Raw genomic sequence first — 60,948 nt, 5'->3', positions numbered from 1 at the left:
AGGAGAACTGGCCCAGATTCTCAGCAGTACTTGTCTTGACCCTGTGTAACGAGGGTCTCTCCTCTTAGGCTCTGCTGAGGACACACATATCACTCACAGAGGTTTTCCGCTTTTCCCCCAAGAGCAGGAAGTAGACCACGGCGGGCTCAGAAATCGGAGAGACAGAGCAGCCCACTCTCACTGACCAGGCTTCTGCGGCATGTCCAGCACCTGGTTGACACCAAACTCACTCATGATTTTGCCTGCAAGTTCCCCCAGAAAGGGCCTTGTCACCTCCCGGAGAAGCGGAAGTCAGACCACGACCCAAGCCTGCTCTGCTCACCTCCTCTGGGAGCGTCTGCCCAGTGTGGGCACTGCTGCTCTCTCCCTGCATGGCTGCTGTGTGCTTGTCCTGTGATTTCAAGACTAAGTGGTAGTTTTGTTTGAGTATTATTGTGTGAATGTGATACACAGAACTATAAAGAAAAGTAAGGGATCAATTAGTATGGACGTGAGGGTGGTCATCAGCTCAGGAGTGAAGGATGAAATACATTTTTCTGGTTGTTGTTCAGATAAAAATGTTCTGGCTAGTTTGTAGTCTCCTAACCTCAAAAGTTGTACTGGTCATTTTTTGGTCAGGACAGAAACCAGAGCAGGCATTTCCAGCAGAACTTACACCCTTATTTATTTGTAAGAAGGGCAGAAGGAAGGTCTGAGAATGCCATCAGGGCCCCAGGGTTCCTGCCAGCTCTCAGAAGTGGGATCCTGGAGGAGCCCCAGGAGCCTCTGTTGGTGGCCAGCACAGCATGGAGCACTGAGTGATGGGTGAGCTTTAGGGAGCACCGCCACACTGGGTATATTGGTGCTAAGGGCCACAACAGGAGCCCCCATCTACTTCTGTCAGAGCAGAAATAAGTGATACGAATTTCTCAATGAATAATACAATTTCTAAACTTTCAAATCTCCCAGGAGTGCTTCTCACTGGTGGAATTCAGCTTGAAATGTAGTTCCCAGGTTTCCAACCCCCGTTACTCAGGGGAGAGCCTAGAAGGGGAAGGAAAAGTCACTGGCTAGCCCACAGGTAATCCAGAACTAAGGTCTGCTGGTACTCTAGAGCCCCACATGTCAGTCAGTTGCTGTGAAGACACCATTCACACTGTCTGGGATAGCGCTTTCATAGGGAGCCAAATTCCAACTCCAGAACTGGCCCTCTGGCTTTCTATCTTCCTGCCTGATTCTATTAATAAAATTGGTGACTTTATAGGATCATTGGGGAAAAAAGTACAAATCTGAGTTTCACCTCTGTGTGCTGTGTGTAGGCTCTGGGCAGCCATCTCAAGCAGCATCTCGTGGCCCAACCTCCTCCAACATCTGTTGAGTGGCTTCTCATTCCAGAGTTCCAAACCTCCTGCATTTTGTTCCACTCTTTTAACACAGTCCTCATTTTCCTTCTAGAAGAACACAGATCATGGGTATGGGGACAATGCCAGTGGCTACCAAGAAAAAGGGCTGCCCCCATGAGCTACTGCTCAGTTTGTTTTGAGGAGCCCTCAAAAAATATGTACACAAAAAGAACAAGATTAACAAAAATCACACACACACACACACAATTTTACTGTTATTTATTGTCTTAAAAATTGCATAGTACTTTGATTGTGCATGCTTTTAAATAGAGGACAAGGTAGCCCACTTGAAACTATTCTCTTGCATGGTATTTTTCAGGCTGTTTTTACTATGGGCAGGAGCAGGGACCAAAATGCTGCCTGGGCTTAAAAAGAACCATGATGAGATGAAAGAGAAGTTGGAGAGTCGGAGAGATTAAGATGAGAAGACACTGTTGAAAGGAACTGAGATCTGATAGAACCTACGGAGGCATAGGAAGATGGTGGGAGGGGGCTTCCCCGAGGTCAGAGGACAGGACTCAGTAGCAGTCAAGAGAGGATGGGAAAGGAGAAAGGAGTCCAGAGGGGCAATGCCTGGCACTCAAATCTGAGATGTACATTCCCTGCCAGGGGACTGGGCGCACTGGGTAGCCTGAGGGCACCGTTGGCTACAGAAAGCCACATACTAGAAAAATAACTTAAAAGCTATACAACTGTCATTATAAATACTTTGTCTTTAACTAGTGTTGGTTAAAAAAGGTTCACAGTTACTCTGAAGAGAGCTGTATTTCTATTGCACGGTATTGAAAGAGTCTGCTCAGATCCCCATGTGTAAACAATGGTTCCCTTCTCCTCTGGTGACTTCAGGACACAGAGAAAACACTACCTGCTGTAAGCAAAGCACTTGGGTACAAGGCACATCAAAGCTGTCAAGCTCTATCGGGATCTACTGAGAACACGCCGAATGCCAGCTTTTCTTCCCACTTGGTTTCACTGGGACAGGTCTTGAAGGTGGTAGTGGTCTCCTCTTGGTTCTCATTCCACGGTTACAGACTTGGCCAGATTTCTGGGGAAGTCAACCTAAAACGACAGAAGGTAGCTGCTCAGACCCACGGGTCTCAGCCACACACTGTGCTGTAAAGCCAGCTCTCAGAGTACTTTACAATAGGAAGATGAATATTCCTGGGCACCTCCAACCATGAGCTAGCTCCTTGAGACCTGCATCTTGGAAGGGATTTCTTATTCTAGAAACAATTATGTTTAGTCAGTAAATGTTAATGGTGCCCCTGATATGTGTCATGCAGTGTTAACACTATTAAAAGGATATGATTCATGCTATTAAAAACAGCTAGCTCAACTTGTACTGTTAAAAATTCACTTTTCTTGGAAGTAGACACACTAAAATATTGGTTAAAGGTGGGGCTTGGGAAGGAAATGTGACTGAGGATGGTTGATAAAGTGGGTTTCAACTTTATCTACAGGGTCTTATTTTGTTTACAATAACATTAAAGAAGAGAAACAAATATAACAAAATGTCAGCGATTGTCAATGATGGATGATGGATGTACCATCAGATGTTTGTTATATTGTTTTTGGTGTTGATATGTATTTTTTAAAGCTCCTCAAAATAAAATTGCAATAAAACTTCTATCTGCACACACACTTTCCGGTGAGATCATAAATTTGTTCTTTTCTGGAACAGAAATTGAAATAGGAATCCCAAAATGTTGAATGATTTGCTAGACTGAGGATAAACCTTCTAATATGGGAGGAAGATACATATATATGCACAAAGATAATTCACTGCAATTGTTATTTATGCAGATATTCCAAAAGATTAGAAACCGTTTAAACAACAGAAGACTGGTTAAGTCATGGTTAAAATCTGGAAGACTGTGGTGGAATATTGTGCAACGATCAAATGCTGCTTACAAGTTCAAGATCTGAGAACTTGTAATGTATTGTATACACTTGTAATGTATTAAAAAGAAAGTTGTGAAATTTCATCCTTGATATTATCTCAAAAAATCTTAAAAAATTTATAGGCACAAGGAAAAGACCAAACTAAAATGTTAAATTTGCTCATCAAATTGCCTCTTATGGTTTAATATGGTCTTTACACATCTTGCAGTTCCTGTCGTTTTCAGGGGGTATAAGTTACTTTAAAAAATTATTTTAAATGAAAATATTTCCTTTATGAATATTTATAATTTATACCCAATAAGTATTTAAGAACCAAATGGAACTCTGGGATTATGTCTCTTCCCTTTGCTGGATGAGGTGCAATTTTTAGACCTACGTCATATCCTCGGAGTACAGCCAGGTGGAAGGAGAGGAGCTGCAGCGGAATCACACTCAGGATGCCCTGCAGGCAGTCTACGGTGTGGGGCAGCTCGATCGTCTTATATGCAAACTTGGAGCTTTCAGTGTCGTCCTTGGAGCACAGTATAATCGGGCGACCCTAAGACAGAGAAATGTGATCACAAGATGCCGGTCATCTTTGAAAGGAGCAATCCATCACACACAGTAGAGTTTCTAAGATCAACATATTGCAATAATAATATTGTGATCTTTTGTCTTTGCTGCAGTTATAGGTCAGGTGATGTATCTGATTTGTGTACAGGTCAAAGAGTTTGGAGGCTTTTGTTAAAAAGGTTCCTATGCTTCTGTCGTTGCGGTGGTGGGGCACCCTCCTGCTGCATTAATTCAGCACCCGTTTATTGAGTGGCTTCAGTGTGCCTTGCAAAGAGCAGGAGTTCTTACCCCTTACTCTAGGGGCTCATAGTCAAGTGGTAGGAAAACAAAAATGTCAATAAGCAAACCAATAATTAGCAGTGAATTTCAGATAAATGTCACCAAGGCAGTAAAACCCCGTTACATGATTGGGAGACAGTGGGAAGTTTCGAGAAGTTCTCTGAAAAGGAGGCGTTTGTGTTGAGACCTGAATGATGAGAGGCCAGCTGCTTGAAGAAAGGTGGGAAGACTGTTCGGGGCAGAGGAAGCAGCCTGTGTTTTCCAAGTTCTAGCGGATTACTGAAACTGGGGGTGGGGGGCGGTTTCAGTAATGGAAACTCCTGAATTTGGATCCAGTTGGTCAGAAATGCGGGTGGGCTGGGAAGCCAAAAGACTGCAGTTGGTGGCTGACGTGAGGGTGGTCTTGTGGAGGACACAGCACTTCACCTGTGAAATCTAACTCTGGGTGGCCAATACCAGAACTTCCCCCAGGGATCTCCAACAGACCTCCTTTGATCTCATGTCTCAGGTCCAGGACCCCTCCGGGTCATCTGGATCACTGGGCCTCGCCTAGGAGCTTCTGTGGGCATGGCTGTAGGCTGGCCAGTCCCTTTCTGAATGTGCACCACGCACGAGGGACCCCAGAAGTATGTGCTCACACCTGCTCACCAGCAGGAACGAACACTCATTGCTGGTGCTGGCCAACAGTGGGTGAGGTGGGCATGAGCGGAAGAGAACAGGAGAGAAGTGACCCAGCCTGCCGGAGGGCCCTCACCTGGCGGGCTGTGACCTGCTGCAGGGCGTTCTGGCATTTAGCAAAGCAAGGATCCTTCATGATGACCATGATGACAGGCATCTGCTTGTCAATCAGCGCCAGGGGGCCGTGCTTCAACTCTCCAGCCAGGATGCCTTCTGAGTGCATGTAGGTTATCTCTTTAATTTTCTGGGGAAACATGAGGCGGAATCAGTGTCATGCTGCTAATGGGAGCAGATCATCCAGTGGGGAGAAAGGGAAGCCAGGGAAAGGGTGATCGAGGAAGCAGGGAGCTGAGGGCCGCAAGGCAGATGGACACACTGGAGTGGCCAGTGGCACTTAGGGTAGCCAGTGAGGCCAAGCCCAGGGAAGAGGGTTACCTGCTGTCTAGCTCACGCACAAAGCCCAGCACACAGCTTGTGCCCTCAGTCGAGCTCTGGGGCACAGCCACCCTGCCCCCACCGTGATGGGCAAGTCAGTATCAATCTAGCTTGTCCCCATCCCTTCTGAGCCAGCCTCATGGTTTCCCTAACAGTCATAGTTTGTAATGATGGCATTGTATTCTACACCTTCATTTAATTATCTGATTAACTGATCCCTCAATTCTGGATGATTAGTAACTTCTAAGTGTTGCCCCAACTTAACTATCAAGCAAAATGACGCACACTGGGGTGTTAATGGAGTTTTCCCCCTATGTTTAGAGAGATCCATTTCTTCTTTTCAGTTACCATTAAACCCATGTCATTGAACTAGTGAGAGTTTTGAAGAAAATATTTCTAAACTCCCCTAGAACTGCTTGGGTCAGGGAAACATTGTCAGAAGTGCGGCTCCACTCTGGATGCTGTAGACGGCGGAAGTACTGTACGCAAGCGACCACAGGGGGCCACGGCTTGTGCCAGCAGCAGTGTAAAAGCTTCTCTCTTTCCTCCAGGACTAACTTGGAGACCTAGTTGAATACGCATCTTTCAGCAGCACACTCAGGAGCCGCAGCTGAGCACCCCACGCTAGACAGCAGAGGCATGGCTGTGGGGTACCGAAAGGGTGCCCCACCCCAGCATTGAGCCTACTGCTCCAGAGAAGCTGTGTGCGTGGCCCCTCATGGGTGCCGGAGTCTGCACTGGAAGGATGTGGGAGCTGAAGCTTCCTGCAGTCTGGCAACTCATGGCTTGCACCTCACCCCAACGCCCTGCCTCCTGTAATACTCTGTTTCCCACCGGTGGCATCATTCTTCCAAATGGGGGTGGTGGGGGGTATAGGCAGTTGCTCGCACAGGCAGAGGAGGGGAGTCTAGCTGAGTTATAGATGCTGCCGCACTGCTGACACTGTCTCCCATTTACCTTGCTTGATCATCTGATCCGTAAACAGCAAGTGGATAGTGAGTAAGGCAAGCTCTAGGCTCGGGTCTCTGTACATCTCTTTCTGCCCTCTTAGTAGCCCTGTGGTCCTGGTGTCTTGTCCCTACTCCATCAGCTTTCTCTCAAGCCACATCTTTATTGCTGCAGTGGGCAAAACAGCTAGACATTGATATAAAAAATGCAGGGCTTTCTATGCTTATCTTCTGCAGGATCTCACCTCACCTCAGAAGATTGAGGAGTAACAGGGGAAACTGTGTAGAGACTTTACCCTGCAGTTCTGGTGTGCCCAAATCCTCCCACACAGACTTCTTGTGGTAATAGAAAAAAGCAAAAAAAAAATTTTTTAACTGAGTTTGAATTTTAGGTTGATTACTTCTACTATGTAATCTTGAGCAAGGTGCATTTTTTGGAGGCTCAATTTCCTCCTGGGTCAAACGTGAACAATAACTGCCAGTCTCTCAGAAGATGCTCCTGAATGGGCTATCCCAGATAGCGCCTGGTGCAGGCGAACACCCCGGGGCTCTCTCTGCAGGAGACTAGGCGCCTGCATCTCCACGTCAGCAGGGCTAGAACACTGGGTCGGAGAGCGACGCCCTCCCCTCCCCAGCCCAATGCCCTGCCCTCCTTCCTGTGGGTTTCCTGGGGTGTCTCCCCCTCACTCAGGGGCCGGTGGAGGAGGGGGTTGGGCAGAGGGTGCTCACCAGGGCTCCTTCCAGGCAAGTGGCATAGTTGTAGCCTCGCCCCATGACCAGAAGCGACCTCTGTGTGTAGAGCTCCAGGGCCAGGTCATGGATCTTCTCATCCAGGGACAGCACCTCCTTGATCAGCTCTAAGTCAGGCACACAGCAGAGGGGGAGAGCCAGTCACACCAAGTATAAAGCAAGATTCACAAAGAAAAGTCACAGTGTATAAGACAAGCCTTCCGAACTCACATCGCTTACACACTTGTCTCCCTTGCATTAGTTTAAGAGAATTTTAAATGCAGATTATGGGAAACAGCTTGTGTAATCAGCTAGGATTTTATTGAGACGGTGGTTTGTACTTGTGCTCCTATTTTCCTGAGCACAGGAGGTAAGCTGCTGCTGCTGCTGCTGCTAAGTCGCGTCAGTTGTGTCCAACTCTGTGTGACCCCATAGATGGCAGCCCACCGGGCTCTCCCGTCCCTGGGATTCTCCAGGCAAGAATACTGGAGTGGGTTGCCATTTCCTTCTCCAATGCAAGAAAGTGAAAAGTGAAAGTGAAATTGCTCAGTCGTGTCCGACTTTTAGCGACCCCATGGACTGCAGCCTACCAGGCTCCTCCGTCCATGGGATTTTCCAGGCAAGAGTACTGGAGTGGGGTGCCATTGCCTTCTCCAACAGGAGGTAAGCAGGAAGTGTTATTTCTAGCTCCATTTTACAGGCAAGGCAGCAGAGGATCAGTGAGGCTAAACCTCGAGCTGGCCAGCCAGACCTGACACTCCAGATTAATACCCCTCATCTGGTCGTGTGCTATGTCTGGAAAAAAAGCCTGTGTGAGATGGACCAGCACTTCTCAAACTCTTTGGTCTCAGGATTCCTTTATAATCTTAAAATTTATTGGGAATTTCTAAGAGCCTTTATTTTTGTGGGTTTTACCTATCAATATTTACCAGATTAGAAACTGAGGAAATTAGTTATTCACTCATTTAAAAATAATGATTTAAGCATGAAATTAAAAAAAAAAACCAGTGAGGAGTGGCGCTGCTTCACATTTCTGCAAATCCTTAATGCCTGACTTTTTCATAGAAGACAGATTCTCTTATCTGTTTCCTCATTCAATCCATTGCAATATGTTTTTTGGTTGAAGAAAATCTGGCCTCACAGATTTGTAGCTGGAGAAAAAAAGAGTATTTAAATAACTTTTTCAAATAATTGTGAATGTCTTTGATATTACACCAAACTTAAGAAGTGACAATTTCTTAAAAGGGAGATCATATCAATCAAAATTTCCTACTTTGTCAACTTAAAATGTATTAGTCTATTGTGTACTTACGTAAATGGATTTTTTTACATGTGCATAATTTTGTAACACTGCATTGGCCATTTGCAAAATAGTGGTTCATTGGGTTATTCAAATCTTCCAAAAATGGACACATTCATTATAAAATATTTTTTTAAAAAAAATTAGACTTGTTAAAATCACTGTGAGCTTATCAGAGATGTTTTTGAGTATTGGGAGGTCGTCACACCAGAGCTGACAGCCACAAGTTTTCCAGATCCTGTTTTGGTTGAAAGCTCAAAGGTTATCATTGGCAATGGATACTATCATCAGCTTTTCTCGAAGTTTGGGGCTAACTCGGTTCACTTTTGAGAAAATGTCTGCCAAGTACCAAGTCAGCTTGCTACTCAATCAACCACAGGGTGCTTTTCTCTGGAACAACCATCAGACTTCAGGGTGCAGCAGACGCGCTTGCTGCACACCTCCCATTTGTCACACAGACTATTAAAAAGTGTTACAATTTAGTAAGCTTAATGCATTTCGCCACATAATCAAAGACACCCCTAAGTGGAGTTCTTGTATTTTGGTCATGAGAACATTGTGCTGCCTCGGCCCTGAAGAGTGCTGAGTGCCAGTGGCAGCCACCAGCGCCCCTGCAGATGTCCACACAGTGAGGAAGGCAAAGCATCCTCTTTGTCATAAAAACCGCATTACTACAAAAATAGTTTTCACTGACAGGGTCTTCTATGCCCCCCAAGATCTTGGGGTCACATCTTGATAAATGCCCACTTACCAGAAGAGAGTCCTGTTCTTGCAGGATTGTTACCTGGCTTAAAGTTAAAATGCTTTTCTTGTTAATAAAAGAAAATTTTAATAAAAATTTAATAAAAGAAAATTTTTTATTTCTTGTTAATAAAAGAAAATTTTTAGCATGTTGTCTTGGTCCGATTCAGACCCTGAGACCTAGCATGGTTACACAGTGGTTTTCCCTCACTGCCTTCTCTTTGCCCTTTGTTCCAGAAGAAAGTCTGGTAAGACCGGGAATGGCTCCACCCAGAAGAGCCTTGGGGCCATTCACTCCTTGTGTGTTTCCTGAGCAACTACTGATTGTCTGCCCTGGCTGGACACCTGGAAACCAGCAGTGACTCTGACAGACAGGGTTGGTGCTTGCTAAGTTGACATGGCTGGGGAAGACAGGTCAATACACAGGAGAACAGGTAATTTCAAATCATGGCATGTGATATAAAGAAAAGAAATGGGCTCCTGTATTAAAGAGAGCTAAGCAGGGGATTGGGCTTCCCTGGTGGCTCAGTGGTAAAGAATCTGCCTGCAATGCAGGAGACCTGGTTCGATCGCTGGGTTAAGAAAATCCCCTGGAGAAGGGCATGGCAACCCACTCCAGTACTCTTGCTTGAAGAATTCCATGCACCGAGGAGCCTGATAAGATACAATCCATGGGGTTGCACAGAGTTGGACACGACTGACTGACAAAGCAGCAGCAGCAGCAAGCAAGGATTAAGGCCCCTATTAGGGTTGCCAAGGAGGGTCTCAGGAGGTGATTTCTGAACTAAGACTTGGGTGACGGGAGCTGTTTGTCATATGAAGAGCTGGAGGAAGAGGGTTTTGGTAGAAGAAAGAGCCAGGACAAATGTCTTCCCGTGAAAAGCGCTCGGCATTGCTGAAGGTCAGAAAGTTGGTGAGGGAGGCCCGGGAGGGGAAGGGACCTGGGAAGGGTCAGAGGCACAGGGGCCCAGAGTGCAGGGCTCCATGGCCTGAGGACAAGTGTGGACTGGAATCTTGGCCCAGTGGGGGGCTGCTACAGGAGTTTAGCAGTAAGGAGAAGTTTTGAGGAGAAGGGGATGGTTAACAGTATCATTTATGGAGAGAGTCAGGCAAAGGAGCAGCCAGGAACAGTCTACAGGATTTGACAATGAGCAGGTGAGCTCTGGAACATACCGGGTAGAGATTTCAGGCCATGGATGATCTCTCGCCTTCTGTTTTGCAGTGAAATGCGGTCTTCAGACATCATCAAACCAAACATCACCAAGGAGATGAACTGACTGGTGTAAGCCTGAGGACAGAACAGCAGTGCTAGTGGAACTGGGGCCACGTGCATGTGGTGACCACTCAAGACGAGACAGAGCCCGGGGCTCCCCTCCAGGGCCGGACGAGACAGAGCCCGGGGCTCCCCTCCAGGGCCGGACGAGACAGAGCCCGGGGCTCCCCTCCAGGGCCGGACGAGACAGAGCCCGGGGCTCCCCTCCAGGGCCGGACGAGACAGAGCCCGGGGCTCCCCTCCAGGGCCGGACGAGACAGAGCCCGGGGCTCCCCTCCAGGGCCGGACGAGACAGAGCCCGGGGCTCCCCTCCAGGGCCGGACGAGAAGAGCCCGGGGCTCCCCTCCAGGGCCGGACGAGACAGAGTCCGGGGCTCCCCTCCAGGGAGGGGACCACCCACCCAGCCGAGGCCCTCCTGCGGGTGCCCACGTGGCTCCTACCTTGGTGCTGGCCACGCCGATCTCCGGCCCTGCGTTGATGTGGACGCCGCAGTCCGTCTCGCGGGAGATGGAGCTGCCCACGGTGTTGGTGACGCCCACGGTCAGAGCTCGGCGGTCCTTGCAGTAGCGCAGTGCCAGGAGGGTGTCTGCAGTCTCCCCTGCCACACAGGTCCTTCTTTTCAGTTCACAGCTGTGCGGCCCTGCCAGCCTTAACCTCCACCCCTGACTCGTTTACTTCTGGCTCTTAGGCAGAAATTGGTGCCTAGACACAGTTTGTGTGTGTTTAGAAAGGAAAATGTGTGCTCAACAGGTTTTTTTTGAGTTGCTTCTTTCTCTCTCTTTTTTTTAAAATGTAAGATGTTCTTTATTTAAGGTTTGCTAATGCCAGAGACACAATTAGCACTTAGATCTCGAAAAAAGGAGAATTCTTTAGTCTTAAAAGTAAATAGGAAAATAAAACATTCATGGGGATTTGGATTCAAAGTTTGAAATGAATTTATCACTTCTTTTACTGTTTAGTGTGAAGTGCATGTTCTAGGGATGTTAAAACCTTTCTCATGAAAATTGGTAAATTATTCAACTGGATGGGGCCTTCATATGGGGACCGCAACCGCAGAGGCATATAGGAAAAACTTGAACACCTGGGTGCTTAGTAATGCAGTTAATGTGCTTCACTGTGATCATTTCTGTAATTTGAAGATGAAAGCTGATTCGTAAGTGGAACTTATTAAAAGTTTATTAAAAGGAATTTATTAAAAGTTTATGTGTGATTCAATGGTAAACAGAACATTTAAATTCCATAATTGAGGTTTTCGTGAAAATATGTGAAACAAGTTTTTCTAAAGATGGCTTAAGACTCTCTCGTCCCTGGTCTTCTCTAATTTTTCTTGAATCGTAAGACAGAGTGGTTTATACTTACTCTTCTGTTATCTCACTTCCCATTTCCTATTTAACCCACTCTGTCTGGCCTTGTGCCCTGGTGGATTCTCAGATTCAAGATTTCGCTACTATTTATGTGACAAGTAGTTTCTCATCCACTGTCTCACTGAATTCTCATGACAACTCCTCCCCAATGGGGAGGCATCACCTCCATTTCCCCTTTAGGATGAGGTGTCCAGAGACGGAGGAAATCAATGCCTGACTTGCTCAAGGCCAATTAGCTGTGGGTGATGGAGTAGGCCTGGCTCGGGTCTGGCTCCCAGTATTCTTTTTTGGATTCTAAACGACCTCATTCAGAATGGGCTGAAATTTAATATTTAAAAAGCAAGAATGCTCCTAAATGGTGCTTCTCAAACAGATCTTGTTTTAAAGGAAAACATTTCTTGTAGCCTCCAAGTGTGGACTCAAATTATTTTTATTGAAAAAACAAATTTAAATAGGTTCATGAATAAACCAGCAAGAAGTCCCTGTTGGTAAGTCCTAAAGAACTCAAGTGAAATCAGACATGATGCATAAGATAAAATCAAACATTCAGTGTCCACACAGCCACCACTCTTGGCTCTGCTGCCCTAACTTTGTTCCAGTGCTGCCTGGTGCAACTGCGGCCCACTTCTCCTCTCCTGTTTCCACTCAGACTTCCATCTAGCACAATGGGCCACATGGCCCTTTCTCAGCACCAGTTGGGGCCAGGGCTGGGAGCTGGGGACAGATCTATATTCATCAGTACCCCCATTTTTGATAGTTTAAAAAATTTTAATGTAAAGAGCTAAAGAAAATGAAACTTTAAACTCCTTCTATGAAGTCACTCATAAGGTACCACTGCATTATTTCCACATTAAATGCACCTCCATTCTTTGGTTCGTGGCTCCCACCAATTCACGAAACATTTTTAGGTTCTGACAGAATTATAAACCCAAAGGTAAGTGGCAACTGAAGTTAGAGGGCAGCACCTGGGAACGAGGCAGTCAGCTAGATAGTGGGTATGTCAGTGTTAGTTTTTCTTAGCTTGTCACTGAAATGGAAATGTTATTAAAAATTCATGCTGAAAACAGCATATTAAGATATTAGGGCATTCTGTTAACGCTGCAGTTGTGATAATGACACTGGTGTTATATTTTTTCTTGTATCATTTATAGATACATTTTGAAATATTTATGGATAAAATAACATGTTTGATATTGACTTTTAAATAACCCAATGAAAGGGAGGGGTTAAAGTGGCTATGATATACAAAATGGGTGAGCTATTTCATAACATAACTGCTTAGCCCAGGCACTTCCTCATGTGAGTCTCTCTTCTATAAAGGTTTAGAATTCTGCATAGTTAAGTGTTATAAGAATTCTCCCAGAGCTCATGCATATGAGTTCCAAGCACATGGCTGTGGATCACCTCCCTGACCCTCTGTCCTGCCTTGAGCTGGAGCAAATGCTCCAGAACGTTAGGAAGGCACCCAGGCAGGGTTTCCTGAGCTGGGAGAGGGTAGTCTGGACTCTCTACATGTGAACAGTGTCTCTCTATGCCTCCTACTGCTGGACTGCTGGTGGAGTTCTTGAAGGTACGATCAATCAGGAGCATGAACCTTCCCTCCAATTTAAACCCAGCACACATTTATGAGTACCTCAGTGAGGGGGCTCTTGAGTCCTGGACTTGGAATGTCAGGAGAAGGAAAAACTTCGCTGCATAGCCCTCCTCATAAAATGGGACAGCAGTTGATGGCTCTGAGGGTTAAATGACTCTGTGCCTCAGAGCACGTGGCACACAGTCTGTGTGCAGAGAACTTCACTGGACGGAGGAGGCAGGGAGCTGTGCAGTGCCTCACCGAGAGGACAGAGCCCTGAGGTGAGCTAAGGAAAACCTACAACCCTTACCTGACTGGCTTATGAAAAAGCAAACGTCATCCCTGAACACAGGTGTGTTCCTGTCCAGAAAATCACTAGCAAGTTCAACCATCACGGGGAGCTCGGTCAGTTCCTCCAAAACTTGCCGCGTCTGAAGCCAACAAAAAAGGGAACTAAAGTCAGTTACAGACACTGCGGGGACAAAGACAGCTGAGCTTCTAAGATACCGCTGCATACAGGTGGGCAGGGAAACTCAGGCATTCACAGGCCCAACTGCAGGAGAAAGGGCTCCATGCCAGTTCTCATACTGGCTCATGGCAGCAAATTTGGAAGGCCAAACACAGGACAGAACCTAAGACTCATCTTGCCCTAGCCGACACTGCCTCCCAGGCACTATGGAGGGTCCAGCCTGTCGCACTTACAGCCACAGCGGCGTGGTAGCTGGTCCCACAGCCAATCACAATGAGCCGTCGGCATCGTCTGATCTCCTTCAAGTGGTCTTTCAAGCCACCCAGGAGCACTGCAGGACACACGCAGGGCATTAATGCTGACATGACACAGGGACCACGCGTAGGCCTAGGGCTCGGATGAGGGATTACCTGTGTTGGTCTCAAAATTCACTCGACCTCTCATGGTATTGAAAACTGATTCTGGCTGTTCAAATATCTCCTTTTGCATAAATGCACTGAAGTTACCTGGTCAAACAAACATCAACAAGATGAGTCAATTTTAATTTTGTTACACTACCACTGCTTAGCTTTTAATCAAGAAGAAAAGTTGTTACACAGTCACAGGGACATGTATAAAGGCCACTACAGATTACGAAGGGTCTCTCCAGGTATTGTCCCATCTGAGACTCATGGTGACGAGTCAGGTCGGGTATGATTACTGACTTCAGTGTGCATATCATACGCTGCAGCTTGAGGGAGGGAGGGATGTAAGCAACAAACGCGTGGCTGGCCTTCCTGGGCCATGCTCCTCTTAGCAAGGCCACAAGAAAGGACAATGCTTTACTTCCTACTACCCCTCTACTTAGGAAAGTGCCCATGAAGCAAGTCCAAGGAAACAGGCCGCTTTTCAAAACCAAATACACTCCTAACTTCTGTACTGAGACAAAAAACAAAAAAACCTTTTGAGCCACATATTCCCAGGGCTCTGATCTGAATGAAACCAGATACTACCCCAGACCTCCTGACAGGTGTTATGTCTGATGCCTGTCAACAGGTATGCAGACAGGCTGGGAGGCCCTCTGTGACCCACAGATGCATGATGTCCAGCACTGCAGTGTCCTTGAATGCTGCCCTCGGCAGAGGACTTCTAGAAAGAGTGACATGAAGCAAACAGAGCAAGTGAGGAGAGGTGGGGGCCGCTGCAGATACAGATCAGGGAAGGGCTCTCTGAGGGAGTGACATTTCAGGGGAAATGATCCACAGAAGCCGGTCCTGTGAGAAGCTGAGTGCCCCCCCACCCCAAGTAAGCAAGCATTCGACTTGTCTGAGTAATGGTGAGGAGGGCGGGATGGGTGGACAGAGGCATAGTGAGAAAGGGGTGCATGAGGTGGTGCCCGGCTGGGTGTGGGTGGCTGTGGGCTGTTGCTGGGAGTGTGAGCAGTGGGAAGCCATTGGAGGGCTTTATGCAGCAGGGTAAGAGGGTGTGAATGGCGCTCTTAAAAGTTTACCCCGGTGGCCCTGTGGAGAAGAGTGTGCAGGGAGACCAGTGTGGGTGCGGGAAGATGGGCTCCCCTGGCAAGGAGAGAGCAGTCTATAGCCTCCTGTTACTGCAGGCCTGTAGGAATGTGTCCTAGAGAGTTCTAAAGGGAGGTAGCTGATGGACTGGGGTCAGATCAAGCAGGAAGACCTTGTGCCTGGACACAATTGGAAGTTCCCTTTGGTCAGACACCCCACAGTCCCTGAGCTGCATGAACCACAGACCACTTGCAGCCCCACCCCAGTGCTTAGGGCAGGCAGGAAGGCTGTGGTGCCCACCCTGGACAGAGTCTCCCCCACATAATACATGCCCCTGAGGTTGCTGCACAGGGATTCTCAAAAGACACTTGCCTTTCATGATTTGCTGCAATTCCATCTGCAAGGTCTGGATGGCTCGAGATGGGTCATCACTAGCCAAACGCTTGACCCGGTGAATAGAGAGTTTCCCATCAGCCACTGCGGCAATGTCATCATCCTCAAGGAAGATGACCCGGTTGGTGTGCTCTATGATAGCACTGGAGCAAGGAAAAAGCGGGTGTCAGAGACAGGGCCCACCCTTGACAGTTACTCACTGTGTCTCAACTGTGGGTCCGTATGGGTAGCACTGAATAGCACTTTACGATATGCCGTATTTACACTAATTCATACCTCCCACCCCTCCATCCCCCAGAATTACTTTGAAGCCAGCCCCAGACATCAAATCATCTGTAAACCTTTTGGCTTATAGCTCTAAAAGATAAGAATTATTTTGTAACCTTACTCAAATACCATTATCACGTCTAAGAGTAATAGTTATTCCTCCATGTCATCAAATATCCAGTATGTTCAAATTTCCCCAATAATCTCATAGATGTCCTTTTATAATTGTTTTCTTCAAATCAGGATCCAAACAACGTCAACTTTGGAGAATGTTCAAGAACTAACACATTATTCTGAATCATAAAGGGAAAGGATGAACATTTATCTTGCCTTTCCAAATGATCTGTCTTTCAGAATAATCACATTTTAAGAAGGCAAGCTTCTTTTTATAGGAGGGAAATACAGCTAATAAAGAAGTAATGACAGAATTATAATAATCAACCTATGAACTTATAATTGTCAATAGCCTAATCAAGGTCTATCAGTGGCTACTGACACAAAGAGATGAAAATCTGAGAGCTGCTTTATAATGGATGAAAGAGGCCGGTGATACGGATTTTAACAGTCCTACAAAAAGACAGTGAAACTTAGTGCCTCCTGATGGAAGTACACACTACCTATTCAATAGTCCTGCCAAGAAAAATCAAACCTGATGATCAAGCTTCTAGATACCTGTAAACTCCTGTTTGCAGGAAATACAGAAGAACATGGAGGAGGCACGCCAGAAAATCCATTTAGTGGGAAACTCATTCGGACAAATGACTTCTCTTATACACACATAGACATGCATGCAAGCAAAGAGGGGGGGGCGGAACTTAAAGGTAACTATAAGATCTATCCATTAATGAAATGTGCAGTCATTGTGTTTATTTTTTAATTAACTTTCTCTGTGTGGAAAGTAATAACGATTTTCCCCTTGAGATGGTAAATGAAAAAGAAAGGTAATCAATAGTACAGGTGGTACACAGATATGGCAAAAGCCATGAAGGTGGGCTTTCCTGGTGGTTCAGACAGTAAAGAATTCACCTGCAAATGCGGGAGATCCCTGGGTCAGGAAGATCCCCTGGAGAAGGGAATGGCTACCCACTCCAGTATTCCTGCCTGGAGAATTCCATGGACAGTCTAGCCTGGCAGGCGATCGTCCATGGGGTTGCAAAGAGTTAGACGTGACTGGACGACTAACACTTAACACTATGAACGTGGTACTTGAAGGACCATGAGAGAAAAAAACGCTCATTCCACCAAGGGCTACACCAATATGTACCCTGTGCAGAAGAATGAGCACTTAAAACTGCTGATGCAAAGTTAAAAAGAGGAAACAATCAAGTTTATGGCTCTAAGAGAGGCAGCTCCAGATCCTAGCAAAGAAAGATAAAGTAGGATGGAAAGCCCTTGCACTAGAAAAAGCATTTTAAACAATGTATGTTCTTTGAATAAAAAGCAGAAAACACAGTCAACAAGAGGAAGAAGTAAAAACGGCCTGATTCAGTCTCCAATAAAGAAATACTGCTTACACTGTACTTTCCTTCAGACAGGGCTTAGTACGTGTGTTTGATTTACGTGTGCATGTAACCTGCATGTTTAAATATAATCATTGTTTTAGTTTACAGAATGGATGGGGAGTCATCAAGATTATAGGCCCAGGGGTTAGACCTGAGGTGGAGTCCTCATCCCTGTCTCTCACCAGCCTGTGGCCTTGGACAGCACAGACATGACCCCTCTAAGCCCGTCGTGGGCTCCTCAACTTCAAAATGGAAGGTGACCACTGTGCCCTCTCCAGTGGTCTGCTGTGATGCCTGCACGGGAGAGTCTTGGTGAAGCCCTCCAGACAGTGTCCAGCTGTCAGTGCACAGTGCATGCTGGTCACTGTTGTCACGAGAGCACCCAGCATGCCTTCATATACGAGAGGGTCACCTCCGCCAGTCCTGTTTTCCAATATGTACTTTTTCATCTATGCACAGTACACTGTAGAGTCACTTTTTTAAGTTCCAAAAAACTTACACAAACGAAAGAATGTCAAAGATTTAATGACAACATTGAATTTATAGATTAATTTAAGAAGAGTCAATTTCTTTAAAAATAATTTTAAATTATTAAATTAACTGTAAACTGATTAATGTCTTCATAATAATATTAAGCCTTCCTACCAAGGAATGTGGTAATCTCTCCCTTTATTCAAGTCTCTTCTTCTTTCTCATGGTAAGCTTTTGCAGTCTTTTCCAAACAGGTTCTGAATTATTTTTATTTAAATTTATTTTAGGGCTGCCCTGGTAGCTCAGCTGGTAAAGAATCTGCTTGCAATGCAGGAGACCCCAGTTCAATTCCTGGGTCAGGAATATTCTTGGGCTTTCCTGGTGGTTCAGACGCTAAAGAATCTGCCTGCAATGTGGGAGAGCTGGGTTCAATCCCCGGGTTTGGAAGATCTCCTGGAGAAGGGAACAGCTACCCACTCCAGTATTCTGGCCTGGAGAGTTCCATGGACTCTATAGTCCATGGAGTTGCAAAGAGTCGGACATGACTTTCCTACCAAGGAGTGTGGAATCTCTCCCTGTATTCAGATCTCTTCTTGTTTCTCATAGTAAACTTCTGCAGTTTTCTCCAAACAGGTTCTGAATTATTTTTATTTAAATTTATTTTAAGGGATTACAACTTTTTTTTTCAGCCATGGTAAATAGATTACTTTTTTTCATTCAACAAAGGTTTGCTGAGAGCCAGCCGTACCAGTCACTTATGGAGACATGAGTAGGGGACAGGCTGGATGTGGTCCTCTCCTACCCATCTCATTGAGCTGACAGCAAAGCGGCTGCTGCTGGAATGTCAAATTTCCACATCTTTATACTCTGAAGAGCCATGAGTATTACTTCTGACAGCCTTTCAGGCGGATTTTATATAATCATATAAAAGTATATAATCATATTGCCTATAAATAATTGCTTAATCTTTCACATACTTACGGCTTTTTTTTTTTTAGAAACATCTACCATACTTCACTGAATATAAGGTAATACTGATCTTAAGATTGTGATTATTTCATGTACTTCTAAAAAATTAAAACTATAGCAAATTATAATTGTAAGATGCTACTCATAGATACTGGGCTTTCCTTGTGGCTCAGCTGGTAAAGAATCTGCCTGCAATGCGGGAGACCTGGGTTCGATTCCTGGGTAGGGAAGATCCCCTGAAGAAGGGAAAGGCTACCCACCCCAGTATTCTGGCCTGGAGAATTCCATGGGGATAGTCCATGGGGTCACAAAGAGTTGGACACGACTGAGCAACTTTCACTTTCACTCGTAGATACTAAAATCTATAAAATAACTATATATCTTAGAACCATTGAAATATTAGCTTCTTATTGAAATGGTGCACTAAGAAACACAGTCTGGGAGCCGCTGCCCTTCCCTAATCAGCATTAAGTACAATGCTGGCTGTGGGCTGAAATAGGCCTGGCAGCCTGGGCTGCAAGCTCCGGCTACTTCATGCTTCCCAGGAGGCCTCACCTGGTGTCTTCCTTGCTCCACATCGAGGCCCTACCAGAGGGTGGTGGGAAAAAAAGGCATAATAAACACTTGGATCAAGGAGGTAGCGGTGGTGGTGTTTATGATGGTTTTCTAGGGCTTCCCTGGTAGCTCAGCTGGTAAAGAATCTGCCTGCAATGCAGGAGACCCAGTTCGATTTCTGGGTTGGGAAGATCCCCTGGAGGAGGGCATGGGACCCACTCCAGTGTTCTTGCCTGGAGCATCCTCATGGACAGGGAAGCCTGGTGGGCTACAGTCCATGGACTTGCAAAGAGTCAGACACAACTGAGCGACTAAGCGCACATGATGGTTTTCTATTTCAACCAGCAGGAAAGTGCTGCTGTCTTTTCTGAGTGTATTTGTGTGTATCCATTTTTTGGATACGCTAAAATGGGCATGAAGCGTACTTTCTCAAGTTTCAGAATTACTGTTTGGTGTACTGATGAGAACGTGGACTTTGGGATCCTTTGGGCCAGAACCCTCAATCTTGGCTCTTTTATCAATTGTCAGACTCTGGTAAAGGCAGGCAAGGTTCAGGAAGGACCGAAGGTCTGGAGACACTTGCCCCATCTAAAGAAGCAGCCTTTGAATGGCCCCTGAAGGACTGGAGGGAACTGTCTGGTGTGCTCAAATCTGCTGGTTTTCCAGAAAGTTAGACGTTTAGATTTTTATGGAAAATTTCCCAGTTTTACAATGTCGGCAACTAATTCAATTATTCCGTGCAGCCCCACACACTGTTAGATCAGTGGGCTTCGCCTTTGGCCACCAGGGCTGCTGATGCCAGCCAGGCCAAAAGTGGTCACTGGGCAAGGATTCCCTCGGGAGGGCCGTCACCTCCTCCCCTTGCTGAGCCTTGAGAAAACAGCTCAAGTTGCGGGTAAGTAAGAAAGAGGGGGTTCAGCCAGTCTTTCTTGATTATATCATCCTTGGAAAGAAAGGAAACAAGGTCTAGCTACCTTGCATCAGAAGCAAAAAAGAATTCCACTGCTTTATCGCCCACAGCGTGAAGGCAGGTCGAGCTGTCCAGCCTCTTCATCCTTGTTTTACAGATATTCTTCACATTCTCAATATTGCCTAGAAAATGAAGGGAAGGATCACAAATCCTGTTCCAACTATTTCCTCTGAACAACAGGAGGAAGCCAGTTTCCCCTTTGAATACGTGTGCAGAAATGTGCAAGTTTTAGCTTCGTCTGTATCAGCCAAATTGTGTAAAAGATCTCCAAATAGGAAGAGCTCTGAATTGATTGCTAACAAAACAAACCAAATCAACACTCAAATCACGACACGGGTGCCTTTATGTAACAGAACCTCATGCGGCTCCTGTGGCTTGTGTGCATATTTGAAAATATACACGATAAAAAGCTTTTGAAAACATGGAGCCAAGTCTCAGTTGCATGAAAACCGTTTGGACCTGGTCCCAGCAGAGTGAAGGGATGCATCCTGCCTCTGTGGGGAGCTGCTGCCTCCAGAACAGTGCCGTGCTGCTCAAGTCCTTCTCAAGAAACTTACGTGTCCTATATAAGACGGGGATCTGTTCTGTGGAGAGTTTGTATTTGCTCCTTACTCCGATGAGTAGGGGACTGCCTCTCCTGTAAGGATAAGAGGGAACTGAATTACCTATTGCCTTGACGCCCTGGGCTGGGCTGGGTGTCCTCTGAACACTGAGACGGTACCCACATTGCGCCCCCTTCCTAGGGCAAAGTAACCCCGAGACATCCCAAAGATTGTCCCAGAAGTTTTAGAACCACTAATTACAGATAATTTAGAAAAATAAAGCTTTATTGCTTCTTCACACTACCTTCTTCTGCATTCAAAATAGTAACATTGCAATAATAGATTTTAAAAGGAGTTTCAAAATGTAACAGGGACCAACTAGCATTTTATACTTCTATAATTTGAAAGACTTAAATTCCAAATAGCAATTTAGTTCCTGATCCAGAAAAAATAAAATTATAGTACAGTCACATAATTTCCTGCCTTGCTATTGTGATAGTCTGGGCCACAGACACATTCTCCAGGGCTCCCTGGGGCCTTCAGCAGGAAGCCTGCAACCACAGGGCAACCCTAGACCCTACAGAGCTGAGCCTCTGGCCACCTCCCAACTCCCCACCAGCTCCTGGCTTTCATGGGGTAGGGTCCAAACAACCTTGTTCGCTGCGGTCACCCAGGCCTGGCACATAGAAAGTGTCAGTAGGTACCCACTGAGACTAGAGGAGCCTTAAGCCCCCCCAGTGCCCCTCCCTGTCACCACCCTGGCCTAACTGCAGATCCCTCACTTGAGGCTCCGTGCTTTTTGCTCACACTGGTTTCTCGGCCTGCCTTACCCAGGCCGACACCTGCTTCCCCTTGGGCCCCCTGTGCACTGCCTCCCAGCCCCCATCACAGAGAACGACATTCTCAGCCCAGCCCTGTCCTCCTGTACAACCGTCCAGTCCTTAAGGGTCCGGTGGCCCTGGGTCCCCAGCTCAGCACACAGTAAGTGTCAACAAATATTGGTTGGAGTGATGGATAGATGAATGGGTAGATGGTCAGACTGACTGTGGATGGATAAAAGGGATGGACAGATGAACGGGTAGATAGACAGATGGTGGATGCACAGGAGGGTGGTTACCTGATGGCACTCACACACCCACTTGTGTGAGCCCACACAGTCCTGGGGCCACACAGCACAGGGCTCGGACAGAAGGATGTGTGGGCTGACCCAGGCCCTCTCAGCTGATTCTTGGGTCACACCCGGCATGAAGGTGATGAAGTTTGACCCCTTGGCTTTCAAGGCCTCTTCTTTACTGGACTCAAATCAACATTCATTTTTTTCCTGATTTCATGTTCATAATTTTACATACTTTTTCTAAAGGGAGCTTCTGAAACTGACCTGAAACCTGGATCTGCCCTTGCTATCCAATTTTATTTTTAGTTTGAATTTGTTGTCAATTCCTAAAAAAAAAATCTAGAGATTCCAAATAAACATCCAATTTTCTAGTTGCTCTTTTAATTAAATCAGAAACTCCAGCCACGTCCCTTCCATTCTGCCAGAAGCCCTGCCCCTACCTTGTGCCTCAAGCTAGTGATTTTATTTGTTTGTAACTGGAAATGTCAGTGCATTCCGCCTTACCTTGTGGCCACGGCTTCTCCAGGGTAGTGGATGCTCTTGAAAACCAAGGCAAATGCACCTTCCTGAAAAGACAAGAAAGAAGAGTGAAGAACAACTTACTCTGGCTAAGCTCGGCTGCTGCAGCCCAGTCAATCCACGACTCCAGACAGCTCTCCCGGGACCTCTTCACTGCAGGCAGTCCTGGGGCCACTCACTCAGGGTACTGAATACAGGATGGCACGTGCACAGGGATGTCAGGAGGGGAAAGAGAAACCGACCATACCACAGTCAAGTGCCAAACACCAGTGAGCAATACAAATCACCCTGTCCAGGCCCGGAAGAAACAGTTTCTGGCTCTGTGATGACTTGGGTGGACTGCTGCAGCTAGAACCTCAGGAAATGAGAACTGCAGCCAGGGGTGCTGCCCTGGGCCTCAGAGACTGTACCTACTCGGGGAGCAATCGTGAGGATTAAAGGGGCTAAACTAGGACCTACGTTTAGCTCAACACATGTTAGTGCCTGGGTTCAAACTCTGGCTCCTCCCCTAAACTGGGCAATCGTTTCAGCCTTCTTTGTGCCTCATGGTGAATGGCTATCTTGTACGGTTTCTGTAAGCCAAAGCATTTTAAGTGCCTAGAACAGTGCCTGACATATGGAAGCATGAGTTGTTATAATTATTATTTCTATGGCAATAACGACTCTGTGTCTTACCTTGTTGGTTTGTGCAAACCAGAATTAGAATATAGCTCTCCTAACTCAAGACTCCAAATATTCTCCCTATTTAAAACCTTGATGCAAAACTCTCTTCTACATTCTGACCATCCATACTAACCAGGACCCTACTTGACTTTATGTACAGCCAGCTATCAGTCTGGATTTCTAAGACCTGGGCAGACCCAAGGTCTCATGCTATGGCCAGTGCCAGGGATATCCCAGGGCCAGCAACTCTAGGCCTATAAGGGTCTTTCAAACTGCCCCAGATGAAGGGGGCTCAGACAGAATCTGAGGAGCCTGATATTCACCTTGCTGGTTTTGTCAATAATGAAGTAGGACTGAAAAGAAAAGTTCTTCCCAGTCTCTGCCAAAAAGAGCTCTGTGTTGCTACGGGTACACTGCTGACGTTTAAAAGGGCCACCACTGGGATGCATTCCCAAAATTTAAAATTACAAATGGAAAAGAGGAAATACTATGCTGCAAACTAAACTGGTTCACTGTGCATTAGTTATGGGACAGGCTTTTATTTATAAATTAAGGTCCCCCAAGACAGGAGTCATAGGGCAAAGGGTTTAACAGCAGACTTACTTAAAAAAAAAAAAAAAGACTGAAAAGACCAAAGGGTCACATATTTTAAACTGCACTGTTTGTACCCAAAGAAGCATCTGACCCCAGATGTTCCAGACTCTTCGCCCTGAACACTGTCTCCAAACTGCCCCCATCTTGGGGGAGCTATGGACGGCATCGATGCTCAGAGGGTGGACTCTAGCAAGTCTGGAGCCCCCTCTTCCTCCCTCCACCATCCCACACGGGCCTACTCTACCTCCTCCTCCAAGGAGGGGTCTCTCCTGGGCAGTACCCCCACCAAAACCTCAGAACTCCTCCCATATCTACAAGGATGCAACCTTTCAAGGCCAGACACCGCAGACAAGCCATCTTTAATCCTCAGGTACTTGGTGCGGGTTTGCCTAATAAATGCTGATGAAAACTGAAAAGGAATGAAGGGAGGATTTAGATAAGTGAGAACTGTAACTTACCAGCTGCTGAATAACTCTCTCCACCAATGTTGAAAATGTAATGTCCTCAGTTTCTCTGTTATCGAACACATATTTAATCAGCTTGGCAATGGTTTCCGTATCTGTTTCTGACTCAAACTCATAGCCTTTGCTTTCCTGGAATATTTGGTTAGACATACTGTCAGATAACGGTCATTGTGCAATGCTGGCCTGGCCAGCTCCCTCTCCTCCCTTATGACTTGTCCTTGGAGTGACTTAAGGCGAGAACAAGGAAAACAGGGAAGGGATGAGAAATGTCTGCCTGAATCCCACAGCCTAACACAGCTGAGTCACTGTAGTCCTCCCTGAGATCATCCCACCTCAGAAGCTTGTCCTTGTAATTAATCTGGATGTTGCAAAAAATGTAGCAATCAAAATGATCAAATACATTGAGTCAAATCCACCACCTCCCAACCACCACCACAACCTCTTCATACTTGAGACGCTTGCGTCTGTCTTCCCACCCTGCATTCCATTTGGTGTATGAGTCCGTATGTTATTTAGTGAACACACTTTGTTCTTTAGATCCTGCTGTGAATCTAAAACAACCTTTGAGGTAAATGAGAATGCCCTTTTCTCTCCTCCAGCGAGATCTGAGAAGGAGGCTGAGCCAGGGATAAGGTCTGCATCCAGTGTGGTGATGTAGCCAAGGGTGGATGGCAATTTGCTCCTGCCTTTTTTTCCAGCAGGAAATAAGCTGCTTGGAAAGTTTCTGGGAAAGACCAATATCACTCGACTTAGACGTTACCCAGGGGAAGAATCTTACCAGAAATTTCCTCAGGTCTTTGTAATTTGTGATGATCCCATTATGGATGACAACGAATTCTGGAAGAAAAGTTTAGTCAAGAGAGAAATGCTATGAAGACATGAAGTTCAAGTCAGATGTGAAGACAGACAATTTGACAGCTTGAAACTCTATGAACTTTGCTTATATAGACACTTGTGTTAAGTAAACTTCATTTATAGAGATGAGAACTGACAACTGCCATGACTACAATTTAAACCTGAGGAAATAACACATTTCTCCTTTGATGAAAAGCATCCATCAGGCTGGCCAGGCACTGAGTTCTGATTTGTGGGCTACAATATCATGAAATAGACTTTGGTATTTATGTCAAGTGAGATGACTAACCCTTCTTTATCTATTAACTGTCTTCATATCCACTCCCTTCTCCATTTTTTTTCATATCTATTGTGACATTGTTCCCTCACATTGTTTTCTTAACCCTGTCACACTTTCTCTGATCAGAGCCTATTGCCTTAACTTCCCATCAACAATTTGTTTTCAGGAATCTATGTTTTTTTTGTAAAAGACTTCTTTGTGTAATTTTGGTATGCAGTGCAGCTGTTGGGTATAAGTCTTCCTTGAAAGTATGCTCTTCAATTATCACTGATGAGTTAGAGAAATCTTACAAATCTTATTTCCCAGTTGTTTTATTTTCAATTACTCATCCTGAGTCAGGGCAGGCACTTCCAAGTTTGGGTGTGGGGGGATCTCCTTGGAGCCTCCCTGCTTTGGGGACACAGACTCACTGTCTGCAGTGAGGTGGGGTCCACCCTATCATGTGAGTGGGCAGGAGGCTGGGGCTGATGTGGCTGCTCTGCTGAGAGGCACGCAGCGGGCTTTCCTGTTCTCTGGAAGAGGCTTCACTCTTCCAAACTGGGCAGGGAGGAGCTGGCACCAGGCACCACAGTGTGAACAGGGGCGAAAGCACCAGGGAGGTGCTATCTCCTGTGGCCTGGCTTCACCAACAACTAACAGTAAGTGAGGCTTGTCAAGTGTTTAGTTAACAGTATTGAGTGGGCCAAAAAGTTTGTTTGGGGTTTTCCCCTAAGATGTTACAGAACAAATTTTTCAGCCAACACAGTAAATACCCCTGGTGGCTCAGATGGTAAAGAAGCTGCCTGCAGTGTGGGAGACCAGGGCTTGATTCCTGGGTCAGGAAGATTCCCTGGACAAGGAAATGGCAAGCCACTTCAGTATTATTGCCTGAAGAATCCCCATGGACAGAGGAGCCTGGTGGGCTACAGTCCATGGGGTCACACAGGGTCAGACACGACTGAAGTGACTAACATGTTCAACATGTTCAATAAATACCCCACAATGACTCTTATGTATCTGATCCCTGCTCTAATACGATGCTTGGCAAGAACTTCCATTATGCTGCGTTCTGGAATCAGCCTGGGGTTGGGGGGCCCTGGCTGACTCCAGAGATCATTCTCTCTCCCGGACACTCTTCCCGTCATGACTGAGTGTGGGTTGTGGGGGCTTCTGGCCTGACCAGGCCCAAACTAGAGTGGAGACCCTGTAGATGATGTCTCAGATCTTTGTCACCCCTGAAGCCCCGGAAGGAGTCAGGGATTGTCCCCTTTCTCCTTCTTGTATGCCCGTGTGTCCTGCTCCCAGAGGCCCTGACACCCCTGGGGGCTGAGCACGTAGTCTGAGAGTTTCCAGCGGTAGCGCCAAACCTACAAGTCCTGCCCACATGAGAGGGACCTGGGGGCATCACCTAAGAGAACTACCACACAAAGAACTATGCTGGGGGCTCAGGCAAGTTATGTGGACCCAGGTCCACTGGGGGCTGACTTGGTGCAGGGCTAGCTGGAAGGCCAGGATTGGAGCAGGCAACCCAGATGTCAGACAAGATCAGCACTTCTGCCTACCCTGGCAAGGACAACCCTCTGCAGAGGCAGGGCTGGTACAGCTGGATGAGAGGTGAACGCGTACCTTCCCTCAGGCACTCTGCCCTCTGGAACACCCTGGTCCTTAATCGAGAAACAATGCCCAGGTCTTCAACCCTCTGGACCACCAAGTCCCCCTGAGGCTGGGTCCCCAGAGCCAACAGAATCTGTGGGAAGGGCCACTGTGTTCCTGTGGATGCCCGTGGGGTGAGCACTACCCCACAGGCGTCTGCAGATAGGAGGCCAGGTTGAATTTGCCTCCTGTCCAGCAGCCAGGGTCACCAGTTTGGATACTCAGGGAAGACAGGGCTGCTGAGAAGCCCGTTGGTGTTGAGTGTGGATCAACTCTGACACACACGTCACAGGGCCAGTCACAACCACTGGGACGGGGGAGCAAGGCTGTACTACATACCGTTGCCTTTGTCTGAGCGCTGTGGGTGGCTGTTGACAGCATTGGGGACCCCATGAGTGGCCCAACGTGTGTGGGCAATGCCAAAGTGGGTCTCAAACTCCACCTTCAAGTCCATGCTGTCTTGTTCTAGATGAAGGAAAAATGTATGCCACACTTTAAAAATAAGCATTGATGTGATGCTGTTACCTAAGGTGGCTTCATTAAATGGAGACACAGCCACACCAAAAGTACATTTCATCACAAACCACAAAGGCCCCATTCTGGGGGCTTCTGCCAGACCCTTGCGTTACTTAGTACTTATCAATAACTTAAGTCACTTACTTGAAATAAACTTGCTTTAAAAATAAAATTATAGGTCCCTACCATAAATGGGAAAGCAGTATCATTTGCCAGAAAAATTAAAATACATAAGTACTAAATATTGAAAACAATTCTCAGAGCACCATCACCTGAAATAAACCATCCCATGTTCTGGGCAACAGTTTTGCAACATGGATTTAACCCTCCTTCCGTTTTTCCATGCTTGAATAGGTTAAGTTTTTAGTCTCCAATGCTGTTGGAATGAAAGATTTTTAAAGTCACCTAGGCTATATTTCGGAGAAGGCAATGGCACCCCACTCCAGTACTCTTGCCTGGAAAATCCCATGGACAGAGGAGCCTGGAAGGCTGCAGTCCATGGGGTCGCTGAGGGTCAGACACGACTGAGCGACTTCACTTTCACTTTTCACTTTCATGCATTGGGGAAGGAAATGGCAGCCCACTCCAGTGTTCTTGCCTGGGGAATCCCAGGGACGGCAGAGCCTGGTGGGCTGCCGTCTACGGGGTCGCACAGAGTCGGACACGACTGAATTGACTTAGCAGTAGTAGGCTATTTTTACTCTCATTTGGCAAGTCTTCCACTTACTGTAAAGTTCTTCATCAAGAGCTTTGACATTTCCTCTTTTCTTGACTAGCTGGATATGCCTTTCTTTGACTTCATTATTATTTCCATCAATTGCCACACCTGTAAAGTAAACATGATTTTTGTATTGGCATTTGTTTTGTCTCTCACACTTCACTGTAGGGAGCAACCCAGGGTGAGGGCTATAGAACCGAGTTTATTAATTCTCATTCTTTAGGCCTGCAGCCGAGAAGAGAACCAGACAGTGTTAGAATATCAACTTGGAAACAAGAGGCTATGACTGCGGCAGTGCTTACCGGCAAGCAAGGCACACAAGCCTAGAGCCCCTGCTGCGGCCGCTAACCCAGGATGACTCCTAGAGGCCTGTCTGCAGGACGGGTTGCCACCACATCTGCCACCAAAGGCAGGGGGCTCATTCAAGAATGCTTCTGTGCTTTGCATTCTGCTACGTTAGCAACAGTGTTTCCACTGCACCAGTGTTTCTGCAATCTTTCATCTTGCTTTCTATTAAGAATTTATGGCGGTGGCGGTGGTTTAGTCGCTAAGTTGTGTATGACTCTTGCGACCTCATGGATTGTAGTCTGCCAGGCTCCTCTGTCCATGGGATTCTCCAGGCAAGAATGCTGGAGTGGGTTGCCTTTTCCTTCTCCAATTAAGCATTTATAGGGATATATAATTATCTGGCTCTTCTTTTTCTCCTAAGGCTGCTTAATTAAAAATGGGAACAGACTAAATAGCCACCTCTTATGTGGATGGAGAAGTGAACTGTGAGATAGCCATCCAGAAGAGTACTGTGCAGTCACTTAGATTATGTTAGGAAGCATTGAGGATAATGGAAAATGACAAGGCAAGGGAAAGAAGAATAAAAAATTACAGAACTGCATAAGCGTAATTAGGGAAAAACAATAAATAACTGTGATACCTCACTGTCCCCAGACACCAGATAACCAGAAGAGGTACTGATATTGACGGGGGCGCTTCTGATGGACTCTTTCTTGCCCTTGTTTTTCCTTTCTACTTTTCCATAGAAATTTCAAATTTCTTTAATGAACAAGCATTATATTTGCATGGTGGTCTCCTGCAGAGCTTACCTGCTGAGTCATAGCCTCTGTACTCAAGCCGCTGCAGGCCCTTGATGAGGGTTTCAAAAATCTCCTTCCTTGTCCGGGGGACTCTGTAATTCATGTAGGCAAAGATTCCTGTTAAAAGAGGGGGAAATTATACATTTTCAAAACACTTAGTTCATGTTTAGAAGAAAACACTTCTGGGGACACAGACACCACTGGAGGTGCATCACTGGAGAGCTTCCTCTGCAGGCCTTCCCCAGACACGATGGGAGAAGAGCCGAACTCCCTTCCTGCTTCTAGAAGGGCACAGTATGCGGTCCTCCTGCAGTGACTGAAGAACCCATGAAGCCTGTGAAGAACACGCACACACACAGCATGGCCTTGTGATTCCACGATTTCTCTGCTGGACATACTTGTAGAAGACATCGTCGACTGTGGCAGCATTTATAATAGAAAAGATCAGCAAAACAAAGCAACTACCTAGGGACACCTGGCAGTCCCCGCTATGTGAACTGCTTGGTTTGCACCGAACACTCCTAGGAAGAATGGTAAGGAGATCACCTCAGCCTCCCGCCACGGGCAGGAGCAGGGGCTGGGGCCTTAGTTCCACTTTCCACTTGGCCTTGTGGCTTGGAGCATTACATTTAACAAGCACTACTGTTATACAATCAGTTCAGTTCAGTTCAGTCGCTCAGTCGTGTCCGACTCTCTGCGACCCCATGAATTGCAGCACGCTGGGCCTCCCTGTCCATCACCAACTCCCGGAGTTCACCCAAACTCATGTCCATCGAGTCAATGATGCCATCCAGCCATCTCATCCTCTGTCATCCCCTTCTCCTCCTGCCCCCAATCCCTCAAAGCATCAGAGTCTTTTCCAGTGAGTCAGCTCTTCACATGAGGTGGCCAAAGTACTGGAGTTTCAGCTTTAGCATCAGTTCTTCCAAAGAACACCCAGGACTGATCTCCTTTAGGATGGACTGGTTGGATCTCCTTGCAGTCCAAGGGACTCTCAAGAGTCTTCTCCAACACCACAGTTCAAAAGCATCAATTCTTCAGCTCTCAGCTTTCTTCACAGTCCAACTTTCACATCCATACTTGACCACTGGAAAAACCATAGCCTTGACTAGATATACCTTTGTTGGCAAAGTAATGTCTCTGCTTTTTAATATGCTGTCTAGGTTGGTCATAACTTTCCTTCCAAGCAGTAAGCGTCTTTTAATTTCATGGCTGCAGTCACCATCTGCAGTGATTTTGGAGCCCCCCAAAAATAAAGTCTGACACTGTTTCCACTGTTTCCCCATCTATTTCCCATGAAGTGATGGGACCGGATGCCATGATCTTAGTTTTCTGAATGTTGAGTTTTAAGCCAACTTTTTCACTCTCCTCTTTCATTTTCATCAAGAGGCTTTTTAGTTCTTCTTCACTTTCTGCCATAAGGGTGGTGTCATCTGCATATCTGAGGTTATTGATAGTTCTCCCGGCAATCTTGATTCCAGCTTGTGCTTCTTCCAGCCCAGCATTTCTCATGATGTGCTCTGCATATAAGTTAAATAAGCAGGGTGACAATATACAGCCTTGACATACTCCTTTTCCTATTTGGAACCAGTCTGTTGTTCCATGTCCAGTTCTAACTGTTGCTTCCTGACCTGCATACAGATTTCTCAAGAAGCAGGTCAGGTGGTCTGGTATTCCCATCTCTCGCGTGGAGAATTTTGAGCATTACTTTACTAGCATGTGAGATGAGTGCAACTGTGAGGTAGTTTGAGCATTCTTTGGCATTGCCTTTCTTTGGGATTGGAATGAAAACTGACCTTTTCCAGGCTTGTGGCCACTGCTGAGTTTTCCAAATTTGCTGGCATATTGAGTGCAGCACTTTCACAGCATCATCTTCCAGGATTTGAAATAGCTCAACGGGAATTCCATCATCTCCACTAGCTTTCTTCGTAGTTGATGCTTTCTAAGGCCCACTTGACTTCACATTCCAGGATGTCTGGCTCTAGGTGAGTGATCACACCATTGTGATTATCTTGGTCATGAATAGCAAGCATCAAATCATCTCTTGGCCCCACAGGGAATCCTTATCATCAAGGAAGGTCTACCAGTCAGAAGATTTTGTTTGGCTTTATTTTCAGCATTCATATATCAAAACAAGATTTTCCCAAATAGAAAAAAACAGTCATCATGATGGTTCTTTTCAAACTCCTCCACTCCAGTGCTTGAGACTATGAACCCTAGGTCTGTGTATGTCTGGCTCTGGGAGTGTTCCAAAACATCACCTCTCTGTCCTTTTGCCCTACTTGCCTCTCTCACAGTTCAGCTCCAACCCCACCTTCTGGGGCAGGCTTATCCGGGCCCTGACCAGAAGTGTTTGCTTGCTCTGGTGGCTGCCCAGTGCTCTTACATCCTGAGACATCTAAATCTCCTGACAGAGTCACAGGCAGGTGCTTCTATCTTTATATTTCTTACTGTGTCTTGGCACATGGTCCTTGTTCAATAAATGCATGGTTATTTGCATAAGGGTTAGTTGCTCAGTTGTGTCCGACTCTTTGAGACCCCATGGATTATAGCCTGCCAGACTCCTCTGTCCATGGAATTCTCCAGAAAAGTATACTGGAGTGAATTTCCATTCCCTTCTCCAGGGGATCTTCCCAACCCAGGGACTGAACCCAAGTCTCCTGCATTACAGGTGAATTCTTTTACTGTCTGAGCCACCAGGGATGCTAAATAAAATGACCCCAAATCTGTATTAACTTAAGAGTCCATTGATGGATGAATGAACAAAGGAACTGTGGAATATATATATATGTAATATTAATGGAATATCATCCAGCCATAAAAAAGAAAGAAATCCTGCCATTTGTGACAATATGCATGAATTTTAAGGGCAATATGCTAAGTGAACTATATCAGACAGAGAAAGGCAAATATTGTATGAACTCACTTATATATAGAATCTAAAAAAAACTAACTCATGAATAAAGAAATCAGATTAGTGGTTTCCAGAGGTAGGGGGTAAGGGGTGAGGGAATTAGGTGAAGGTGGTCCACAGGTACAAACTTCCAGTTATAAGATTAATTCTGTGGATGTAATGTACAGCATGGTGACTACAGTTAATAATATTCCATTGTATATTTCAAAGTTGTTAAGACAGTAGATCTTAAATGCTGTTATCACAGTGAAAAAATTAAATTATGTGAGGTGATGAATATTAATTAATCTTACTGGGGGTAATCATTCTGCAATATGTATATATATGCATGAATGCATGCTAAGTTGCTTCAGTCATGTTTGACTCTTTGCAACCCCATGGACTGTAGCCTACCAGGCTCCTCTGTCCATGGGGATTCTCCAGGTAAGAATACTGGAGTGGGTTTTGCCACGCCCTCCTCCAGAGGATCTTCCTGACCCAGGGATCAAACCCACATCTTTCATGTCTCCTGCATTGGCAGGCAGGTTCTTTACCGCTAGCACCACCTTGGAAGCCCATGTACATACATAAACAGCTATATATATAACACATACCAATACATATATACATATACAAATCACTATGTTGTGTACCAGTCAGTCCTAAATATTCATTGGAAGGACTGATGCTGAAGCTGAAGCTCCAATACTTTGGCCAACTGATGCAAAGAACTGACTCATTGGAAAAGACCCTGATGCTGGGAAAGACTGAAGGCAGGAGGAGAAGGGGACGACAGAGGATGAGATGGTTGGATGGCATCACCGACTCGATGGACATGAGTTTGAGCAAGCTCTGGGAGTTGGTGATGAATAGGGAAGCCTAGCATGCTGCAGTCCATGGGGTCATAAAGAGTCAGACACAACTGAGCAACTGAACTGAACTGATATTGTGTACCTTAAACTTACACAATGTTATATGTCAGCTATATCTCAATAAAACTGGAGAAAATATTTGCCAAAGATAAACCTTGGAGAAGGCAATCTGCCAAAATATAACTGAGGACTGATAATAATTATATAGCAAACCACTCATGTGATATTTCTGTAATGTTTCTAGATTATATTCAAGTTAATGCTGTATAATTGAATGAATGATTAAACTTCAATTAAGTAAATATTATATTCCACCGACTTGATGGATATGAGTTTGAGCAAGCTCCAGGAGTTGGCGATGGACAGAGAAGATGGCTGGACAGCATACCGATTCAGTGAACATGAACTTGGGCAAACTACAGAAGGTGGTGAGGGATAGGGAGACCTGGTATGCTGCAGTCCATGCGGTTGCAAAGAATCGGATACGACTGAGCAACTGAACTGAACGGAACTGAAGCAGTAACAAGGGTCACATCACATGAAATTTAACTTGCTAAAATTAATCTAGACACACTCAGTCAAAAAAAGATGATAAAATTATACAGTGCTAAACATTATATTTTGCATTTCTAGGTACTGGATGCTACCGTATATAGGATATATTTGCATACAAGTATTAAGATGCAGAATTTATATTTTAAAACATGCGCAGTGTGCTTTCTGAGCAGTTACAGATGTTTCCTTTTAAAAATGGCCAAGGATAATTTTGGTAGTCAGTTATTTTTGTCTTCTAGGTCAGGTGAGAAGCACTTCCCCAGCTAAGCATCTGTGCTTCAAGAGCTCACAATTTATCCTACACTTCAAACCTAAACATGTCTGGCCAGAAGATATATTTTTGTCAACTTGTTTAAATATAAAAAAAGACCGTTACTTTTTAATGTAAATTTTTAACAGCTCTATTACGATAGAGGGGCTTCCCTGATGTCTCAGTTGGTAAAGAACCTGCCTACGATGCAGGAGACCCAGGATCAATCCCTGGTTTGGGAAGATCCCCTGGAGAAGAAAATGACAACCAACTCCAGTATTCTTGCCTGGGAAACCCCATGGACAGAGGAACCTGGCAGGCTACAGTCCACAGGGTTGCATGGAGTTGCACACGACTGAGCAACTAAACCACCACCGTTGGGATACAAGTCATATGTTGTTGTTGTTCAGCTGCCCAGTCATGTCTGACTTTTTGCGACCCCATGGACTGCAGCATACGAGGCCTCCCTGTCCCTCACCATCTCCCGGAGTTTGACCAAGTTCATGTTCATTGCACCGGTGATGCCATCCAGCCATTTATCTTCCTTCTGCTCTCAATCTTTCCCAGCATCAGGGACTTTTCCAATGAGTTGTCTGTTCGCATCAGATGACCAAAATACTAGAGCTTCTGTATCAGTCATTGCAGTGAATATTCAGGATTGATCTCCCTTAAGATCGACTGATTTGATCTCCTTGCTGTCCAAGGGACTTTCAGCAGTCTCCTGCAGCACCACTTAAAGGCGTCAATTCTTTGGCCTTCTGCCTTCTTTACGGTCCAGTTCTCACAACTGTACCTGACCACTGGGAAGACCATAGCCTTGACTATACGGACTTTTACCAGTAGAGTAATGTCTCTGCTTTTCAACACATTGCCTAGGTTTGTCATCGCTCCCCTGCCAAGAAGCAATCATCTTCTGATTTCATGGCTGCAGTCACAATTCACCATGATTTTGGAGCCCAAGCAGAGGAAACCTGTCACTACTTCCACTTTTCCCCTTCTATTTACCATGCAGTAATGGGAGTGGATGCCGTGATCTAAGTTTTTTTAAATATTTAGCCTTAAGCCAGCTCTTTCACTCTCCTCCTTCACCTTCATCAAGAGGCTCTTTAGCTCCTCTCCACTTTCTGCCACTAGAGTGGTATCATCCGCCTACTGGAGGTTGTTGATGTTTCTTCCACCTATCTTGATTCCAGCTTGTACCTCATCCAGCCCAGCATTTCTCATAAGTCACATACCATAATATTATACACTTGAAATAGTGTATAATACAATGGTTTTTAAGTATATTCACAGAGTTGTGTAGCCATCACCAAAATCTATGATTAGGTAAAACTTTTCATAATATTAACTTTTCTGGAAAAAAAAAAAAAAGGCAGGAAGTTCCCTGGAGGGATATGGTGAAATTCCAATCAATGTAAAGAGCATATAGCTATGAGAGATGGAGCAACTCACTAAACCATTTTTGTATCTTTTAAACTGCAAAACTTTCCTGGCACCTTGGGAATTGTTCTAGAATTATACCTGCACCTCGCAAAACAGAGCTAACAGCCACTGCAAATGACACAAAGGCCCACCCACAGGCCAGTTCTTTTAAATCCAAAATACTCTTCCTAAAGAGTGCTGTCTGGCTCTGCTCTCCAACTCCCCCCTGTAATTCCCCTTCCTCTGGGTCACACTTCACTTCTGAACTCACGTCAGGCACATATACATCTCTGGCTCTGAGATCTGCAACAGCCTCCTTGCTTGTGGCTGCCTTGACAGCTGCTCCACAGTCCCTGATGGGCTGGAACAAGCTGGAACGGCTAAAGGGTCCCGGCCCTCAGGAGCACCAGCTGTGTCCACACCCAGTTGCGAGGCTTGGCAGCCACTCAGACACTGTTTGGTTGATTACTGTGGTGAGAGGGGTTGCCAAGAAGTGGTTTTCAAGGTCTTTGCGCAAGAAGGCATAAATCTAACTTTTAACATGAAATCTCTAGCATACCAACATGTGTTCAGTAAGTTCTTTTAAGCACTGTTTCTCTCCTCTGCTCTTGGCTGCACTTTCCCTGCATGCGACCAGATGAGAGCAAATAAACCAGCACCTCCATGAGGCTCTTATTTTTTAAAAACTAATGAAATAGAATACGAAGCTGCTTTCTTAGGAATCTTGCTTGCTATTCATGTCAGATTTCCCTTCTGGAATCCCTTCCATCAGCAATAAGAGCTGCAGAGAGAATCCATTTTTTACCTATGAAATCAGTTAAGATCAATCAGTTTTTGACAATAATAGTTTAAATTTGTGCACTCTCTTGGAAGGCAATTTGCAGTCTCTCAAATTAAAATGTACACATCTGGCGATCAAGCTTCTGCACTTCTAGGAATGTATCTAAGCAGATATCTGTGCTGAGATTCAAGTGTGCACGTATGAAGATCATTACTCAGTGCTGTTTGTGGTAGCTGAAGACTGGGGACAGCCTGAGGCCTGGCAGGGCACAAGTAAGTGATGGCGCAGCCACACACGGCCACTGCAGGGCCACAGGCAGGCAGCCATACATAGAGCATAAGGTAAAGCTGTGTGTTCTCTTGGAAAACAAGCTACACCTCCAAGATGTGTCAAGCGAAAAAGTGGCCTGCAGAGTATGTGTAAACTATCTAAGCTGGGGCAGGAAGACAAGTAGAATATTTCTGGGAGACCCAGGGAGCAGTGGCGGCCTCTGATGAGGATGTTGGATGCAAGGCAGACACTGCTCTTCCACTGCATATGTCCTTTTTGTACAGTCAGGATACTTTGCCGTGTGCCTGCATATAGTATTTTACTATGTGCTGCTATACATATTGAGAGTGGTGGGTACAGGATTGTCATCAAGCCCAGTTCAACCTCACTGTAGCTCCCAGCTCTGCTCACCTGGAGGAACAGTAGCCTCAGCAAGGGAGAAAGCACTGTCTTACAGCCAGTCTCACATGATAAAAGACAGCCTTCGGGTCACCCCACCTGAGTGACTCCTCTTTCGCCTGCTCACTAGTCTGTGACAGCGAGACGCACAGGAGGTAGCAGCTGCTGCCTTTGCCAAATATTGATTTCAAATCCCAGCCCACCCCTTGCTCTGTCTGTGTGGCCTGGAGCAAGTCACTGAGCTCCCAGCGGAGCATGGTGATGGCAGCACCTACTTCCCAGGGTTGTTGAGAGAACTCACAGGAGTCTTTGTAAAGCAACAGGACCAGTGTCTGCTGCATAGTAGTGCCTGTGTCTGTGAAAACGGAGCAGGCAAGGAGCCTCTTCCTCCTGGGGAGCATGTGGCACAAATGCAGGGATGCATAGGGCATACAAGAAGCTCTTGAAAAATGATTAAATAAAACCACAAGGAAAATAGTACCATTTTCCTGTTATTTGTTTTTGGCTTTCTCCTTGGGGAAATGATGGTTAAACCAAATGTGTGATCTGGTGACAACTTGATTAGGATGTAAATCATCCCATACACATTTCTCTGACCCACAGGGGCCACAGCACTGAGGAAGGTGCTGCTGAGACGGACCAGTCAGGGGGCCTTGCAAGGTGAGTCATGAGAGGGCGTGGTACACAGGGACCACCCCCATGCTCAGGAGATTTGCAGGCAGAGAGGCCAGATGCTGAGAGGTGGGAAAGGGGCAGAGGACTCTTGGACTGGCTCTCTGAAGAGGTGGCTTCAATTCATCCTGCAGGTGCCAGCTGACAGGTCACCCACCTGGCCTATTGCAGGCTGTCCCCTCTCCCAACTTTTAAAAAGTCACATAGCCCTTTATTTCCCATAGAGCACTTCCCTTCTTGTCTTCTGTCTGACTCCCTTCCAGATTATAACCTTCATGAGGACGGAGACCACACCTGTCTTGTTTATTTGTCTTACCCATTGTTTATTCATTGCCCAGAACCCAGAGGAGAGCCTGGTACATTTTACATGCTCAGTAATTATTTTTTTGAAAGAATAAATGCATCAATAAACGAACAGGTTTAGGGAGTTGATCTTAGAGAAGGTGACCTTGGAGCTGGGCTGGATACAGCCACTCTCAATGCACAAGCAGTGAGCACCCCAACACGTAAACACTGGGGACAGAAAGGCCAGAGAGGTAGGTAGTGCTGAGCCTGATGTCCCTGTGTGTTAGCTCCTTTCACCAGGGCAGGAAGGCACTGCGCCAGTGGAAATCCCAAGACACTCAAGCACAAAGACATATGCCCCAGCATTACCCCCCCTCAGCTACCATGTACGATGAGCATCCTAGGGCTGGAGTGGACAGCCTTCTAGATAAATGGGCCATGTCCTGGGGAAGGATCCCAGAAGGGGCTGCACAGTTCATCACAACCATCCCTACGATCAGTTATGAAGCGTCAATCTCATTTTATGTAAACCTCACAATGCCTATGCTCAGATTATGGCTCCCATGGACAGACAGGGCATTTCTGGCTCCAAGGCCAAAGAGTTGAGTAATTCACAGCTAGGTGTCCCTGACTGCAGGCAGCTCAACACTGCTGCCCCCTGAATTAGCATGAGACCCATCTCAGAATCCTGCCCCAAGGGATGAGAAATAGTTAGCAAATAGGATTTGGTCTGTGGGGAGATGCCCGCCTGGCTGCTGATGGACACACTCAGAACTCCCTGGTGGGGTCCAGGCCATCCTGATACACCCTCCCCTGACCCTAAGGAGGTCAACCTCTTCATGGGACACTCCTTTTTCTGACTCCAGCTTTCTCTTCCCATCCAGCCTCCTCCCCACAGGGCAGAGGTAAGCCACAGCAAGGCTGATTCTCACTACATACCTCCCTCTCTTGCCCAAGAGGGATGGCAAAATCCCTCCAACCTGGTTGGAAAAATGCCCAGTCCTGGGGCAGAGGCTGCCTTGGCCCAACCACTGCAGCTCAGGGTATATCCTGTGCCCACTCTGCCATCCTGGCATCCAGAGCCTCCATCAGCTTTTCAGGGTCTTTTCTTTTTAAAAAATGTATTTAATGGGAGGATAATTACTTTACAACATTGTGATGGTTTTTGCCATACATCGACATGAATCAGCCACATGTGCACATGTGTCCCCCCATCCTGAACCCCCTCCCACCTCCCTCCCCACCCTATCCCTCTGGGTGGCCCCAGAGCACCAGCTTTGAGTGCCCTGCTTCATGTATCAGACTTGCACTGGTCATCTGTCTTACATATGGTAATATACTTGTCTCAATGCTATTCTCTCAAATCATCCCACCTCGCCTTCTCCCACAGAGTCCAAATATCTGTTCTTTACATCTGTGTCTCTTTTGCTGTCTTGCATATAGGGTTGTTGTTATTGTCTTTCTAAATTCCATACATATACGTGTTAATATACTGTATTGGTGTTTCTCTTTCTGACTTACTTCACTCTTGCATAATCGGCTCCAGTTTCATCCACCTCATTAGAACTGACTCAAATGTATTCATTTTTATAGCTGAGTAATATTCCATTGTGTATATGTACCACAGCTTCCTTATCCATTTGTCTTCTGATGGACACCTAGGTTGCTTCCATGTCCTGGCTATTGTAAACAGTGTTGCGATGAACCTTGGGGTACACGTGTCTCTTTCAATTCTGGTTTCCTTGGTGTGTATGTCCAGCAGTGGGATTGCTGGGTCATATGGCAGTTCTATTTCCAGTTTTTTAAGGAATCTCCACACTGTTCTCCATAGTGGCTGTACTAGTTTGCATTCCCACCAACAGTGTAAGAGGGTTCCCTTTTCTCCACAGCTTCTTCAGCATTTACTGTTTATAGACTTTTGGATCGCAGCCATTCTGACCGGTGTGAGATGGTACCTAATTGTGGTTTTGATTTGCATTTCTCTGATAATGAGTGATGTTGAGCATCTTTTCATGTGTTTACTAGCCATCTGTATGTCTTCAGAGAAATGTCTGTTTAGTTCTTTAGCCCACTTTTTGATTGGGTTGTTCATTTTTCTAGTATTGAGCTACAGGAGTTGCTTGTATATTTTTGAGATTAATTCTTTGTCAGTTGCTTCATTTGCTATTATCTTCTCCCATTCTGGAGGCTGTCTTTTCACCTAGCTTATAGTTTCCTTCATTGTGCAAAAGCTTTAAGTTTAATTAGGTCCAAACTGTTTCTTTTTGCTTTTATTTCCATTACTCTGGGAGGTGGGTCATAGAGGATCTTGCTGTGATTTGTGTCAGAGAGTGTTCTGCCTATGTTTTCCTCTAAGAGTTTTATAGTTTCTGGTCTTACATTTAGATCTTTAATCCATTTTTGAGTTTATTTTTGTGTATGGTGTTAGAAAGCATTCTAGTTTCATTCTTTTACAAGTGGTTGACCAGTTTTTACAGCACCACTAGTTAAAGAGATTGTCTTTTCTCCATTGTATATTTTAGACTCCTTTGTCAAAGAAAAGGTGTCCATAGGTGTGTGGTTTTATCTCTGGGCTTTCTATTTTGTTCCACTGATCTACATTTCTGTCTTTGTGCCAGTACCATACTGTCTTGATGACTGTCGCTTTGTAGTATAGTCTGAAGTCAGGCAGGTTGATTCCTCCATTTCCATTCTTCTTTCTCAGGATTGCTTTGGCTATTTGAGCTTTTTTTGCGTTTTCAGGGTCCCACTCTTAAAACTGATGAGAAGAGTGAGAAAAGGTTCTAAAGGGAGAAAAACACAGATAAACACAGAGAGGCTCCAGAAGAGACTGCACATGTGAGGCGAGACAGAGACAAGCCCTGGGAGAGGGACTGTGGCCCCTTGGCCCAGCCCACCTTGGGGGTCTGCGAATTCCAACGCTCCCTTCAAATATGGCTTGAGAGGTTATCTAGGGACTCAGGACCAAAGGTCCCACAGAAGTCCATCCATGAAGGCAGGGGTGCTTCAAACCTTCAAGCGAATTTGTTATTATAACAATGACCAGATGGAGGGGCAATGTCTCTGGATTTCTAGCCAGAACTAGGATCACTGAACTCCTGGAACCTACCACCCCTGGGGTATACGAGTACCAGATGGGAAGAGGGGTCATTTGGGGCTTGGACAATGAGGGAAGAAGGTCTAAGTTGACAGAGGGTGGATTGGGGTCCATATTCTGATTCTGTGGCTATAGTTTTGGAAAACGTATCCATCTTTCCAAAGATCAGCTTCCCAATGAAAAGCACTGCCCTATGATTGAGTGCAGTCCCAGGCAGAATACCACCTGTACCTCACACAGGGTAGGGGCTTACTCCATTAGGACTATGTCACCACCCAGCAAGGCTGGCGCCCTCCAGTCAGAGGTTGCTCTTTCCACTACTACCAATAATGCTTTTCAGAATTGAGGCATCTGATGTCCTTAGTCCATGAACCTCGTAGAGATTAGATAATATTCCGAGTCCTAAATTGGAAGACACGGCCAGTGAGATCTCTGCCTCATAGAATTCCTGTGTGTGTGTGGGTGTGTAAGAGAGTATGTGTGTGTTTGAGGGTCAGGTATGTGTGTTGGGTGTGTATTGTGTGAGTACCTGTGTGTGAGTTTGTGCTTGAGTGTCAGATGTGCATGTGTGTGTGGCATGCCAGGGGAGGTAGGAGTATACTCTTCCAGGTGAGGCCTCTCAGGATGGAGGCCACCAGGCCAAGAGCAAGGGCTGTGAGGGGAGCTTTGGCCTCTCTGGATGTCCAGGCCTCCCTCATGCAGACCGGGGAGGCTACTTTATTCATGAAGCCACCCTGCAGAGTGAGAGTAAAGTGAGTAAAGATGGAGGTGTGAAGGAAGCACAAAATCCCACAGCTGGGTCCTCAAGCAGAGGCAGAGGAGCCCCTAGGCCTGGCTCAGGGTCAGGAGCGGGTTGGCTCCGCTGGGGACAGCCTTACCCTCCTTCAGGCCTCCTGGGGGCTCCAAGGGTTAAAGTTACTACAGCACTTGAACCCCTGGAATAACAGGATACTCTGCTTTCCGTGGTAAATGTGAGCAAGGCATTTTTCTTTTTAACAAAAAACTTGTGGTGTCCCCGTGCCGATAACATTTCACCATTTCACCAAAACAAAGGGGAAGCAACACACAGATACTCTAAACTGTACTGAAAAACTTTCAAGAAAAAAGTTCAAACTGCCATATTTGGCTAAACTGTTTTCTTTTTTTCCTTTTCTTTACAGTGAAATATTTCCTTTGAAAATTAAAGAGGCGGATGCCTGGATGAAATTACTTGGCTTTGTATCTAATGTATCTTCAGAACTTTCTCCCAAGAGTGTTTGTAACCTCAAGTTCCCATTCCTTTATAAGCAAATTTTTGCTAAATATAAAAATAAACTCAATTTTAAAAGCCCCATTTGCTAATCTTATATCACAAAATCTCCAGAAGGTTTCTCGGACCTCGGGAAACCCCTGATGAATAAGACTGATCGGGAAATGGCATGACGATGGAGAGGAGGAGGAGCAGGAGGAGGAGGAGGAGGGTAGCAGCCTGTGCAGAGCCCCTGCTCTGCTGGCCTCGCTGCGGCCCTCCACATGAGACTGCCAAAGAAGTCCCACAAGCAGGGGCGCTGGTGTTCGGAAGCTGCTGAGACTGGCTCCTAAGGACCAACTGTGTGCATCTCTTCCCAGTGCTAAACTCAGGGACCTCATATTTGATGACCTACCTGAAATCAGCCATGGTAACAGTATTCTTACCACAGAAACTGATGAACTAAAGAGCTAAGGAGCTGTTTAACATTTATCTGCACATCACTGGGTAGGGCGGAGAAGGCAATGGCACCATACTCCAGTACTCTTGCCTGGAAAATCCCATGGACCGAGGAGCCTGGCAGGCTGGAGTCCATGGGGACGCTAAGAGTCGGGCACGACTGAGTGACTTCACTTTCACTTTTCACTTTCATTCATTGGAGAAGGAAATGGCAACCCGCTCCAGTATTCTTGCCTGGAGAATCCCAGGGACAGGGGAGCCTGGTGGGCTGCCATCTATGGGGTCGCACAGAGTCGGACACGACTGAAGTGACTTAGCAGCAGCAGCAGCACTGGGTAGGGGGTTCTGTTTCTCAAGATTCCTGTGACTTGGAGAGGCAACAAGCTAGGTAACTTGACCCCCGAGTCTGTGCTCTATCAACTCAAGCCCAGTCTCTTCTGAGGTATCCATTCATGAACTGGACTGTTACAAGGAGGAAGGGAGTGTCAAATATGACAGGGTTCTGAGAGCCAAAAGAACTTTGGGATAGAAAGATGAGCTCTCCTGAGTCAAGTAATCTCCCTGACTTGCTGTTTCCTCAGCTAAGACAAGAGGCAAGCAAACCCCCACAAGCACCTGACAAACTCTCCTGAAAGACCCCTGTGCAGACGGTGTGTGTAGTGTGTGTGTGTGTGTCCTGGCCTGTCTTGATTCTGGGGAATAAAATCATGCCTGTGTCTTGCAGAAAGAGGTAAGTGGAGAGCAAGATGCACATTATTTATATGACATGGGAACTGACTTTTAGAGAAAGTAGAAAACTACTTGGTCCAACTGGGTATGTAGCATGATACCAGTGAAGGAAGGGATATTTAACTGATGCCCATGTTCACCTTCTGACTGCAGTGGCTCTAGTTTGAGAGTGGAGTGCTGGGACCAGAGGAGTTGGGTGTGGACCAGGAGCCCTCTGGTCAATATGCCTCTGGCTATCTGGACAATCTGTGGCTATGTGGGACTGGCAATACTGGACTATTAGGGAAAGCATCTGAAAGCAAGAATCCAACTGTAGTAGGATGAATAATGGCCCACAGAAAGGTTACTAAACATATATGGTTATAGTAGGAAATGGCAACCCACTCTAGTACTCTTGCCTGGGAAATTCTATGGACAGAGGAGCCTGGAGGGCTAATGTCCATGGAGTTGCAAAGAGTCGGACATGACTGAGCACAGACATATATATGAAGGACAAGGAAGATTTAAGAATTCACAGACAGGACATGCAATTCTTTCTGTCAAATCCCCACGCATGCATGCCACCATGCCCTTGCATATGCTGTCTGGTATGCCTAGCACCCTCTTCTCTCTGCAGAGCTCATTCTTGAAATCAGGCCTGTGGCACTGTCCCAGGTCCCCCCCGCTCTTCTGGGGAAAGTCAGTGTCCCTGTCTCCACTATGCTGGGGTCCCAAGCTCAGACTGCATGGGGGCCATTAGGTAACATCTGGGAGTGAGGCAGCTGAGTCAGCATGGGAGAACAAGGGAGTCTGCACCTGTCATTCCAGGGGCCACTGTAAACTATTCAGAAACATGGACTCGGAGTTGCTCATCTTTGGATTTTTTCAAGGGAAGTCAAAATCCTACCTAATTGTGTGAAATCTCCCTATTGTGTAGCTTGGTAAGTACAGTAATTAAAAAAATAAAGTTTCTGTTTCTGCACCAAACAGAAAGATGTCTGTCTGCTGGTCTGGCATGGGGCTGCCAGGCTAAACTTCTCAGTTCATTGAAACTTGGAGGGTCATCTGCATAGTGTGCGAAGGGTCAACTACAACTGGGTCTAGCTTCCTGTGGGAGAAGCAGCAAAGAGGAAGGGGATCAGGAGCCACTGTGAGCCTGGTCATCAGCAACTGATAAGGAAAGACCTCTAGTTCAACTCCTGCTGACCCCTGCAGAAACAGCTCCAGAGATCTGAGCTCTGAGATGGCTTCGAGGTGGCAGATCCCAGTTGAGCCACAGCCAGTCCAGAGAAAACAACTGCTCAAAGATGTGCACAGATTTCCCTGGGCCTCAATTTCCCCAAATGTAAAGTGAAGAGGGTAACCGGTTTATTCCAGGAGCACCTTCACAATTTTTTCACTATCCTGGTATCAAATAATGCACAATTATTTCTTGAATATTTTTCTATAAATTTGACAAAAGTTCCAAAACTTAAACAAGTTCATTACAAAAGGAAAACAAACAAAAAGGAAAACCAGTATCACTTGCCATATATATATATACAGACCATACAATAATCCAAAAAAACGCTAACAAACCAAACCAATGGGTTCAATTCCTGCCCACTATTGTTGTAAGCTCCGAGCCCAGGACAGCTTCTTCTGCGCAAGAATCAGAAATATGTAAAAGACACATTAGCGCCCAGCTAAGACTTTCTCTTGGCTACAAGAAAAGGAAACAATTTCCCCATGCAGGAATTCCACAAGACTTGACTTTACTGAGGGTTGGAGGGTGGGGTGTACCAGTGTGGAGCTCTGATGGGTTAGTTACAAACCAAAGCTGGGATGGAAAGTTAAGGTGGTTGTAAGGGCAGAAGGGCATCTGAGAGAAAGAAGGAGGGAGGCTGCTCATGCTAGAGGGGCAGACCCAGTGGGAGGATCTCAGTGTACCAGTCTGGCTCTAAGACCACCAGGGGGCCAAGGGCCTTGAATGCCACACTGAAGAGTTTGGAACCCAAAGCCCTTTGGCAAAATTGCCACCTTTGCCTTTTCTCTCTCCCCAGGAATGGCCTACAGGCAACCCATTATATACAATAACAATGATGCCCAGGAATCTTGACATTTTTGCTGAGGGTTAAGAAATTTAAATTGATGTCTGTTTGGCCTGGGGCAGGCTGCATCCCAAAAGTCGGCTGCCTGCTCCTCCATCAGTCGGTCCTTTTTCACTTTTACAGGAGCGCCTGGCCTCAGAAACAAGGCCTGTACAGACTTTGGCCCACAGCTCACCGCTGGCACACTCCACCCCAGTAGCCCTCAGCAAAGTCAGACAGAGGCCTTTCATGGCTTCAAACGTTCCAACAGGTCCTCCACCCACAGGAGGCTGAAATGGGTAACTGAATCCCACTCAATTAAAAAAAAAAAAAAGGCACAGTGACCTTTTGTCCCAGCAGAAGTTCTCAGCCCTGTCCCCAGCACGGAGGCGACCCAGCAAAGAGAGTAAGGGATCGCTGATGCGCGCGCCGGGCCGGCCGCCCTCCCCACCGTTAAGGGGTCACCGCGGTACTCAAGAGGCGGAGGCCCCAGCCCTCTCCCAGTCTAGGGCTTCTTCTCTCAAATTCCGCCTCACGCTCGGCGGTTGGTGTTGCTCCTTCCCAGCGCCTCCTCGAGCGCTTTTTGCAATAAAGGGGCGACAATACGGAATCCACCCTTCTAGGGACAAGAAGTTCACTCTGGGACGCGAGGAGGACGCACAGGCCCTTCCCGGGCGCACCAGGGGCCGCTCCCCACACCACCGGGGTGGAGCAGGTGTGGTCGCCTCTCCTCAGTTGCTGGAGATGGAGAGGCGGGATGGGCACCCCGAGCCCGGGGAGCACGCTAGCTTGCGTTTGGCCGCCTTTGTGGGAGACTTGGGGGCGCTTTCCTCACTGGACATGAGGTGCAGAGGAAACACACCTGCGTGTTTCGAGGGCCCAGGACAGGTCCAATTCCTTCCCCGCTGTGGGTTGCAAACTGGGGTCAGGCGACCCCCTCCTTCACTCCGCAGTGGGACGACCAACTCGGCGGCAGGCCCAGCCCGCGAGAGCCCCTCCTCAGTCGGCGCCCCCATTTCGCGCCGCCTTCAGTCCCAGGCACCCGGCTCTCGGGCCCAGGCTCTGAGAGGCGGGGACTCCGGAGCCCGCGGCCGCTGCGGCGATGGGCGCTGCACTCACCGCACATCTCGGCTGCTCCTCGTGCCCCTCCTGGATCCCGGCCTCCTCTCGCCGCTAACCGCCGACACTCCGGAGCTCGCCCGGGCCTCTGGCCCTTATAGCCGGAGCCCGGCGCCAGGGGCGGGGGCGGGGCGGGGCCTCTTTCCGCCTGTCCGCTCCCCATTGGCCGCCGGTTGTCGTGACAACGGCGGGCACCAGGCCCCTGAGAGTCTGCACGCCGCAGGCGAGGGGCGGCTTCCCGGCTGTAACACGTGCGTGCAGGAAACAGGTTGGTGGTCGCAGCAAGCTTCCTGAGTTCAGATCGAGACTCATCCACAGAGTAAGTGTGGGTGGCACCTCGAGCAGGGGCCCCAGTCGCTCTGTGCTTCAGTTTCCCCGTCTGTAGAATGGGCATAGCAATGAAACCTACCTCCCGAGATGTAATGCGGTGTCATTTAATCAAGTGTAAGTCACAGAGCCCTATGTCCCGCATAATAAACCGCGTTTCGAGTGTGAGTCCCTCTGCGTGCTAGACTCCTCTCAGCGCACAGGTAGGCTCAGAGATGGAATTAGACTGCCAAAATCCGGCAGCGGGGGCGCTGTCAGAACTTGAACCTGGGATTTACTGCAGAGCCGGAAATCCGAGGCCGGGATTCCCCAAGAATTGAGCAAAGTTGGGGGAGCCCAGGAAGCCACCCAGTCCCAGAGGTGTGCAGGCCCACTTCTCGGCGCAGCTGGCCTGCGTTCGGCAGGTCTAATCTCGGGAACCCTAATCTGGCCCCGCAGTGAGTCACCGAAGCCTGAGTTCCTGGCGGTCCCTTCCTCTCCCCTCCGCGCTTTTAGCTTGGTCTCCCGAGGAAGGTCATGAGAACTGGCCCAACATTTGCGTACTTTGAGGCCATCTGGTATTTTTTATTTTACTTAAAAAAAAAAAATTCTGAAATTCTAAACAGATACTCTTCAGTCGTATTGCTTCTACTGCTGCTAAGTCGCTTCAGTCGTGCCCGACTCTGTGCGACCCCATAGATGGCAGCCCACCAGGCTCCCCTGTCCCTGGGATTCTCCAGGCAAGAACACTGGAGTGGGTTGCCATTTCCTTCTCCAATGCATGAAAGTGAAAAGTGAAAGTGAAGTCACTCAGTCGTGTCCGACTCTTAGTGACCCCATGGACTGCAGCCCACCAGGCTCCTCTGTCCATGGGATTTTCCAGGCAAGAGTACTGGAGTGGGGTGCCATTGCCTTCTCCGTATTAGAGGGGGGTAAAAACGAAGCTTTTTACATCTTGTCTAGAACAGTTTTCCTGATGTAATCTGTCTCTAGCGTCACAAGACTCTGCAGGCCCTGGCAGGAGGAAGTGTTTATTGTACCCATTGGACCTTTGAGAAAACTGAGGCTGAGCAACGGTAAGGAGGGGGTTGGTTGAGTAAAGCTGCCGGGAAACAGGTGGTTTTCAGGAGCTGCCGCATTTGCTTTTCCCGCTCCACAGTGCACTGTCACTTTCACTCCCTCCCTCCCTCTTTCCTGAGCAGCTGGCTTCGTGCCTGTCCAAGTAGTAGGGACCTAAAGGTAAGTAAAAATAGATCTAGCTTGGGCCCTCCTGGTGCTTACAAAGTGGTGGGGAGGCAGACATTTAGTCCAGTGTCACAGAGAGCTGGGCAGTTCCAGGTAGGATATAGGGAGAGGGGCCAGACCTGGCTGATGTGGAGGGTGCCAGGCTGCCTGGAACTAGGCAGGGGCTGGAGCTGGTACAAGTGAGTATAGAGCCAGGGCAGTTGCCAGAGGAAGTCAACAGACTCAAGAACGGAGGTACTGATGTGTGCAAAGATCCTGTGGCTGAGGGCTAGAACTTGAATTGGGAGATGAGGCTCTTCTGCCCCAGACTGACCTCCACTATCTGTAACTGAGGTGGGAATAGGGTGATATTATTAGGCCCTCTGCTAGAACCAAGACACCAGGAGCCCTGAGGTCCTATCAGGGTCCACATCTGTCCCCTATCCTTCCCAGGAATTCACAGCTCCCTCTGGTGAACTGCATGAACGCTAGGACCCCTGTAGAGGTATCCGCAGTGCTGCCCTGCTTTGGGGGCCAGTCCCTGGGAGACTTTTGGGAGGACAGTGGCCTGGGGCTGGCCATGTAACTGATAGGTAACTTGGGTGTTGGTTCAGGGATCAATGGGCCCTTGACAATCTGCTTATGGACATGAGGGAGGTCAACAGAAAAGATGAGCTTGTCCCTTGTCCAGCTGGCTAGAGGGTAGACTGGTGATGCCAGGAACCCTCTTGTTACCTTCAGGGTTGAGTGGGGAGAGGCTCTCTGAGAGCAAAGGACCCAGAGCAAAGCAGATTCCTAGGATGGAGAAAGATACGTATTTTTGAAGCCCCCGGTTTCATCTCAGCCTGAAAGCCACAATCTATCCTTAGGCTTCTTAATATCAGGGCTCAGTAAATTCCTGTGCCTCACTTGAGGCACTCTGAACTGACTTTGTCATTTGCAACTAAGTCTAATCCTATTTCCTTCAACCTGTTGGAACTTGGATCCAGAGGAGGTTCAGGGGAACAATTAGGTAGCTGGTGGCCCTAGCACATAAGGTCTTGCTGACTGGAGCCCCTTCCTGGTCTCACCTTGTCCAGGACCTTTCTGGGTGGGGGCAGCTCAGGAGGCCCTGAGGTTTGGTGAAATTAAGCAATCTGACCAAAGTCACAAAGCCAGGAGCCAGGGGGCTGGTCTGGATCAAGAGACTCAACTTGGTCCCTCTCAGGAGGGAGGATATGAGACACTTTATAGATCCCTTCCCCAGCCTGGCCCTGTTCTTGTGCTTCCAGAAGGGTGAGCCTGGGTAGCTGGAGCCAGAAGCCCACAGGGCCTGGTGGAGCAGGGCCCTGAGCCTACTTCCAGTGAGTGCTGGCTGTCTAGTGCCTAGGCTGATCACCATGGCTAGCTCTTTCGAGGAGTGACCCCTGTGGCCAGCAGGGAGCTTACACTGGCATTGCAAACAGCAACCACAGACAGGGCTTCGTTTCCTGCACTTTTTTTTCACACTCAAGTCAACTTTTAAAGTCAGGTGATTTGCTCATTGATCTGATTTCTCCCAAACAGCCCAAAGATCTGCTCTCCTGCACCCTGTACACAGTTCATCTGAGTCCTGTGGCTGTTCTGGGGGACATGGAAGGTATCTGCCATCTCCTGGCCACCAGCCCTGTTCAGCTGTTTTCCCAGCTGTGACATTTCTGCCAGAGCCTAGAGAGGATTGCAGGGTCCATAGTATGTTGAAAACCACTCTCTGACTCCAGCAGAAGTCCTGACTGGGCTGTCACCCACTCCCAGGGACTTCCATCAAGGACGTTTCCATCAGTCTCCAACTGCCCCGGCCGGGCTGTGGCCTCTGGACAGGTTGGAGTGATGACCTCTTCCTCCTTATTTCTTTGTACCCTTCTGGGAACAGAAATGCCAAGCAAACCTTGATATTGACTCCTTTTGCCCAGAGACCCAGAGCTGTGGAATATACTGCTTCCCAGGCCTCCAGGGTCATGTCCAGGAAGCTAGGGATGTGCTTGGAGCTGGGAACCCTGCATGGCATCACTCCATCTGGGGGAAGGCATGAGATTCTAGGGGGACCTTGAGTGGTCTCCACAGCAAATGGGGTTCAGGGAGCGCGGGCCAGACAACCCAGATGTTGTAACTTAAATGGAGTACCCTGCCTCGGGGCTGGCTGAGCCTCAGCTCAGATTTGAGGTGAGGAGAACAAGGGGCAGCAAGAGATGAAATCAGACCTGGTGGTGGGGCAGGTAGCCACCCACTGACCTTTCATCACCTCCCTCCTGATAGGTTGTGGTGTGCGGATGGGATGTGAGTGGGGTGGAGAAATATCAATAACCTCAGATATTCAGATGACACCACCCTTATGGTAGAAAGCAAAGAGGAACTTCTTCGCTAAACAGGCTCTTGATGAAGGTGAAAACTGAAGTCGCTCAGTCATGTCCGACTCTTTGTGACCCCATGGACTGTAGCCTACCAGGCTCCTCCCTCCATGGGATTCTCCAGGCAAGAGTACTGGAGTGGGTTGCCATTTCCTTCTCCAGGGGATCTTCCCAACCCAGGGATCGAACCCAGGTCTCCTGAATTCCAGGCAGACGCTTTAACCTCTGAGCCACCAGGGAAGGAGAGCGTTAAAAAGCTGGCTTAAAACCCAGCATTCAAAAAACTAAGATCATGGCATCCAGTCCCATCACTTCATGGCAAACAGATGTGGAAACAGTGACAGAATTTATTTTCTTGGGTTCCAAAATCACCGCAGATGGTTACTACAGCCATGAAATTAAAAGATGCTTGCTCCTTGGAAGAAAAGCTATGACCAACCTAGACAGCATATTAAAAAGCAGAGACATTACTTTGGCGACAAAGGTCCATCTAGTCAAAGCTATGGTTTCTCCAGAAGTCATGTAGGAATTTGAGAGTTTGACCATAAAGAAAGCTGAGTGCCGAAGAACTGATGCTTTTGAACTGTGGTGCTGGAGAAGACTCTTGAGAGTCCCTTGGACTGCAAGAGATCAAACCAGTCAGTCCTAAAGGAAATCAGTCTTAAATATTCACTGGAAGGGCTGTTCCTGAAGCTGAAGCTCCAATACTTTGGCCACCTGGTGAGAAGTACTGACTCATTGGAAAAGTCCCTGATGCTGGGAAAGACTGAAATCAGGAGAAGGGGATGACAGAGGATGAGGTGGGTGGATGGCATCACCGAATCACTGGACGTGGATTTGAGTAGGCTCCGGGAATTGGTGGTGGACAGGGAAGCTTGGTGTGCTGCAGTCCGTGTGGTTGCAAAGAGTCGGATGTGACTGAGCAACTGAACTGAACTGATGAGTAGGGTACAAAAGGCCCATGGGGAGAGTCTAAGAGACTGACCTGGGACCAGGATTCAGGGACAGCCGAAACCTTGAGCCAGGAAGGAAAGTGAGGTAGGAATCTTTCCACAGAGTAAGGGCCTGGGGTCGGAAGGCCTCAGAAGTTTGGCTAGGGCATGGGTAAGGGGGAGTTCAAAACTTGCAGCTCAAGTTTTGGCCACCAGGTGTCTCTACTCCAACCGTCCCCTATCCGGCCCCCCGCCACTACACCCCAGCTTTGAGGAAAGAGACCACCCTTTCAGCACAGGCTAGGCCAACACAGAGGTGACTTTGCTGAGGAATTCCTTGGAGAACTTGTTTCACCTTCTCTCCCCTGCCAGAAGAGGTCTGCCACAAGGGTGAACTCGTGTATTCTTTTATAATTGTAAGTTAATTAAAAAAAAAATAGGGCTAATTATAAATCTTTATAGCTTTGTTCTTCCAAAGAAATATATATTCATTTAGGAAATACAGAGTAAGAACAATTTTAAGGGTTAGCCATTGTTGATGAAAGAGCAGGTGTCAGAGAGGGCAGCTGTGGGAGAGGCTGCCAGACAGAACTGAAGGCCTTGTGGGGGAGAGGATGGCTATCCTGACTGCACCCCCCAACTCCAGGCCTCCTGCTGGGTTTCTAGAGCCAACTAGAAGTCAGAGGGCCTGGGACCCCAGATGAAGGCCAGCTTTCCAGGGCACAGAGCAGCAGGAGAGGGAAGGTGAATCTGGTACCCCTTTGTTTCTGAGGAGATACTTGTCTGAACTATGGAGCATGAAACACTGCATTGCTTGACATGAGTTGAACTTGGGTAGTGCCATGCAGGTGTTATCATCACCAGTCTTAACCATAAAGCCTCCATGGGGTGGGCCTGCTGCCCTCCACTCACTACCATCCCACAACCAATGCTTGATGCAATCTCAGATTTCTGTTCATCCCACTTAGGCACACACCCACTCCTGGCCAAGCAGAACAGAGGCCCAGCTTTCTCTGGGTACAATGGCACCAGCGGGACATCAGGGACAAAGCTGGCATTCCTGGGCCAAATCCAAGCTTCACAAAACAATTTGAAATTCTTTCTAATCACAATTCAAACATTGGCTACAAAACAGTTTTTGCAGTAGGACCATAATGTGGTTTAAATAATGACTATATATGCAAAAAAACAGAGTTTGTAGTGAAGGCATGGGGAGGTGACATAAAAAGGTTTCTGAGTGGCTGTGCCTGGGCTGAGCACCCCCTGATGCTCATCTAGCCCTGTTGGTCTCCTAAACCCTACACATTTCCTTTAGGAAACACTCTAAATCCTTCTGTCCAAGGGCATAACCCAGGGTGACATGAGCTGTCTGGATTTGCCTGGGATTGTTCTGGTTTTAGCACTGAAGTTCCAGTGTTCCAGGAACCCCTCAGTCCTGGGCAAACTATGACAGTTGGTCACTCTGGCTACCACTAATCCCTGCAGAGACTCTGACCTGCATTCTCGTCTCCTTGTTTCCCCTCTACCAAGATGAGGTTGAAAAAGGCCCACGCTGTGCCTCAGACTTCTGGTTTCTTGTGACCAATTAGAAGAACCAGTGAGCCTGGCCCCACCCTGAGGGGCAGTGGCTACCCAGCACCAAGTGTAGTGGTGTCCCAAGAAGAACCTGACTCCCAATTCTCCCCATCTCCCCTCCGAGGCTGGTGCTGGCTGTCCTCCCTGCCTGGGTTTCCTGCCTGGCCCTAGAGGCAGCTGGGCCAGCTACTCCTTCATACTGCTGGCATCATACAGGCTCTGGGCGAGGGAGTGGAGAAGGGGGTCTCCAAGGATAGTGCAAGTGTCCCCTCCGAGTTGTTCAGTCTAGACCAGAATTTGGTTGTGATTCTTAGAGCCCAGGGAAAAGACACAAGGTGGAGGTTTGGGGTCTGGAACCCTCTGGTTTCCTTCTCCATAGAGTGGAGAGGGTGTGCTTCTGGGTGGGCTACCCTGAAGGACAATGGAGGGCATCCTCCATAAAGGTGAGTTCTACCAGGTGGGGGGCTGTGCACCCAAGCGTTCCTGGAGCTCCTCTTGACCCATATGTGGCTTCATGTCATGTTCGTTGAGGCAGTGAAATGTGAGGTCTTCCCAGCCCCTGTTGATGCAAGAAGAAGGCTTCAGAGAGTGAACACCATCTGGGTGTTCACTAGGCAGGCAGGCAAATGTGCCTTCTGGAGTAACCAATGGGCAGAAGACACACCTGGGGTGTCCTCACACCTGGGGTGTTTCCCTCCCCTTTGGGGACAACAGCCTGGATTCCTCTGTAGAGTCCCCTCTTCCCTCCTCTCAGCCTGTTGGAGCACAGGGGCTGATTTGCCCCCTGACCCCTAGGGTGAGCACATGACCCAGGCCTGGACAATGAGAGCACCGTACTCTGAACATAGGGGTTGGGTCTGGGCCAGGCGAGGGGCCTAAATCAGGTCCATGAGAACCAGTGAGTGTCATCCTGGAGGGGTTTCTCTGGACCTATCAGAAAAGAGGGCCTTTCTTTCCGATGAAGTTACTAAGGTATTGGAATGTAAGACTGGATGTCATTTGTAATCAGCTTGACTTCAGTGGGGGAAATCCAGGAGTGGAAATAAAACAGAGGAAAGCAGATTTGTACACATGGACTCAGTCTTGAAATCATGCATGCCTGGATTTCTGAGGCACTTTGTGCTTGCTTGGGGAGGGGCCCTGCCTTCCCTGGTAAGGCTGACCCTGCCCACAGGGATGACTGCCCGGTGTGCCCTCTTCTCGGCCCCTGCTCAGGGGGCTCCAGGCAATTGTCTATTCACAGAGGCGGCATCCGCTCCCTTTCTGGGCACTGCATTTTGGGGGCAGGGCTTTCTGTCCTCCGTGAGCTGGACGTGGTCCTCCAAGTACTGATCTTCGTAAAATGCACTGAGGGCTCTCACAGGATGCAGGTAGCGTCGCCCCCTATTTATATGACCTGTGGGGCAACTGTTACTGAAACTTCAGCCTTCTGTGAAATGTGGGGACCTAGGGAGGTCTCATGCCTTACAGTACTCCAGGAAATCAGCTGCCAGAGAATTCAGGGGCTCTGGTTGAGCATCTGTCCACCTGCGCATCAGTGAAGTGGCTCTGATATTGGGGACAGAAATTCACTCTACCCAGCGTGAGCTGACACAAAGGAGGACCTTGATGCCTCTGATAGTAAAAACACTTCCTTCAGAGACAAGACAAGTGGAACAATGAAACAGGTCTCCCTGGTGTGCTGGCATGGCAAGGCCTTTCACAGGTTCTGAAATAACCTTCTACAAAAGCCCTCTTCCTTTTCTTGCAAATGGAAATCAGATTGTGCAGTTTTTTTAAAATTTCCTCTCCTTAACAATACTATCTTTAGAAAATCTTTTTGATCTTAGCAGTTATGAACACATGTACACATATTTTCATTATGATGACTTTCAAAAATAATCGAATGAGTTTTCTGTTTTGCTGGAACAAATCCTGATATGATTTGATTTGTTAATAATTTATTATGTGTATTTACAAATAAAGACTCTTATGACTTCAATTCCATGATCCAATCAAACAAAACTAATAGTAATATCTTAATATTACCAGATACTCATTTTCAACATTGATATATATTGGAATATATTCAGTATTCCTCAATTGTCTCAAAGTTTTTTTTTAATAACTTGTTGATTCAAATCAGGATACTAATAATGTCGATACTAATAATGTTGTGTGATAAGACATTTATTATCCATAAAACATACACAGCCGCCCCCATACCACTGCCTGCACCATTTGGGATGGTGTTTTTATTCCCCACGAGGCCTTTCATACTGTTTCTTTGGATACCTGTCTCCTGCCTGTCTCAGAGCAGGAAGAGCAGCCTGTGTTGGGACCACGTGCTACTAGAAAACCAGCGCCTCCAGGGCCTGAAGCAGGCAGGAGATGTAGAGACCAGGAGGGGATGAGATGCTGGTGCGAGCCAAAGGCAGCCGTGACCGCAAAGAGGACACTGGCCCCAGAGTCGGGCTGGTCAGGTGTGAACCCTGGCTTTCTGCAAACTTATGTGTGGTCTTGAACAAGGCCATCTCTCCTTCCAGAAGATGAAGACCACAGACACTCTCACACAATGCCTGAGAAAATGTCAGTGGGTACAACTTTCTAGAGAGAAATCTGGCAATAAGTATCGACAGGAGACTGGTTTCTTGAAGAGTGAAAAGTACCACCAAGAAACACAGCGCAGATATGTTGTTCAGTAGAAAAGAGGGCTCCAAAGATGTTAGGTAGCATGTAATCCTCAGTGTGTTTGGTTTCATAGGTAACAGTTTTATTGAGATAGAATTCACACACCATGCTACTCGCTTACATAAAGAGCATGGAGTTCAATGGTTTTAGGCATATTCAGAGTTGTGCAACCATTACCAAAATCAATTCGAGAATGTTTTCATCACTCCTGAAAAAAAATCAAGAGCCTCCAAAGCTGGTGGGAAAAAGCTCCTTGTCCTTAAGGCTCATGTGCTCCTGGGGAGCAGAGAGGCTGGCTCCTTGCCAGGGAGTAGCAATGTGGGTCTTCTATCCTGCCTGGAAAGTGGCCGACGGCAAGCCTGTGACTCAAGGCTAGTTGGGGCTGGGAGGCTAGGGGCTGTGGACGACGTGCAGGCCTGAGTTCTGGGCCCCACAGGCTCACTGGGGAGGGACAGTGTTTATGGAGGAGTGCTGGGCTCAGCATCCCCTACACCACCAGCTCTTCGCAGGGGCCCCGGCCCCTCCCACACCTGTGCACTGGGTGAGCTGAGATCTTGGCCTTCTTGGCCCTGCCTGGCTGGCCAGCTCCTCAGCAGAGAAGCTGGGACAAGGAGGACAAGGAGCTCTTTGTCCTACAGGGGTACAAACCATCCCATGTCCTCAGGCTGACTAGGTTCAGTCTATGAAGTGAAATACTTTGGAAATTTTCTTGGGTCTGCAGACCCACATTTGTGAACAAAAATAACTGAAAACAGGTTGACATCAGAACCCATTGCTTTCAGCCTGACATGTCCATGGGTATATGGGGAAAATGGCAGAGGTAGTGGTAACAAAAGAACACAGAAGCCTTTCTTGGAAGGGACCTGCTAACCCTGTCTTAGCTCCCTAAGCACATAGGCAGGCTGTGGTGATTGCCGATGCCAGGGTCCTGGCTACATGTGACTTTGTGCCAGGTACCATCCACACCTGGCTGGCTGAAGATGACGGACGTGACACTGGGTTGTCTCAGGTCTTAGGCATGTTCCCCTTCTGGCTGGAGTCTATACAATAAGCCACCCTGGTGAGGGGTGAGAAGTGAATTTACTTCCCTAGTCATGGAACTGAACTGGGAGCTAGAGACTGGGGTTCACCCCAAGAACCACCTGGAAGGAGAGATGAAAGAAAGCGTCCCCAGATAGGAAAGGGGGAAGATGCTGAGTGGTCCACATCCACCCATCGGACTTGCTGAGTGTCTCGGGGGTAAAGGTGGCCGTTGTTGCTAGATCACTAAGTCACGCCCGACTCTTTTGGGACCCCATGGACTGTAGACCCCACCAGGCTCCTCTGTCCACGGAATTCTCCAGGTGCAAGAATACTGGAGTGGGGTGCCATTTCCTTCTTTAGGGGATCTTGCCAACTCAGGGGTGGAACCCACATCTCCTGTGTCTCCTGCCTTGGCAGGCTGATTCTCTACTACTGAGCCAGCAGGGAGGGTGGAGTGGACAACCTCAAGCAAAATCTGAGGTGCTGTTACCAGACTAAGGGCATCACTAATGGGGAAATCTTTTGTCTCTCACAAATTGGTGGGACAGATAAGGTCAGGCAGAAGAGAGATAAGTTGGAAGCCTACCCAGCTGGAACCAGACCTCAGGTTGCGCTAGTGAGGCTGGGGTTCCTTCTTTTTTTTTTTTTTTTGTATTTTTGACAAGAAGAAAAGTTTATTGTACTGTCCAAATATTTTCTTTAAAAATTCAGTTTTGATAAATCAGTACCATAGAAACCTTTCAACATGTACGTTATTCCTATGCACAACTTCAAAAGCAAATGCTTCCAGCTCCAAGTAAAGTAATATTGAACACCCTGACTATGCTTAAGCTGTACGATTGGCCATTTCCTAGATGGCCAATGCTTTCCTCAGCTTGGAAAAAAACATACAAGTAAAAAATATAAATAAGATCTTCAATCAGTTGAGAATCATAAAAATACTTTCTGGAGTTTAATTAGAACTTTAGAACTGCACAGAGTCTTAATAGAAGTCCTTATGGAGACGTCACCTGATGGGTTTTGTACTTTAGAAAGATTTCTGGAGCAAGAGGAGACTGGTGCAGGCCTGGGGTGAGGGAGGAGGTGAACAGGAGGCCTGGGAGGTTGCCCAGGCAGAGATACCAGAGCGGGCAGTGGGAAGAAAGAGTCCACAGCATGGCCCCCCGGTGTCCAGCTCTAGAGGCAGCAGAAAAGCCATTTGCTGATCTTTGGAATACAAGATGGTAGCAGGCTGAGTGCGGTGAGGACTGTTGCTTAGGCCCTGTTGAAACGGAGGTGACTGTGGACACCTATCCCACCAGAATGGTCCACAGTCTGTTGGACATCAGTCTGGAGCTCAGATAGGGGACTATGCTGGAGACAGTGTTTGGAGTTGGGGACCTGGGTTTGAAGAGATGGAGGATATAGAGGGAATGGGAGAGAATGCTAAGGAATTCAAGTTCAGAGGTTTGATCAGACTTCTGGTGCTCCCTCTTGCTGGCCTGTGGCCCTGTAAACCCCTTCATCTTCCTGAGCCTTGGTTTTCTCATCTGTAAAATGGAGCTGAGAAATCCTAGCTTCTGTGCAATGATGAGCATAGATGGGGATGTCCTCTGCAAACCATGAAGCACAGAGTAGGGGCTCAGAAGATAGTGGAGAAGGCCAGAAAGTCTGAGAGCTGTAGCCCAGGCAGAGGCTGGGCCATCCACGGGAAGGGGACTACTGCTGCTGCACCCTGTGGTTGGAACTGAAGTGGCCCCAGCAGGGACCAATGGGTGGAGCTCCAACCAGGGCAAGGGACTGTAATCCCTGTGGGCTCTCTGGTGGGCCTCTGCCAAGGACAACCACAGAGTCACCCTGCTGGCAGCTTTTGGAGTCTTATTTATTTTCTCCTAAAAACACAGCTGGGAATGAAAGATCACTGGCAATGGGGATGGGTGTTGGCCAGATGGCCTTTCTGTCACCCTTCCCAGAGCAACAGGATTTTTGTATTTTCATCTTGTCTTTAACAGAAGAAGAAAATAAGCTGCGTGTGTTGCTTTTTTGCAGAGTTCGGGTGAGTAAGGCTACAGCTGGCTACAAGAACTCCGAGGCCTTCTGGGCCAATCCACCCATTGGACAGATGGAACGAGGAGCCGGAGAAGCTCAGTGCATTGTGCAGCGTCACCCGGCCGTTGGGGGGCCCTCTAGTGACCTCAGGCTGGTGCTGACACTGGCTCTTCGGGGGGGGGGGGGGTGGCACTCTCGGGTTTGGCATATGCTCCATCACTCATCAAAAGTCTCCATGGCCCACATTAGTTCAGACTGTTATCAGAGGGGCCCACCATGTGCTGGGGAGTTTGTGTGTATAGGTGTGTGCACATGCATGTGCTTGTGGGAACCTGTGTGTGTATGTTTGAAAGTGTGTTTGAATACGTGTAACTATAAATATATGAACGTGTGTACGTATGTGTGTGAACAAAGAGCAAAGCAGAGGCGAGAAGATGGCATGAAAGACCTCGAGGGCTGTGCTCAGATGTGGTCAGGAGTGGACAGCACAAGAAGTCCCTTGTTCCATCTTCAAGGCCTTTGCCGTTCCCTCTGCTTGGACGTTCGTGACCCTTAATTGCTACACAGACTGGCTCCTGTCCCTCCCCTCAGTGAGGCCCCCCTGTTAAAAAGTGGCTGCTCAATGGTCCTGGTGACTTGCCTGACACCCACTACTTGCCCCCTGCTCACCGTGAGGCCTCTGGGAGCACAGGACGGAGTGAGCAAGGCTGTAGGTAGCCTCCCTGCCAGTGCCTTGCTTCCTCTGCTGTGCTGGAGGGAGAGCTAAGTGGGGCCTCTGCTGCTGAGATCTGAGGGGTGGCTTCTCAGGCCTGACACATCTCTGAATAGGCCACCTGGTTTCTCTGCTGTCACCACTGAGCGGAGGCAAAGTGCAGGTCAGTGCCAAGAAGCAGCTGCCAAGCAGACTCTTCCCTGCCGAGAGCCCCAGTGGACTCCTCTCATGGCAGGGAAGCAACTTTCAGCCTGCTGGGTTAGGGTTGAGTCTCTGCTCTACCCCTAAGGCCCTCAACTCTGGCCGTTTATGAACCTCCATTTTCTCATGTGAAATGGGAATGATACTCTAGCTTGATGAGTTGTGAGGGTTGAATAAGAGAAGGTGACAGGAATATTTTTATGAGTATAATAAAAGGATAGTTAAAAAAAAAACCTACTTGAAAATAAAAAGCACAGTCTAAATATCCCTAGAAGAAGAGGCACTAGAACAGAAATCGTGTAAGAATGTATGTATTAAAACCTGGAGGATACATCCAAAGTGGTATTCAGAGGAAAGTTCATAGCCTTATAAACACCTTTTCAAAAATCAGAAAGAAGAAAACCCTTGCAAGCAGCGCTTTTCCTCCCGACCTCTCACCCTCATTTTGTTTGCTGACACATCGCAAGTGGCTATAACAGTGGGCAGAAGAAGCTTAAAGAAAAGAAGGATGGGGAAGGCTCTGTTGTCAGGAGAGATGAGGATGCCACTGGAAACTGCAAGGATTGAAAGCTCAGGGCCAGAATAGGTGAAGGGGTTTATGCCGGCTGGATATTCTGGACAAAGAATGAGACTGTCCCCTAGACTAGCCCAGCACTTTCTAAAGAGGTCACTACTGCCTAGACCCAGCGCCATCTATGTGGGGTCACTACATTATTGACTATCTAAACTGGGGACTCTAGAAGTGAGAGTGAAAGGCGCTCAGTTGTGTCCAACTCTTTGCCACCCCGTGGACTATACAGACCATGGAATTGTCCAGGCCAGAATACTGGAGTGGGTAGCCATGCCCTCCTCCAGGGGATCTTCCCAACCCAGGGACTGAACCCAGGTCTCCCACATTGCAGGCAGATTCTTTACCAGCTGAGCCACCAGGGAAGCCCAAGGCTACTGGAGTGAGTAGCCTATCTCTTCTCTAGTGGATCTTCCTGACCCAGGAATTGAACAGGGGTCTCCTGCATTGCAGGGGGATGTGAAGGAGGGCATGATTAATAGCAATGCTGACACAACAGATGTCAACTGGAACTATAGCCTGCAAATCAGTTGTAGGGTCGCTCTACTTACATACAACCCCAAAGAAGGCAGAGGCAGTGGTGTGTGATGTATGCATAAGTGAAACCCGGAATCAGTGGGGATTAGGAGGAATCTACTAAAATCGAACACAAACCTGAAGGATTCAGATTGTTTCGTGGTAGAAAAAATAAGCAGTTATATTTTGTACCAGTCAAGGTTTCTGCAGGATAAGATGCCACCCTTAAGTTGGGTGGTTGGAGAAGATTTTCATGTAAGAACCCACTGTGAAGGTGTGGACAGGGTGTAGGGAAATCATAGGCAGTACTCTTGTGCAGTTATCAGCAGGGAATGTTGCTGTCCCTTGACCTGAAGGAACGAGGAAAGGGAGGAAAGCTCTTGAACTCTGAGACTGAGTGTGTGGTGTGGAGAAGACTGTCTGACAGAAGCTGGGTTCTTGGGTTGTGGGAGGCAGGTGGCCTGGCAGGGACAGGCTCACTCTCCTTGCTCCCTCCAGTCTGCTGCTAAATGTCTC

General features: G+C 47.4%; 1 protein-coding gene and 1 non-coding gene across 2 annotated transcripts; one reads left to right on the top strand and one right to left on the bottom strand.

Moving 5' to 3' along the window:
- Positions 1-1,584: 1,584 nt before the first annotated feature.
- On the bottom strand, positions 1,585-46,359 carry GFPT2 (glutamine-fructose-6-phosphate transaminase 2). Its single transcript, XM_052642947.1, has 19 exons — positions 46,312-46,359; positions 29,242-29,349; positions 28,154-28,252; positions 27,250-27,375; positions 24,922-24,980; positions 24,138-24,272; positions 22,408-22,469; positions 20,805-20,884; positions 20,252-20,369; positions 15,493-15,656; positions 14,035-14,130; positions 13,858-13,955; positions 13,466-13,586; positions 10,659-10,816; positions 10,119-10,233; positions 6,905-7,032; positions 4,870-5,037; positions 3,661-3,822; positions 1,585-2,441 (listed from the first exon to the last, which is right to left on the bottom strand). Exons 1-19 carry the CDS (start codon positions 46,316-46,318, stop codon positions 2,397-2,399), a joined length of 2,049 nt encoding a protein of 682 aa, XP_052498907.1. The 5' UTR covers positions 46,319-46,359; the 3' UTR covers positions 1,585-2,396.
- TRNAR-ACG (transfer RNA arginine (anticodon ACG)) lies at positions 33,973-34,044 on the top strand. The gene has a single exon. It is a non-coding gene; the product is annotated as a tRNA-Arg (tRNA).
- Positions 46,360-60,948: the final 14,589 nt, after the last annotated feature.

The sequence above is a fragment of the Budorcas taxicolor genome, chromosome 7, assembly GCF_023091745.1.
Source record: "Budorcas taxicolor isolate Tak-1 chromosome 7, Takin1.1, whole genome shotgun sequence".
Lineage (NCBI taxonomy): Eukaryota > Metazoa > Chordata > Mammalia > Artiodactyla > Bovidae > Budorcas > Budorcas taxicolor.
This window is presented reverse-complemented; position numbering and strand designations above follow the sequence as displayed.

Coding starts and splice junctions, on each gene's coding strand:
- GFPT2 (XM_052642947.1), bottom strand. Junction 20,885..22,407: donor GGAGAAGCCGTGGCCACAAG/GTAAGGCGGAAT, acceptor TTATCCTTACAG/GAGAGGCAGTCCCCTACTCA. Junction 5,038..6,904: donor CTTGCCTGGAAGGAGCCCTG/GTGAGCACCCTC, acceptor ATGTTTCCCCAG/AAAATTAAAGAGATAACCTA.